Below are 71254 nucleotides of genomic sequence, written 5' to 3'. Positions count from 1 at the left end.
TGCAAAAGCTGCTTCATTAGGTCAGATTAAACTTCAATACATGTTTGGTTGTATATTATTGAAAATGCTTTTATTGAATTTTTTTTTTTTTAAATACACACAAACGTGAAAAATGTTGTTTTAGATGCGGGTTCGAACGTGTGCCACAAGAGAATTTTGTCTGAATGTCTTTGAATAAAGTAGTGTTCTATTGTTTCTATCAATTTTCATACGTACTTCGCGTTCCTCCTCCTCGGTGACGGATCCAAAAAATTTTGGTAGTGGGGACAAAATATATAAATAAAATAATTTTTATAATAAAAATATTATGTATATATAAAAATCAGTTATCAAATTATTTATTAATCGTTATGTATTTATATATAAATATATGTATTATTTAATTTATTTTTAATATATATTTTTTATTTTAATATATATATACAAGTGGTTATTTTCTATATACATATAATATGGTTAATTTTTAAAATATCTAATTTACAAATTAAAACACTAAAATAATAATTTAAATAATAACATATAATTTAGAATTTTATTATTTAGGTTTCGTATTATAAAAAAATTAAGTAATCTTTTTCTTAACACTACAATCGAAATATCTATCTTTTTATATAAGATAATGCTACATATTTATGTTCTTTTGTTAACCAAGTCCACCCAAGTTAGTCTAAGATAACAAAAATCAGTTATCACTAACATTATTTCAAGTATTGTTGTTTAACTTGGTTAGACTTAGTTCATAAAAAGATTTGGATGTGTAGTATTATTCTTACATATATATAAGTAAATACTTATTTAAAAATTTACTTCTCATACAATTAGAAGCCAATATTTATTGAGATTCATAGTTGAGAAAGTTCTTTCAATTAATGCAATTGTTATGAAAAAAAATTAAAACTAATATAAAAAAAGATAAAAAATAATCTTTCGAGTCGATTTCTAAAAAAAAACACAAATTTCATTTAAATTGAGAATTGATCATTCCAATGACATCTAATATAAAATTTTTAAATTGACTATGAAGTACCAAAAATTGAATAAAAAATTATTGTGGGGTCAAATTCAATAATTTAGTGGGGCAAATAAATATTATTATCATATACTACTCAAAAAAATTTCAAATTGTAGTGGGGGCGGTTGCCCCCACAATTATATATGTACGTCCGTCCCTGCTCCGCCTCCTCTTCCTTCTTCTTCTCTTTTTCTGTGCGTTTCTTCTCTTTTTTTTCTTCGCGTGTTTTATCTTCATCGTTTTTTTATTACTGTTGTTGTTGCTATATTTTTTTTTTCTTTTTCTTTCTATTGATTTTGCAACATTATATATTTTTTTCTTCTTTGTTTGATTTTTTCTCCCAAGAAGAATTATAAGAAAACGAAATAAGAACACGGGAAGAAGAATCAGTAGAAGATGAGGAGGAGGAAGAGGAAGAATTTTGAATTATGCGTAACTTATCAAAATAAAAATACACCCAAAATTCTAAAAAATATACTCAAATATCTTCGTGTTACATCCAAATGTTTTCGTGTTACACCCAAATTTGCTGAGTATAGAAAAATGTTTCCTCTAATGCTGCATTTTTTCTTTTTTTTTTTCCTTATTTCTTTCTTTCTTTTAGTTAAATGAATATAAATTCATCATCTTCCAAGTAATTTTACAGCATTATGTGTTTTTTCTTTTTCTTTGTTTGATTTTTTTGTTTTTATTCTTGTTAATAGAGTAAAAGAAGAAACTTGAGAAGGTAAAATAAAAAGAAAAAGATGAATAAACAAAAAAGAAGAATAAGATAGTGATGATGATGAAAAAAAAAAAAGAAGTGGTAGAAGATGAGGAAAAGAAATAATTTTGAATTAACCAAAACTTATTAGAATAAAATACACCCAAAGTTTCTTAAAATACACACAAATATCTTTATATTACACCTAAATTGTCACCAAAAAAATATTACACCTAAATTTATTGCAAATACAAAGAAATATTTTTTTCAATGCTAAAATTTTACATTATATTCAATTCAAATCATCAACGATAAAATATTATTCACCTACAGAATCATAAACTACTAACGAAAAAATTAACTAGAAGAAATTTCAATGAAAAAAGACGGAGAAGTGGTAGTGTTGGTAACGACGATAATAAAAGAGAAGAAGAAAAAGAAGAAGAGGAAGAGGAGGAAGAGGAGAAGAGGAAGAAGAACGTGCAGCAAGAAGAACGTGAAGAACGGCTTGAAAAAAACGCTTGTATGTGGAGAATTATTCTTCCTATCTATCTTTTGTTGTGAAACTTTTTTTTCCCCCAAAAAAGTTTTTGTGGATATTATTTAGAAAGAAGAGGAAGAGGAGGAGGAGGAAGAGAGGAAGAAGAACATGAAGAACGGCTTGAAAAAAATGCTTTTATGTAGAGAATTATTCTTTCTTATCTACCTTTTGTTGTGAAACTTTTTTTTTTCCCAAAAACTCTTTTGTGGATGTTATTTCTTATGCTATAAAAATATCAATGTTAATTATAATTCATTCATTTAAATAATAATATCATTTTATAATTTTAACATTATTATTATTATTATTATTATTATTATTATTATTATTATCTTTTTTATTTCAATTTTAATGAATTTATCTAAATAAAAATATTATCGTATATAAATATCAAAGTTTATTCGAGCAACAAAATTTATCTTTTAAAACTTAATCGAGTTTCTTTGTTTAAACTATGCTGCAATCTACCTAGTTTATAAAATTATTTTTAGTTGATTAAATAACTTGTGAATTAAATATATTTATAATTTAATTATCAAATAATAAATATATTTTTTTATTGTGATGACAAAAACACAATTTCAAAATAGATTAATCAAACATATCTTCAATGTTTCTTCTGTTTGAAAATACAATTCATTTTAACAAAGCAATCACATTTTCTACAACATGAAAATCAGAAAATGGAAATAATTTTCAGAAGTTAAAAATAAAAAATATTTTCTAAAACAATTAATTCTAAAATAACCCTAAACAAAAATGAAAAGCCAGCCAGACTTATTTATTTTCACCAATTGTTTCCTCTTAGGCTCTTATCAATCAATCTGTGTGGTTTTTTTATCAGCTCCGAATGTCGAAGAATAGCATAAAACAAACATTCTATTGTCAAGCTATGCTTAACACGTAAACAGTTGAAGTTATAGTAATACTCAGATTTCCAAGATAGGTGGAACTCTTTAATTCCACCAGCACAAGTTGATTCAATTGAATGAAAACACTTAACTCTTCCAGAGGAAGAGCATTGCTATTATCAAAATTTTGTTCAAAAACCTGCCAAGAATTGGACATTTTAACGCAATGAAGATCATGCTGACGACAAATTATATAGTTATATCTGAGTATATGACCAGTGGAAATAAAGATAAGAGGCAAAATAAAAATAATAAAAGATAGATCTATAAACGAAAAAAGAAAGTTTAACCAGAAAACCAAATCATCGAAGTTTAAAACTGAACACGACCGAGAAATCAAATACTAGCATCGCCACCGTCTATCAAGCACCCAATTCTGAGACTGAGTACTGTACAGAGGTAGCAACAACCTACGACACCAAACACTAAACAAGATACTTAAGGTAGTTCCGCCAGAGACATAGCTGACGAAACATTTATTCATTATCATAGATGTAAAAGCATGCTGAACCCGCACGGTTCATTTGCCAGCTTTCTTCGCAGCAGATTTAGTGATCTTAGCTGAAGCATCCTTCTTCTCAACGCTCTTGATCACACCAACAGCAACAGTTTGACGCATGTCCCTCACAGCAAACCTTCCAAGTGGAGGGTACTCAGCAAAAGTCTCAACAACCATTGGCTTTGTGGGAATCATCTTCACCATACCAGCATCACCATTCTTAAGAAACTTGGGCTCCTTCTCGAGCTCTTTGCCAGAACGCCTATCAATCTTGGTCTGGAGCTCAGCAAACTTGACAGCAATGTGTGAGGTGTGGCAGTCAAGGACTGGAGCATAACCTTGGCCAATCTGGCCAGGATGGTTCATGATGATAACTTGAGAGGTGAAGCTTCCAGCCTCCTTAGCAGGATCATCCTTTGAGTTAGAAGCAACAAAGCCACGCTTCAACTCCTTCACAGAAACATTCTTAACATTGAAACCAACATTGTCACCAGGGAGAGCCTCAGGGAGAGACTCATGGTGCATCTCCACAGACTTAACCTCAGTCTGGAGTCCAGTGGGGGCAAAGGTCACGACCATACCAGGCTTGAGGATACCAGTCTCTACACGACCAACTGGAACAGTTCCAATACCGCCAATCTTGTAGACATCCTGAAGGGGCAGCCTGAGAGGCTTGTCAGAAGGTCTCTTTGGCTCATTGATCTGGTCCAGAGCCTCAAGCAGGGTGGGTCCCTTATACCAATCAAGGTTGGTGGACCTCTCAATCATGTTGTCTCCCTCAAAACCAGATATTGGTACAAATGCGATCTTGTCAGGGTTGTAACCAACCTTCTTCAAATAGGATGAAACCTCCTTCACAATTTCATCATACCTAGCCTTGGAGTATTTTGGGGTCGTTGCATCCATCTGTAAAACACATCCACAAATAAATTAGAACGACAAGAACATCATCAAAATCAAAAGATGGCTGAAAATATTTAGCAAAAGTGGATTATACCTTGTTGCAACAGCAGATCATCTGCCTAACACCAAGGGTGAAAGCAAGAAGAGCATGCTCACGGGTCTGGCCATCCTTGGAGATACCAGCCTCAAAACCACCAGTGGTGGAATCGATGATCAGAACAGCACAGTCAGCCTGGCTGGTACCAGTGATCATGTTCTTGATGAAATCACGATGACCAGGTGCATCGATCACAGTGCAGTAGTACTTAGTGGTCTCAAACTTCCACAGGGCGATGTCAATGGTAATACCACGCTCACGCTCTGCCTTGAGCTTGTCGAGAACCCAGGCGTACTTGAATGAACGCTTGTTCATCTCAGCAGCCTCCTTCTCGAACCTCTCAATCACACGCTTGTCGATCCCTCCAAGCTTGTAGATGAGGTGGCCGGTGGTGGTCGACTTGCCGGAGTCGACATGGCCGATAACGACGATGTTGATGTGACTCTTCTCTTTTCCCATTCTCTACAGAAAAAACTCAACAAAACACTGCACAACACCCGCAAACACGAAAAACAGAAAGAGTCAACTCCAGAGACATACAACAAACCACACATCAATGATCAAACAAGGCATATCAATAAATTAACCATCCACACCAGAACAAGACATAAACCACAAGAAAACTAGAGATATATAGTAATAATTCTCATAATTGTGACGATTCTAGGTAGATAAAAGAGATCAAAACGTATCTGCAGCTAAAACATTCAAAAACAGAAGAAAAAGGTAAATAGATACAGTGATTAAAAGATCTAACACAATTTTAAGGAATGAAAGATCATTATGCGAAATTCAGAGACAACGGTATTGATGATGAAGAACATATCAATAATCAAACGAAAAGAATTGAGAGACAATCCATGAAAGCGTAACATACAAGACCCTGCTTTCCAGAATAGAAAGCTGAATCGGATCAATAAACAAGAAATAACGAAGAGAAACAGAGATCGGAAGAAGAACCCTAACCAGTGAAAGAAGAGGATTGGAGGATGAGAATCAGAGAATGGGTGTGATCGCGAATGTGTGAAAACGAGGAATTAGGGTAGGAGTGATACTTATAGTATGAGAGACAGTGTAGGGTTTGTTTTAAAAAATTTGATGGACCATAATACCCTCGTTAACTCCCCTGTGTTGCTTTTTGCTAATTTTTCGGAGTGGCGGCGCTAGGTTTGCGTGGGCACCACGTTTAAATTTGTGGGTCCTTTTGGGACACTGGCGGCGCTAACGCTGGAACAATCGGAATTTAGCTCACCGCCCTTAGTTAATTTTTTATTGTAAAATTATTTTTTAATGTTATCTTTTAGAAGATATAGGCTATGGATTCCTTACTCCCACTTTTATGTGGGAGTATCATTAGCCAACACTAAAATAATTACAAAAAGAACCCCATTTTTTTGTTTTTAAAAAAATCAGTAATTAGATATTGACCCTCTAATTACTCTTTTTTACACATTGTTCTTTTTTCTTTAATTTCATATTCAAAGTAATGGTGAGAGTGAGACATTTGGTCTGCTAGGGTTTTGTTTTCCTCCTTCAATCATCGTAGCGGTGTAGCCATTCTCTCTTCCTCTCCCTCCGCAGTCTCTCTCGTTCGCTGCCGCCGCTTCGCAAGACGCCGCCGCCACACTTGGAGGTTAGTTAATCATTATTTTTTTTTCAATAGTCAAGAAATTTAATTATGCTTGCAATGAAAACTTAGAAATCTATTCAGTATTTTCACTGAAAATAATTTTATTTGTATATGTATCTGGTCACTACCTCTATGGTAAATACTAAATAGAGCAGCACTATCTAATCTAGTGTAGTAGATGTAGATCAACTCAAACTTTTATGAACAGAAAAGAAAAGAAAGTTGTGGAGGCACGTGAAGTGCCATCAACTTCTGTGTATGTGTTGTGGCCAATGGCAGTGAAGGGTGTCTTTTGGATGCTTGCTTTTCTAGCTGCATAAACGGGTAATTATTGGAGAAAGAGAACCGTTATGCGTGACAATGTAAAATTGACCTCACCATTATTTTATATTATTCATTTAACGTTTTATTATAATGCTGTTGAATGGTCCTTGTTGCTAAAACATTATTATACTTTACTGCTATTACTGCTGTAACCTGTAAGTGATTAATCTTTGTTGAATGAGACTTGATTAGTAAGCTGAGTTAATTGGAATTTCTAAGGGGGGACAAAATCTAAGATAGCAGTAGCTTAGGCATGGTGGATGAACTCAATAAACTATTTATACTCAAATTGGTTTGGAATTTTGGTTTGGTTTGAGAAATCAATTCATTTTAAAATGTAATCAAACTAAACCCTTCTGGATCCTTCCAAGTTTCAGGGTCTCTATGGATGGCAAACACATTTACGTATACTATCGTCTTGGCTTCAATTTCATACCCTGCTATTCTGCTATTTTTGTTGAATTCTCTTGGTACCAATGGTGCAGGTGCATAATATCTTAATGTTTCTTTGATCACTGCTTTCAGATAAACAAGCTTTTCAATATCTTCATCTTCTATGAATGGTTTCTTGCCATATAAACTTCATATCTTCTTCCGAACGCAATCCTGCACACTATAGAACTCGACACGGACATCAATATCTCACTCAGATCCGTGGTTTTCGAAGAACTCACGTGCTCTGATATCTTGCCTAACATTCTTTCCACTTCAGATTTTCTGATGTGGTAGAATCCAGAGATTCGCTTGGAGCTGAAGAAATGAACGACGCAGATCTTCCTGATTTCTCTCCAGTACTCGCTGCATGGAGAGAAAATCAAATCGAAACCGTTGTAAGAGAGTCTAGTGGTTCCGAGCGACGGAGGTCTGCTTGAAACGTCAAGATCATGGTCTTTGAGAACCTCCTTTGCGAGTTTCGGTGAGGAGATAACTATGGCTGGTTTGAACCCTATTTGAAGGGAGAATATGGAGCCGTAGATCTTTGAGAGGTTCCATAGTTGGAGATTGAGGTTGGAGCTGTCGAGTTGGTGGAGGTTTCCGATTATGGGAAGTGGTTTAGGACCTGGTGGTAGTGGTTCTTTTGTGTTGTTGTTTCTTTAAGTGATGAAATATCACTACTGCCATTAGAGGAATTGCAAGAAGAAGCAGATAATACAGAAATGAAAACATTGAGTGGAAGAAATTGAAGAAGCCAATGCAAGCTAAGGGTGACTAATTAGTTATAGAGAACGATCAGATACACTTTGCTGCTAAGAAAATTAAATTTCTTACTATATATATAGAGTTAAACCTTGTAAAATTAATAGTTGAGAGTCGTTATTTTTTTTCTTTTTTGTAGTTATGATATTTGATATGATATGAAGCAGCCGAAGAAAATTCATAGTCCAAACGGAAGTGCAGTATATATTTTTTATGTTGTATATTCTGGTAAATCAGCAGAGAATTAAAACTTTATATTAAATTAATGTACTAGCAAGAGATGATATAAGACCAAATGCTCTGAATAAGAAGACAATTCCAAGTCGAAAGAGTTGTTACAATTTATATATGAAGGCTGGTGTATGTGTAGCAATTGAAGAGTATGCAACTTTTGTGTGACTCTACTCTTACATTCGACAAGTGGATTCATACTCATTTTGACAAGTTACGTTTTGTTGAATCTGTACTAGATCCACAACAATACATATATGTTGGAATTCATTATTAATCTATTATCTCAGCTTATACAATGTACCAAAAAATACGCACGCTTTCTTGTCTCCTCAGATCAGAGGTGCCGCTTCATGAATTTTTTTTATGAAAAAAGTATAAATAGACAATGAGAATACTAAACAATGTGAATAATGAATATATTATATATTTAATTTAATAGATATGCAGATAATTATGTTTGTTATTTTTAATTGGATGGTTATTTCTTTTGATATGCATATGCCCTTCGATGACACTAAATTCAATTAAACCAAAGAAGTAATAATATATCTCTTAAGAAGAATCGAGGGATAAATAGGGATAAATACATTACTGACAAATCTTGGAGATTAAGCTTCATAAACCTAACTACTAACTGTTATATCAGATTCATCCATGAAAGTATTGGATTTTCAATGTGTCATGAACATTAAATCTGTTTGCATTCTCACTGGTGGCTGAATCATGAATTCTCAGCCTATCAAATTTGGTACATCAATTCTGATCCAATTTCTATAGCAGCAATATAAGAACAGAAGATAACAAAACAAAAGGCTAAAACAGAAGTATCTTATTACAGATTTTAACTAAATACATTTCAATAGGAGGGTTATTTTGTTATTGTCATGTTTTAAGAAGGATGGACCTTGCCAGAAGAGATTCCCTTCCAAGCAGATTTCATGGAAGCAGTGGATGAATTGAGTGCAGCCTCAATATACTTCTTGGAAGCAATGGAGGCAGCTTTCTCCATCAAATTTCCCATCTTTCTTGCACCCTCAGCAGTGTTAACTAGGCTCTCCATTTCAGCCTTTGACATGCTCTCAAGCTCCTCTTCGAAGCGCCGGAACTCGTCCATGGCACTTTCCGTGATAGAATCAAGGTAGTCCTGAGCTTCCTGCATGGAAACCTCAGCCTCTTCAACCTCTTTCTGTTGCTCAAGTTCTGCAGCTGCCCATGCCTTGTATGACTCAATCTCAAACAGCTTCATGAGGACGATTTTTATGGTCTGGGAAACTGTTCACTTTCTCTTATCTCTCCGAAAATTGAATCCCTTGAGGTACAAGGCTGTAGTTGGATCAGGGTCCCTGAAACCGGGCATTTGAAGAAGCTTTCAATTTCCAACAGTTCGGGTAATTTTCCATATTAAGTGATTCTTGTACATATAGTTTTTTCTTACTGGCTGTGTTTTCTTGTTCTTATATTTCTTTCATCTCATGTTAATTGTTTCCAGGGAGGGTATACATGATAGATTTCGGAAACCTCAATGTTCTGGAGTTCCTGTCGATGCGAGGAGTCCAGTGGTGCTGGGATGCAATATGTAAAATGCTGAAATTGGCAAGTGAGGTGAAGCATCTTTTTATGAAGGTTGAATTCACAGGGGACTTTGAGGCTCTGCAACCCTTTCCAGAGATTGATTTTGTCGAATTTTTCAATAGCCATCCAAAGCTGCGCAAGATATAGTTTTTGAACGAAATATGAAAACATACCTAATATACAACACATTTAAGATTCGGAATATGAAATCAAGATGTATACCTGATGAACCAGATGAGCGATTTAGGGCCGCAGAAACCTCTTGTCTTATTGAGCGTGGGAGGCGTGGCGCGGCGGCGGAAGCAGGGCGAGGCGGAGGCAGGGTGCGGCGGCAGCGGAGGCGTGGCGCGTCGGCGGAAGTAGGTGGCGGAAATTTGCAGCAGAGGAAGGGTATGAGAATGGCAGGGATTGCAGTTGTCTGAAAACCCTAACTGCTTCTCTTCTCTGAAATGCCCCTGAATCTGAAATAAGAAAAAGAACGGGGATGGCAAAATTAGGGTTTTTTAAGAACTCTAAGGAGAGTGGAGAGTGAGGGCAGAGTTAGGGAAGGAAAGAAAGGCTTCAACCTGGTTGATGCTCTCCAAAAATCAGTAATCTCTCAGTTTCTCGTACCAAAGAAGGGAAATGGGTCAAAATTAAAAACCAATAATTTAAGAGGTCAAAATTTAGTTAGTAAATTTTTCAAAAAAAAAAAAACGGGGTACAATTTGTAATTATTTTACTGTAGGTTAATTATACTCCCACATAAAAGTGGGAGTAAGGAATCTATGGCCTAAAATTTATGATTTAAAATTTTAAAAAATTAATTAATATTAATTGTAAAAAATTTACTCGTTAATTGAATTGATAAACAAGATAACTGATTTTTATCCTTAAAATTTTTAAAAATTAGTGATTCAAATATAACTGTTTAATAAGTTAAACTGATATCTACATCAGTTTTAATTTTTTATCTTATCCTATCTTATTCTTTCATAATAATAACAATAATAATAATAATTTGAGTGCAACAATCCTCTAAACCCTGTGTACTCTTTGCTGCCCTTTAGATTAGATTATAGATTATGACCCAATTTTTTCAGTATCCCAATTAAAACACACACAAAAAAATAATAAAAACAAAAACCACAATGTGCATTGTGTATGTATATAGCCGAAATGCATCTATAATAGTGGGCTTTTAGTCGGTTGCAAATTCCTATTCCCAATCCTCGAGAGCTCAGCCTCCTATTTTTCACAATTGCCTAATGCCTACTCACTCAAAACTTTGATTGTCGCTCTCCTCCTCATATACTTGGCTACCATATTTTAAACAACTTCGATTAAGTTGAATTATATCGAAACACCTTTAAACACGGATCCTCCCATCCTCGCAATCCAGAAGCGCGTGCAGAAGAGTAGCCATAGGAGGGTGGGTAACGCGATTATGCTCTCTAACGCTTTGTTTGGTAGTGAAAAGAAATAAGGAGAGAAATTGAGTGAAAAGAAATAGAAAAAAAATAAATAGAAATGAAATTTAATTTTTATTGGTGTGTTTGGATAGAAGAAAAATAGGATAAAAAAATATTGAAAGATAAATAATTTATGTTGTTTATTTAAAAAAATGAAAATAAATAAATAAATTAAATTATATAATGATAATATTACTCTTTATATTATATAATAATGTTATTATGTATATAATTATTATGTAAATATTTATAAATGTCGTTAAATAATAACAACAAAATTAAATTATATTTATAATATAACAAGTTAGGAATAATAATAATAATAATAATAATAATAATAATAATAATAATAATAATAATAAAATTAGGTTGAAGAAGAGTCTTTTATAAAAAGAGAATGGTAGGGTTTGAAATGATGGAATGGAATGAGTTTTTTTTTTTGTTCTTTTTTTGCCTTAGTTGGGGAAAAAAGTTTTTGGTGAGTTCCTTTCACTTTTTAATATGGTTGTACTTTTTCTTTTACATTTTCTTTCAAAATCAAACAAGTAAAAGTATACATTTCCCTTCTATTTCTTTTCGTTTATATTATATTCCCCATATTTTCCATCTAAACAAACATATCGTAAATAGGAGGAATTAATTCGGGTTTATTGTTTATGTTCTTTTTCAGATCCCCATTAAGAAATGCATTCTTCACATCCATCTGACTGAGAGACCATTTTTTAACCGCGGCAATGGCAAGAAGAGCTCGAACAGACGTAAGGCGAGCGACAGGGGCAAAAGTCTCTTCATAATCAATACCATACTCTTGCGTACAACCTTGAGCAACCAAGCGGGCCTTATAACGGTCAATAGAGCCATCAGAGCGAGTCTTGATCTTGTATACCCATCTACTGCCCACAACTTCCTGATCAGAAGGAGGATCAACCAGATCCCAAGTGTGTGCTTTTTCAAGTGCCTGTAATTCTTCTTGCATTGCTTGTTGCCAATTTGGGTTTGAGGAGGCTTCTCTGAATGTCTTAGGTTCATGTTGATGAAGAATAGTAGAAAAGCAATGGTAATCAAGAAGATGAGGAGGTGGATTTCTTACCCTAGAAGAACGAGCGGGAGGAGGAGGCATGACGGTAGGATCAGGATCATCGTCCGGTCTGGAATCATCGGGAGATGGAGAAGGCGGAGGAACAGGATGCTGTGGAGGGTCACTCGAGGTAGAACCCGTAGAATCATCACTAGGAAAAAGATCAACATTGGGGTTAGTAAACAAAGGTGACTGAGTAGTGGGAATCGACTCAAAGGATGAGAACCGAGAAAACATGTGGTGCTCCCAAAAGACAACATGACGAGATATACGAATACGTTTAGAAAGAGGATCCCAACAACGATAACCCTTGTGTTCAGTACCATAACCAAGAAAACAACATATACGAGCCCGAGGTTCAAGTTTACTATGTTCATGAGGCTGAAGAAGAACAAAACATACACAACCGAAAACTCGAAAAGAACTGTAATCTGGGGGGGTATGATAAAGACGCTCAAAGGGAGTAACATTACCAAGAACAGAAGAAGGGAGTCTATTGATAACATGAACAGCAGTAAGAACAGCTTCACCCCAAGTACGCTCAGGACACGAAGAGGAAAGGAGCATTGCACGGACGGAGTCAAGAATGTGACGGTGTTTGCGTTCAGCTCTACCATTTTGTTGAGACGTACCAGGACAAGAAAACTCAGACAGAGTACCCTGTTCTGCAAGAAAGGCTAAGAGTTTGGAATCACGGTATTCCATAGCATTATCACGTCGGAAAACCTTAATGGCCTTGGAAAACTGAGTTTTAATCATAGTAGCAAAGTTGATATAGATCTGAGGTAACTCATGGCGATTAGTCATCAAATAAACCCAAGTAAAACGGGAATAATCATCAATGAAAACGACAAAGTATCGAGCTCCGCCCATAGAGGCAGTGGGAGCGGGGCCCCAAACATCAGAGTGAATGAGATCAAAAGGAGAGCAAGCAAGAGATGAATTATTGTGAAAAGATAAAGCAGGTTGTTTGGCAGTTTGGCAAGAAATGCAGTCAAAAGATTCATTCGGAACCTGACCTAAAACACCCTGAGATACAAGAGGACGCAGTTTTCCTAAGGAGGTGTGGGCAAGACGTTGATGCCATAAGTGAAGGGTAGAGGGAGAAGAAGCAGCACAGAGATTTGGTACAGGAGGAATATGAAGACTTTCGAGTTCAAACAACCTTCCGACCTTACGTCCAGTCCCGATGATCTGTCCCGTCCGAGGATCCTGTACACGACAACCAGAAACAGAAAAGGTGACGTCAAAACCCAGATCAACAAGTTGACCAACAGAAATAAGATTGAAGTTTAATTTGGGAATGTAGTAAGTATCAGGAAGATTAAGAGATGACTGAGAGATAGAACCCTTGTGTGTTGCATGCAAGAGGGAGCCATTTGCAGTATTGACAGAAGGTCCATTTGTAGTTGCAGACATGGACGAGAAAATATTACGCAACGGAGACATGTGGTTAAAGCAACCCGAGTCAAAGTACCATTTAGAAGTACCTGGAGGGCTCGATAAAGCAGCAGGGGTATTACCAGAAACAGATAGAAGACGCTGTAGAAGAGATGCAATATCAGATAGAGAGACAGTGGTAGGTTCAGTAGTAGCAGCAACAGCAGAAGCAGGCGCAGAACGTGGTGGACGAGTAGGACAGGTAGTAAGCAAATGTCCCGAGAGCTTGCAATAACGGCAGAACAACTGTGAACAATGGTAGCTAATATGCCCTTTCTGGTGGCATGTGCGACATTCAACAGAGGGACAGCTGGAGAACGGGTGCCCGAAACGGTTACAGTTGCGACAGAATGCCCCCTTTCTGTCTGTGGCAGCAAAAACATCTGACTTTGCCATAAAAGTAGTCATAGAGAACAAGGATAGGAGAGAAAAACTGCAATTTCGGAGCAGAAAATGAGGAAACGGATGGCAAAATCGGAAAGAGCTCACCAAAAAACCTTAGGGAGGGTCCCACTTGTCTGCCACGTCAGCGCCACGTCAGATTCCACGTCAGCAGCCACATCATCAAGCAATGACACGTGGCACACGGGGATTGGAGACGCAAGACACGTCAGCAGCTGACAGGGCGCGAGGTGGCGCGCAGGTTGGATGGCCGGGTCGGGTCGGTATCGCGGGTCGGACGCGGGCCGTCTCGCGTCTGGTTGCCACGTGGGGCTTGGATGAGCCGTTGATCTGGAGCGCTGATCCAACGGCGACGGATGCTTCTGGAAGAGAACGCCTGCAACCGGACAGCCAACTTCAGGTGGCGCGTGGCGGCGCGTCCGGCGGAGTCTGGAGGTGATTCCGGTGGCGTTGAAAACGTTGCAACGAGTTGAAGGCGGCGGTAGTGGCGGTGACGAACCGAAACGGCAGGAAGGGGTTGAAAACGGAGCACAAAGTACTGCTCGGAGACAATCGGACGGCGAACTTCAGACGGAGCGTGGCGGCGCGTGCGGTGGTTTCCGGTGACGAGGCTGGACTCGTTGAACTCGCAACGACGAGACGAAGGCGGTGGTAAGGGCGGTGACGAACCAAAGCGTCTGAAAAGGGAGCAAAAGAGAGACCAAAGAACACTGACGGAAGAGGAAAAACAAAGGACTATAAACTAATATTCATGGAAAAAAAAAATGACCTAAGCTCTGGATACCATGTTAGAAACAAGAGACTGAGAGAGTAATCTGAAAGGTGTCTTATTGAGTTGTCAAAAGTACAATATACAAGAGGTATTTATAGGTGCTAAATGAATCAGAGTAATAAAGGCATAGAATCCTATAATTAATATACAGATATACTACATAAATGTAGTCGATACTAATTGATCCTAATTAATGCTAATGATTCTCTAACAGTTTAAAAATGACCTGATTGAATCGAGTCTCTAGGTCTACCCATGAGAAAAAGAAAAAACATGGAGTTAGGTATAGCGTACAACTCCGCCCATATACTAATAATGCAATCCAAGCTCACTAAAAATAGTAAATTCTGATTAAAAAACATAATGATATTGTCTTTTCTTCCTAAGCGGGTTTATCAGTGCTTAGATACTAAGGTAGTGTTTATTTTGAGGTATTGGAATAAAAATTGAGAGATTAAAATTTAATATTATGTTTTTTATCCAAAAATTGATACTAAAATTTCAGTGTCTATTTTTTTTATTTTTAATTAATTCTAATTATTTTTTATGCAAATCAAATGTGGGCTTCATTTTTATTTTAATCTCCGTTTTCTATTTTATACCAAATATAATATTGAGACTTATTTCGGTCTTTATTTCCTAATTTCTATCTTTCAGTCTTAGGATCAGTTTGGCTAAACTTCTTAAATAAGTTTTTTTGAAAAATAAGCTTAAAATATAAGGACTTTTATTAATAACAACTTCTAAATAAGTTATTTTGTGTTTGAAAAATTATTATAGGAGTCCTTGTTTTAAAGTTGTGCATTAAATAAGAATTATAAAATAGCTTTTGAAAATAGGAGAAGTCACATTTTTTAACTTCTTCAAAAACTCTTAAATAACTTTTTGAAAAATTAAAAATTTACCTAAAAAATTATACCAAATACTATTAATATAATTTTTTATAAGTTAAAAGCTAAAAAAAATAACTTTTGAAATTTTCCAATCGAACCCTTAATTTATAAACTTCTATCTCTCTTTCAAATGCTATCTAAACGATGTAATATATTACTTGAATAAGCATAAATGAGTAAAATGTCAAAGTGATACATAACAGTACCATATCAAATTATCAACTAACAGGAGACAGTACACTACTATTTGTTGTTTTGTGTTAAAATAATCATTTAGAGAAGTTTGTGACTAAAATTTGTCGATTTTTTTCTACTTTCTGATGATAATTTTAGTAGATACCAGAGTATTACTCTTAGCAATAGAAATTAATATTTGTTGCGGGAATTCTATAATAATAGATATAAAATATCTTTTTTTTTTTCAAGAGAGCTTTTGTTACACTTTTATCTAACCAAGAGTAGGAAAAAGAAAAAGCTGCTATAATAATAGTAATATACATAATATTATAATAATAAATTTGTATTTTTTAAATTTTAAATTTTATTTTAAAAAATAAAGTATAATTTTTTATTATTTATTTTATAAGTAGGATTAAGAGAAATTATTTAAAAATAAAAGATCATACTTTATTTTTTAAAATAAAAATTTAAAATTTAAAAATCTAAATTTTATAATAATATATGTACTAGATCAAAATTTAAGACATACATTATTATAAAGGGGAGACTCACGTCAAGATGCCCAAAACAATTTTTTTTACAGTTGCTGAGGTGTCACTTTGTGATTGGTCAATTATAAAATCGGTTAATAAAATTTATTTTTAAACCAAATGCTTTAAATCCAGTTTGACTCAGCTGGTTTAAATAAACCGGTTTAGTTTTTTTCTTTTTTTGTCCTTTTCTTCCATCCATCAAACTACGTCGTTTCACAATCCCTTCTCCTCCCTCAACCTCATACTTTCACAGAAGCTCTCTCATCTCTCATATCTCATTGACGCGAGCCCAGATTTCTCTTTCTATCAGCATCATCCGAGAAGCTCGTCGTCAGTCTCCTCCGATCTCGCGTGCCTTCCTTGCCGTCGTCATCACTGGCGGCAGTAGCCGGAACTTCCCGACCTGGACGTCGTCGCCGCTCCATGTCTTGTCACTGCCTCGCAGTCAGTCTCGCGCGCCGTCATTGTGCCCGTCGACGCCGACACAGAAGCAGCAGGTCCCCGACTTCCTCCTCGCCTTCAGCTAACTCCTCGGCTTCCTTCGCACAACCTGGTCCTAATTTGGTGAGTTTTCAAAAAAAATTTCTGTTCGTCTTTTTTGTGTTTGGTTGCTGTGTTTGATTTTTTTGTCAAAAATAATCACATTGAGTGAAGATCACCAATATGGGCACATGGGTATTCATAAAAAGATGAATTGTATGAATGATTGAAGCCAAAATTGGAATTTTTTACTATTTTATTAATAATTGTATAATTGGGATCAAACAAAATTAAATGGGTTATGCAAAAAACTGGTAACTAAAATTGAAATTGATTTTGAAATAAGTAGTGATGAAAGGGAAACAGTAATATAAAAAAATATAATTACAGAAGTAAAATTGGAACGGAAAAGGAAATGAAATAAAATTCAATTGAGAAAAGTAGCACTTATCCAGAAAATTGCATGTGAGGTTTATTTTTCTTTTATTTTTCCTTTCTTCTCTTCATACTAAAATTTCTTTTATAAAAAAGGAAAATATATCCAGGTATTAAAATGATTTATAAAACAACTAAGTTTCACTAAACTTCCAATATTGTATGCCTAAGGTAAAGAACATACCTTGGTTACTCGTACATTCTCAGGTAGCTTCAAGGATCTACAGAAATAAATAAATAAATTTCAAAAGACGAACTGCAAGAAAAATGGTGTAGTCCATCCATAACTACCACAGATGGGGCCCTTTCTAAAAGTGCAGCACTGCTGGTAGCAGCTGGGGAAATTGGATTTATTGTAGGCTGCCACAGCCACAAAATTCTGTTTCAGTTTGCACTCAAAAGATTTCTCACAAACACAAAGGATAAGTGGATTTTTTATTTCATTATTGATGGAGAGAGTGAGATTTACAAGAATATTAGAGAAAATGGTGTTTAACAAGGGTCTGGGGGCGCGTTCTTTGGGAAGCACAATACGCAAAGTGCGTATTCCCCTACAATACGCAAAACCCGTATTGCGTGCATGGTCGACACGCGTCAAAGAACTGCAAGCCCGTGAATAAGGTGATGTTTGACTGTCTCTCTCTCGTCAATGTACACAAGCTTCCCCAATTCGCAAACATTTTAAGAGACAACCACAGTTTCAAACGTTCCTTTCCTTCTACTCTTTAATACTTCTTCAGTTCTATCCGTCCATGCTTCCTCCTGCAGAGACTTGGTCTTCATTTGCCAAATTTGTTGTTTCTTCAAGTTTTAACAAGTAAGTTATTTAAATATTATTAATATAATTAGTAGATTAACTGTGTGTTTTTTTTATTTGAAATAGAGATAATGTGATAATAATATATATAGTTATTATTTAAATTAAATAGTATTTATTTATCAGTAGTTAAAAAAATATATAAATAGAAATTATACTTTTATTATATATTTAGATGAATGATGATGATGTTAATTAGTAATTAATATTAATTAAATATATTTTAAATTTAAATATAATATTTTAGTTAGTCTATTTAAATCAGAAAATAAAATATAATTGTGAATTTAATTTATATGTTAGAAAGTTTAAATTTAAATAAATATTTAAATATGTTTCAGTTTTAATTTTATATTAATATTTGAATTTAAATATATTTTGAATTTATGTATATAAGTAAATTTGACGTTACTATATTTTAGCTTTGTTTATAAAATTAAATTTAAATTTGACTTTAAGTTTACGTTGGTTTTGATTATAAATTTAAATTTGAATTTGAATATATTTGAAATTTAAATCTATATTTAAATCTACCTTAAAATCTGACTTTAAATATATTTTGGTTTTAATTAAATATTTAAATTTAAATTTGAATAAAATTTAAAAGTATGAAAATACATATTTATAATTTAAAATTATATATTTTTTGAAATAAAATACAGTCCAAAAAATGTCGTTAATTACATTTTGGTTGGTTTTCGGTATTTATTTAAAATTGAGTAAATATATATTAATAATTTAAATTTAGATATAAATTAAACATGTTTCGAATTTAACTATATATCTAACTTTGAATTTGAATATATTTATAGTCATAATATATATTTAAAATTGAAAATATTTTTAATTGTTAATTTAATATGTATTTAAATATATATTTAAGTTTGATTTAAAATATTTTTTAATTTAAATATATTTTAAATATGTTACAGATATTTGATATTTTTTTCCTCAGGTGCAGGCACCCATGGCTGAGGATGATAATGTTGGCGAGGATGATAGTGATAGTGACAGCGATGGTGATGACGATGCAGGTAATAATATACTATTGTATTCATTACTATGGTATATTAGTGTATGATTGTGATATATTTTTGTATTCGTTATTGGGATATATTAGTGTTTTCTTGTGATATATTTATTATTGTGATATATTTATTATTGTGATTTTTTATGTCATATAGGTGGTGCGGTAGGTGCGGATATGGCGGATACTTCAGATATTCATGGTAAAGGGTATAATCTGAGGATTGAGCCAACACGTAGAAGTGCAAGTAGATATACCCCTTCCACAATCAAGAAGGCGGTTAAGAAATGTACTAAATTTGTGAAAAAGACATTTAGCAAATAATTGTTATTTATCTTTTAATTTAAGACCGCAATTGTAATTGTTATGAATTTTATAAATTCACATCAAATTCGAACACACAGGAATTTCATAAAGTAGTATTTAATACAATTGATGTAGTATTTAAATCCAATTCCTAATGAAGGAAAAACCAAATGCACTAAGACATAGGTGCAGATCCACCAGCACTAGGCCCTGCACGATGGGGGCATCTACTTCGATTGTGGCCTTCGCCTCCACAAAGCCTGCAACGCCTAGGACCACGCATATCACGCATATCCATTTCATTCAATAAGCGGGTTATTTTGGGACGCCCTTTGGAAACCGCTTTAAGTGCGGATTAGGTATGTGTCTTGGTCCTTGATACACCGGCCATGTTGCTGGATTTCCTAATGGCTTAAACCGTGCTCTATACACCTTTCTTATCTCATCCATCCTATAGACCTCATGAACGTATTGTTGTCAATCAAGTCGTTGGTTCGCACAACACGCAAAGACATGGCGACATGGGATTCAATCTGTCTGAAACTCACCACAATCACAATATCGTTGACGGAGATTCACCGCATACTCGATACCAATGGGCATCTCACGTACCTCAAAGATCTCATTTTGCCTGTCAAATAGGTTAACCTGGATGTTTCCTGCTGCTTGCTGATTTGATTGCAGTTTGTTGCTAGCATATTCAGAAAATACATGTCCTGCATTCCTTCGAACCTCAGCCTCAACCCTCTTCCTAGTGAACAACTCATTTAGCCTATAAAAAGTTCCCTTCACAAGTGACGTGATAGGAAGATTTCGAGCTCCCTTTAGTACTCCGTTGATGCACTCCACTAGGTTTGTGGTCATATGACCCCAACGGTATCCATTATCAAATGCCAAAGCAAATTGCTGTCGTGGGATTCGATCAAGCCATCGCGTGTAAGCCTCACCACGTTCACGCAATCTTGCATACTACACATTAAATTCATGCACAGTCCTACAATAGCCTGTAAATAACCAACAAAACAAAATCAATAAAATGGATGCTATATGCCTTGTAAAAACAAATACGCCTTAGTTTCACAATAATCTACGTACCCATATTGACTATCAGCTTCTGTAAATACGGTGCCTTGAAATTCCTCAAAAAGTTGGATGCTATGTGCCTAACACAAAACATTCGGATAGCTCTTGGAGGTTCCCATGATCCATTACTACGAGCTATTGCTGAGGTAATAGAGTTGTGACGATCAGAGATAAGCCCAACACCATCTCGAGTCACCACATGTGTGCGTAAATGAGTAAGAAAGAAGTGCCATGCATCAGAAGTCTCACCCTCAACAACGGCAAATGCAAGAGGCACAATATTGCCATTGCCATCCTGAGAAACTGCAACTAATAGAGCTCCTTTATATTTCCCGTACAGATGTGTCCCATCCACCTGTACGATTGGCTTGCAGCTCCTAAATGCTCTGATGCAAGGATAAAAGCTCCAAAATACCCGCGTCAGTATCCTTACATCATGGACTACCTCATCCCCTTGGTATGCTGGTGCAGTTTCAATCTCGACTGCTGCTGATGGATCTTTTTGTACCATTGCTTCAAACCACGACGGCAAAGCTTCATAAGAAGCTTCCCAACCACCAAAAAGGTTTGAAATTGCCTTTTGCTTCGCGAGCCATGCTTTGCGGTAACTCGTCGTATAATTGAATTTTGACTGCACTTCAGCAATTATTGATTTCACTTTCAAAGATGGATCAGCTTCAACCAATGGCTTTATCACCTCTGCAATCATGTCTGAATTTAGCTTGGCATGATCTTGAGAAATTCTAGTTCTAGTGCATGTGTGACTACCATTGTATCGCCTTACAACCCAACAAAACTTTCTCTTAATAAGACTAGCTCTAATAAGCCAATCGCAACTTGTTCCGTATTGTACACACTTAGCATAAAAAGTCGTTGGCTCAGATTCACACACCCGGTAATCCACTCCCCTGCGAATGGTATAATCTTTAATTGCTGCAATAACAGTCTCTCTAGAACTGAATTCCATGCCAACAACAAATTCACCGTCCGAAACAACAACAAGATCTACAGCAATAACAACAACAAATAATTCTAACTATTGCTTTACAATTCAATAATAATAATAATAATAACAATAATAATAATAATAATAATAATAATAATAATAATAATAATAATAATAATAATAATAATAATAATAATAATAATAATAACTGCTTACTTGAATTGATATATTCAGGAAATTCTGGTGCATTCATAGCGTCTACATCCAAGGCATGCATGAAAGAAGGCTCTCTAGATGGATATTGGCTCGCCAGTGCATTTGCCACATCTGCTACGTTAGACTCAACTATTATATCATCTTCACCCACTTCTTCAGTTGGACCAACAATTTGGTAGGTGCCCTCAAATTCCTCTTTGCTTTCACTGTTATAAACAGTCCAGTCGATGTTAGCCTCCGGTAAATCAACCTCAACTAATTCTTCAAACTCAACATACAATTCGAGAATAGACACTTGTGCCCGTGTTTGTTGGTAGATCGAAAACATTCCTTGCATACTTCCTTCGTCAACCACATTCATCATTTGAAACTGAACGAAACCACCGAACACTAAAACAGGCTGTCTATAAAAAATATTAACGACTCTCTTTAATACTTGATTATCACCACATTGACAAAGTATACTCTTAAATTCCTCGTATGTTATTGCAAAAGGAATAACAATATCACGTGGATTCTCACAAACAAAACTCACACCCTCAGATGTTTGGGGAAAGATTTGACTATTATAATACATTTTCAAACTAATACCTCTCTCCATTTTTATACTCTTACATTCTCAAAAAAATAAAACACTCTCACACTCAATCAACCTAACACCGTTCCTCCTTTTATAGTACTTCAATTATAATTTTTTATTTACGAAAATACAATACGCAATTTGTGGATTAACAATACGCAATTTGTGTTTTTGCAATTCGCAGTCTGTGTATTGTCCCTTTAATATTAAAAAACACAATATGCAGACTGTGTATTGTCCCTTAAATATTATAAAATTACAATCCGCTCTTTGCGTATTGTCCTCATGGCTGTGGCAGGCAGATTCTGCTCCTGACAATTCGCAGAGTGCGAATTGTCCCGCCGCCAATAATTTTGCAAAACACCCTCACTTCCAATATTGAGGCATTACACCAGGTTTTTTACAATAACTAAAAAAATGAGCCAGGATAAGTATATAGTACTATGCTGTAACACAGAAAATTGAATAGGAACACTATAATGCAAATAATCTATAATGGCCATAACAGAATTACCTAACTCACCCTAACCATTCCTTATTACTAAAATGCAAAAGTACCTGGCACCACAATATTTACCATATGCACTTCAGATTTTTAACATAGTAATTGTTGTTACCATAACCACTGCGACTGCATCATGGAAGGTTAAAGGAATTCTCATCCATTCAATAATATATATCTAAATTATAGAGTATACTACCGAACTTAAAATTTAGGTTAGGTTCAATAATAATGAAACCATTGCTAGAAAAATTATGTATAAATTATTATAAATAAAAAAGAACAATATATATCTAAATAGTCCAAAAACAGTAATATATAAATCATTATAGACTTAAATATAAAGATAAAGTGTACTTCAAACAAATTTAAAATGGCCTAATCAATCCATAACTTAACTAAATAAATGTGTTCTTAAAATACACGATTACGATTAATAAATTTTTAACTAGAAGCGTCTTAAAATTCTAAGTTTGAAGGACAGACTGCTGCATCTTTTTATTCCAGTCAGCAACAGCAAGCTCTTTTATCATATTTCGTTTCGGATTGTGCCATTTGTACACCAAATCTACAGCCAATCGCATCCTTGAGTAATCATTGACAACCTAACAGACAGTTACAATGATATTATTTAATTAAATAAACCCAACAAACTAAACATTATAAAATTCATAGACGATTTTCCTATCCATGGCTTATTGACGCCCCAATAGTGGTTGAGGATCATCCATTCAGCGACCCAAATACCACAATCATTCCTTCACCACAATTCAAGGCACACATTAACAAAGCAATAATATAAAAGAACGGCCAGAAAAATTAACTTGTACTCTAAAAATTCATATTTTTAAACTTACGAATTGGCCTTTTGTTGCTCAGAGAATTTATATTTAGAAAATTGAAGGTTTTTAGGTGAAGGTGTTTCTTGGAAGTTTTTGTCAGATATATAATAAAATTGAAACATAGTTATACAATATTTTGGACAATATATAATAAATAATAAATGTATATATTTGAATTATCTTAAAGGGTAAGTAAGAAATATACTGAAGCTGTGTATGGCCATTTCATTCATCGTGATGAAACGTTATAGTCATGCCATAAAAAATTCGGGGCCACTTAAAGTGGTTTTCATTCTAGCAGGAATAGAAGACAATTGTGATATAGTTGTACCGATATTTTGTTTCCTAATGTGTTAGATATGATATGATTTTATTTTTAATTCTTTATTATTGCATTAATCAATAATTTTTTTTAATCTTAAAAAACTTTATACTTACATTAAAATAAAAATTTCCCTGTGTAGTTGGTAATTGTATCAATAAATTTCCTTTAAAAATAAATGACTACTAGAATATTTAAAACTGATGCGATCGCTCTGTAATTTTCAGTTATTATGAGAACTAGTTGTATTTTAATCTTGAGTTTTATACTTTTACTTTCGTGTAAAATAAAACAGTCTCTAATTTTGTAAGCGCTCCTTTTTTTTTCTAAACGCGATTCTTGAGGAAACGTCAATACACCGTACACCTTTTTGTTTAATCACACTTGAAATCTTATAACTGACTGAATTGAATTCCCTTTACATGATTTAACAAATTAAAAGATTCAAAGCTTTACACTAGAGCTTTAGACAAGAGGCTAACAACATTAACCACGAGATGTAACCAAATAACTATACTCGGATTGAATGGAGGCACTTTCGCCATATTTCGTTAAATCCCCATATTTCGTTAATTGAGGTCAGTAAAATTCTTTATTATAGATAATTTTATACTCCATAAATACAACATATCATCAGCTGCGACCGAGTTGTATCTCAGAAAAATGAGAATATACATTTTTGGGGAGGAAAAATAGAACAAATTTACACCGATAATTCCTCCATATATGTTATGACAGTCAAGTCAGCAGATGTAGACTGTTTCCTTGGATAGAAAAAGGGCGGCAAGGGTAGTTCAAGTTTTTCTAACTATATCATGCTAACATGCATCCACTATTTGCCACTCATGAAATGACAGCCTTGTCCAGAGTCACTGTCAAAAGATTGAATTCACGTCCCAGAGACCAAGTTAGATCATTGTGGGCATCAATGCTTAAGTTGTATTCCTTGAACTGGCCGTTGTAAGTTATTACAGACATAATGGCCCTGGAAAATTGGAGATGTCGATAGTTCAACAAGCATATAGGTACCATAAATTAATTCAAACTTGGTAAAGGCAGAAATTGTTAACAATTGGATTCTACATTCAGATCAATGAACAATTAGTTTGAAGTGACTATACTATATAGCTACTTAAATAGTTCTAAGTCTTGATTTTCATCTAACTGACCATAGTTTACGTTATTATATATAAGGAATTTGATAAGAACTACCTACAGATCCTTAGACCATTATAGTATTAGTCCTACATGACCAAGAAAAGACTATTAAGTCCTACGAAAAGTTGTACAAAAAGAACTACAACAAACCTTGTGCAACAGAACAGCAGCTTATAGATTTGAGAGGTATATCATGCTAAAAATTATAAGCAACCAAGTTAAAAACTAATAGACATTTGCAGGATCTCTGTTTAAGATGAAGGTCAAAACTCAGTCTTAGAACACATGTCAAAAGCAAACAACAAACACCAGGGGAGACGAGCATCAATGGGATAAAATATAGACTAAAAAAGTGTAAACAATCGCCTTAAAGACTAGAGGAAGCTTAGAAAAAATAAGAAAATGTTTTAACCAATGAATCATATGTATTTAGCTCATGTTTGTAGCAACCAAAGACATGTAACAAATAGCAAATCATCGAAAAAAATGAATAACCATACAGATCTGTCCTGCTCTAAGCATAACTAAGCATGATATTACATAGTAAATCATCGAAAAAAGGAGAAATATTAATTTCTGGCAACGATCTCCCTTTAACATTCATTTTCATGCACTAAGTGATTATTTAGCAAGACAACAACAAATTCAAGGTGCAATCACTAATATATTCAACTCACATTTCCAACAACAAAAATATTTAGCTAAGTAATTATTTGAGCATGACAGTAACAAATTCAAGCTTCATTGATGATAATCAGTACAAAATTCATCTTAGTGATGATTTTAAGCAACAAAGAAACTAGCTCAACAAATTATTCAAGGTTCGGTGGTAATAAATACTAATAAATTCACGACAATGATGATTTTCAGCAAAAATAAAAACTAGTTCAGTTATATATTCAGCAACAAATTCAAATACAGTGATGAATTAGGGCAACAAAACTGAAAAAAAGGACCAGAGGAATTTATTGGAAATCACCAAATCGGGGACCAGCTTCTGGTTGGGCGAAGGAATCTGAGGGCGGGGAGGAAGCTGACGGCGAGATTCAAAGTACGAAGACGACAATGATGACCAACCTCGGGACCGGCTACTTCTGCCGCCGGAAACGACAAGCGCGAGAAGGCGCATGACTAAGTGCGAGACGGTGAGGAGCCATGGAGCGACGACGACGGCGACCAGTCCCGGGTCTGGGTGCTTCTGCCGCCGGAGACGACGAGCTCAGGGAAGGCGTGCGAATGCAACTGAGTGCGAGATGGTGACGACTGGCGACACGGAGAGCGACGGAAACCTTGAGTGCGAGACCCGAGACGAGAGAGGGAGAAAGCTTGAGATCGTGATAATGAGCAGAGAGATGAGACGAAGGAGACGAAGGAGATGCTGATTGCTGGGGCTAGGGCTTTTTTGGGGTTAGATTGAGAAATTGGTGAGCCATTGAGATTAGGTTTGCCTTGGCTTGGGCTTGGACTTGGGCTACCAAGGGTTTAGAGTTTTTTTTTAAGGACTTAATTGTATTACCCAAAAAAAAGGACTTAATTGTAATTTTATATTTTTATATATTTAAATGTCTGCGAAATAAAAGTTAAGGATATATTTGTCATTTTGATAAAAAATTTAAATATGATTTGGTTCAGATTATGTAAACCAATCGGATCAAATCGGATCTGATAATTATAATCAACCGATTTTATTTTGGTTTATTTAAAATATTTTATTAACCGATTTAATATTTCGTCTAATAACAATGTGCCACATGTAACGTCTTTAAAAAAAGACATTTTGAATAACTTTATCAGAGTGACCACCTTATTATAATGTTATACAATTTGATGAGAAAGTTGGCTGGTTCTAAAATTCGAATTTATCCAAATTTTATTTCATAAAAGATAGATATAGTTGGTTAGCAAGAAAAAAAAAATTATGGTTGGACAGTTTTAAATAATTGACTTTGAATTTGGTTATGACGATTGAATATTTTTGAAAAGATTATGATTTTGTTTGGTAAAATTTTTTAGAGATATTTTTTATTTTATATTTGATAAATCAAAAAGACTATTTATTTATGTTTATACTATTAAAGGATAGAAATATTTTTTAAAACACCTAAGTGAAAGTTTGAGAAGTGTTACATTTTGTTATCTGATTTTATTAAATAGAATATTCTTTTTTATATACCAGATTGCCTTATGGGTGAAGGAATTAGTTGGAAGTGGCCAACAACTTTTTTTAATATTTATTCTTCTATAAATGGTTATTTGTGGCTTTGTAAATGTATTTTCGGTTGGAGGAGTAGACTAATTGGTTTTGGTTATGGCGGACCTAAGTTCTTGAAAAGTATAAAATTCTCACTTGGCTATGTATTCATGATGCAATTCTTACAGCTGTTTTTCGTTTTCATAGAAGTTTGAGAAGCTCCGATTTGTACTCTTGGTGTAATACTGAACCTGAAACGATTTTTCATTGTCTTCGTAAGTGTCCCAAGGCCAAAGAAATCTGGCATAGTTTGAATTTGGCATTTAACAGTCAGATTGCTGGTTGTACAAGGACATGATTTCTAATGACTCCCTCTTTTGGCGACTATTTGGTAAATTTGGAGGGATTGTAACAATGATGTTTTTAATCCAGCTAATTCATAGAGAATGGGTAAGGTTATAGCTCTTATACATGTTTTTCAAATTGAACTTCATAAATTTTTATCTATGCATTATGTGTTTACTCTTTATTTGTTGTTTTTTTGTCTCCACCTACTCAATTTTCGGTTAAAATAAACTATGATGTTAGTAAATTTGGTGAATCTGCTGGTTTTGGATGTGTGTTACGTGACTAATGGCTCTTGATTGCATGGTTGTGCTGGTTCTTTATCACTTTCTACTATTCTTCGAAGCGAACTTTTTGCAATCTAAAGAGGGCTAATTCTAGCATAGAAAGTTGGGTTCAGAGAGGTCACTTGCGATACAGATTATTTGGATATTTTTATCATTGTTAATTGTTAGAAACAAGAGACTAACTGGAGAAGGAATTTGTGTATTATTGAGTGTGATTAAAAGTACAATGTACAAATGGTATATATAGATGCTAGAAGAATCAAAGTAATAAAAGTATAGAATCCTACAATTAATATACAGATATGCTATATAAATATAAATGATACTAACTGATCTAAATTGACTCTAATAATTCTCTAATGATTATCTAACATTAATGATAGGAACAACCATATGTAAAATTCTGACAATGATTTAGTGACTAAAATAAAAAAAATTTTAAGCCAGAATTAGAGAGCAGAGGTGAATCTAATTTAAAAAGATGCCAACCAAATTGTTGATGCCTTGATTAAATATGCAACATCCAATTGGATACAATAACTAAAATGGAATGAGCCTTGAAAAATATTAATAGTGTTGTTACAACTGAACTACATTCCTAATATTTAGTGTGTTTTTTTTTTCTTATTCTTTGACATCAAAAAACAAAAAAGATGAATTTTTTAAAGGTAGTTTACATTTATCAAATTAAAAAGTCTAATATATAATATTTTATATATTAGTTAATATCTAAACTTAATTTTTATATTAATATTTATTATATTATTTTTTAATTTTAAAAAGTTATTTTATCAAATATATTTATTATTGCTTATTTAAAATATTTTTAATTTAATTTATTAAATATATATATTATAATTTTTAAATAGTTATATTTTAAAAGTTAACTTTTATAAGTAAAAATTTTATTAAAAAAAGTCTAAATATATGTTGTGGCTTTATTTTTATGATGGAATACTTACTTATGTCATCTGTTTTAGAAAAATTAGTATATATACCTATGTTTTGTACAGTATAATATTTTTATGATGGAATACTTACTTATGTCATCTGTTTTAGAAGAATTAGTATATATACCTGTGTTTTGCACAGTATAATATATAAAATGTTTAATTATTTTGTTTGTTTTTATAATTTTGCACGATTTTTAATTAGGTTTTTATATCTTTTTTTAATTGAGTTCTTGCATTAATTTTTTTTAATTGAGTATCTAGATTTTTTTTATTTGAGTCCCTACACCAATTTTTTTAGTTGAGTTCCTATAAAATTAATTTCAAGAGGGATCTAATTGAAAAAAAATAGTGTAGAGACCCAATTAAAAGAAAAAAAAGTATAGATACCTAATTGAAGATTTTGCGAAACTATAGGGACCAATAGAATAATTAAACCTAAAAAAATATGTAAAGTATTTTTTTTAATAAAAATATATATAATAATTTTTGTTACACAAATTTTATAAAAATTAAATTTAAAGTTTAACTATCTTCAATATTAAAATAATAAAATCAATTAGTACTAATTTTATTTAATGTCAAAGTATAACAATTATTTATTATTAGTAATATATAATATATAATTAAATTAAAATATTTACATTAGAATCTTATCTTTTTAAAATATTTTCTTTAAATAACATTATTGATTAAATTTGTAAATATTTTTTCATGATCTATGAGTAAAACTTTTAAATTTTTTTATTTTTATATCAAAATCGGTTTGAATAAGTACAATCTAATATAAGATAAATTTATCCTTAAATCGTCTTTATTATCATAGCAAAAAAATTACTATAGAGAATAATTTTTGTTAAAATTTAGGGTTAAGTACTTTTTTCATCTCTAAAGTTTGAGGTGAAAATTAAAATCGTCCTCGACCTTTTTTTCTTATTAAAATCATCCCCAACATTACAAAACGTTATAAAATCGTTCTTTTCTACTTTAATTATATTTTTTGACCAAATTATCCTTAACTATTAATAAAAATAGTATTAAAAAATAACCCCACTTCCCAGCATCTCTTTGTCTCTTTCCCTCCTCAAATCTCACCCCACCATCATCATCAGTTCCCAGAAAAAAAAAAAGTAAACCCCATCACACCATCATTATCGATTCTCAATAACCCTCCCTCATTAACATCATCTCATCTCTCTCACCCATGTAGCTGCGTCGTCGCCTCCCAACTGGTGTCGAAGAGCTTCCATTTGCAGCAAGTCGCCGCTTATCAACTTGCCGGCAACAACGACCACATCCACCACGAATGGAGATGAAATGGAGGTGAAGGACAATGATAGTGGGAATAGGAAACTGATGATGGTGGTGGAGATGGGGTTTAGGTGGGGGTGGGGGAGTTCGAAGAGACCCAGAGAGTAGGAGGAAGGACATTGGGTGAGGGGTGGGGGGAGAGATGCTGGGGAGTGGGTGGGGTAGGGTTTTTCTTTTTTTTTTTTTATATTATTTTTATTAATAGTTAAGGGTAATATGTTCAAAAAATATAATTGAAGTAGAAAATGACGATTTATAATGTTTTGTAATGTTGGGAATGACTTTTATAAGAAAAAAAGGTCGGAAACGATTTTGATTTTCACCTCAAACTTTAGGAACGAAAAAAGTATTTAACCCTAAAATTTATCTATAACTGTTTTATAGTTTAGTATCATATTCATTCTTTAAAAAAATAATATGATCAACGTTATTATTTGTTGAAACTTACCAACATATTCTATCTATTTTTCAGTTAAAGTAGTTGTATTTATTCCTAAAAACGATTTCATATTTTTTTTTTTTGTTTACACACCTATTAGAACTATTAAAAATAAAATAAATACATAATATCTTGTTACAACGATGATAGATTTATTGACCTTAAGTAATTTATGTTATTTTTTATTATTTCAAAATAGATAATAAAAAATTACTAAGAAGATATATGATAAAATTTATACTCACTTTTTATGCATAAATACCATCGTATACTCATGATCTTTACAAAAAGGGAGGTAAACCAGAAGAAGATACATAACAATCTTCATCATTGTTTTTTCATCACTCAATCTCCAAATTGGAAATGAGATTAAACACCTAAGGAATATATTTAAATATTGAGAATAGTCAAAACATGAAGAGTTATGATAGATTAATTTGTATAGGATAAAAATAATAAAATTTATAATAAAAATATAAAAATTTGAATAAATAAGAACAACATAAAATAAATAAAAGAACAATTAATAAAAAAATTGAATTTTCTTTTAGCTGATTTTTTATAATAAATAAATTATGAAATATTAGAAATAAGTAAAATAAAAAATGAATGAATGAAAATGTGTTTTTTTAATAAATGAAGAAATATTCATGATTATATAATTGATAGTGAAGATATAACTATTAGATAATAAATTGTAAAAAAATATTAATAAAAATATTAGATTTGATATTAAAATAAAAAAGAAATATAAACAATGAATAAAAATTTAAAATTTAAAATAAAAATATTTAAGATAAAAAAATAAATAAAGAAAAATTTCTGATAAACAATGACTTAAACATTAATGTAACAATAAATTAAATTTAATAATATATATTTAAATTAATTAAATTAAATAATTAATATAATAAATTAATTATAATTATTTGTTTCAACAAAGTAACTTAAATAAATAAAACATATCTTATAAATATATGATGTAAAAATTGTAATACTATAGAAGTAGTAAGCTATTAGGTGGTTAGATTTTGATCAGTTGAAGTAGTACCTAAGAAGGTTGTTTTAGAATGTAAGATATGTTAGACTTTTGAAGTTCTTAGTCTTATGTGCAACGAGACTTTAATGAGTAGTGATGGGTATAAATTTCTTGAGTTATTTGAAAAAAGTATTATAAATATTTGTTGTAATTGTGCTTTTTTTGAGTTAGATAGTTATGATTAGAGATGTTAGGATATGTTAGATTTTTTCAGTATTTTAATCATTTTTTGTATTTTCTCTGTAAACGTGTGGGACTAAATGCTTTCTGTTTTTGGTTTTATTTTAATGGAATTTGTTCATGAGTTATTTAGGATTTTGTGTTTGGTTCGATTACTAAAATTTGGGCGATATTATAAACAAGTTTTTGAAGTTAGAGCATACCATGTTTATCATTTTCATGTTTTTCATGCATTGAAAATTGTATTGTGATGGTTGTGATAAGATTTTTTCTATCTTTGTGCAGCTCCATCGCTGCATCAGCAGCATGAGACAGCAACACGGTGTGCCGTTAGATGATAGGATCGTTTCCTACTTGCAGATGGCAGGTTTATACTATCTTGCGAGAGTGAACGAGACATGCTTTCGACTGGACGAGCCATTAGTTAGCGCATTAGTGGAGAGATGGCATCCTAAGACGCACACTTTTTCACATGTCATTTAGGGAGTGCACGATCACGCTCCAGGGTGTGGTATACCAGTTAGGGCTCCCGATCGACGGTCAGTATGTCAGTGGATGCCTTACGGACTTTACGCAACATATTTAGGGGGCGGCCAATGTGGGTATGGTTTGAGGAACTGTTGGGTGTTTTGCCTCCTACAAACTGTATCGACAAGCTCACGGTGAAGTGTACATAGTGGTAACGGCGATGACGGAGGCAGCGATGATAGTCATAGAGGTGGAGGAGGTGGTGCCGGTGGTGGAGGGTACAATGATAGGAGCGGAGGTGGTGGTGGTTTAGGGGGTTTAGGGGGACACCATGGTGGAGGTGGTGGTTTTGGCGATGGTGGGTTTAGGGGAGATATCGGTCATGGTCAGCCTGGGAGATAGGAGGGGAGCCATGTAGGAGGTGGAGTGCGTGGGGGACATGACACAGGCGGCAATGTCTGTGGTCGCAAATTTAGAGACTACTTCGTCAGGGTTCATACGTGTGACGACAGTCTGGCACTCTGGCTGAGCATCAGACGTACATTAGCCCAGGTCAGATGCTGTCTGAGCTTATGGGCAATGAGGGCCTTGATGCGGAGTTTGGTGGGTCACATTTCTTTGATGAGATCAGCATGATCATGCAAGAGGATGAGTTGGCCAGACGCAGGTCTCCGATAGTTGGATCCTAGGCTCGGGTTGATGTGGACCTGAATGAGTCTTCTTCCAGATCTGTGGACGACACATTTGCATTGGGCGGGATACCCCCTCTGCGTTCCCAGCACCTAGTACATCACATCCTAGTCCATCCATAGCACAGGCTGGCACACCGGAGTTTGCCCCCAGGAGGGAGACAGCGACGACGGTGGCGACGGTGGCGACGGTGAGGAGGACGAGGTCCCTCTGGCGCAGAGAGTTCGGCAGGTCAGGTGTCCTCGACGGTGCTTCACCGGATCGCATCTGCTCTGAGGATTAATATGTGACTATTTAGTATCATGTTTTATGTATTTCATGTCTTTCCAATTCTATGTTGTGTATTCAGTTTTAGTTATGTATGCTGGCTAGTTATGTATTTCGGTTTGTAGTTATGTTATGTCGTGAAGAATTACTAACAGGACTTTAGTAGAACATGTAATCCATATTTTGTTATGTTATGTGATGTCATGAAAAATTACTTTAGTAAAACATGTAATACATGTTATGTTATGTATTTAGTTTTAGATGAGTTCGTTAGTCAACATTATACAATGTATCTTTAGTAAAATACGAGTCCACATGCAGTGAAACAAATTGTTCAAACAAACCAACTTTAACATAAAGTATCCCTGGTAAAATAACATTAAACATCGTTAAAACACAAGAAGTGATAGTTTTTAAATTAAACACTAAACACACTACAGTAACGTTAAAGTGAAACCATATAGCGGTGAATAAATACCAGGTAAAAGATAATATGATACAATAAATGAAGTGAACCCTACACATTATTGGCAGATGCAGAACCGAGTGTCACTCCTCCATGGGGACACATCCTACGTGTATAGTCAGGCTGTCTGCAAAGCCCACATCTCTTGAGCTTGTTCGGGTCAGCTTCGTCCATGGTAGTCCGGATCCTGGTGGTCCTGGGGCGCCCCTCAGATGCACGTCTTTTGGCCGGGTCAGGTATGACGGTTGGATCATCATACGACGGCCAAAACCCCTCCGGAATTAGAAGTGTGAACCCCAGGTGATAAACATCAAACATGGAGTTAAGGTGATACACCTCGTGTATGTAGGTGGACCAGGTCAGGCGTGCATATGCACAGCAAGCCAAGGCATGATGACATGGATAGTAAAGTACCTGAAAATAGCCGCAATCACATGTTTGGTCAGTGAGGAATACTCTGTATGTGCCCAGTGAAAAACTCTCTGTCGGAGTGGTCTCTATCACAGTAAACTCTAAGTTGTTTCTGTCATACAAAGTCACGTGAAACACCTTGAGGTCTTCAGATTTGCCTCGATTGCCTTAATCAGATGCTGACAAAACTGTTGCCCGATTCTTAACTATGCCTCGGCCTCTCTGCCTTTCTAGATGAATAGCTCGGCCAATCTCTCGTAAGTGGCCTTCACCAACGCACGGACTGGAAGGTTCCTCACACCCTTTAGTATCGAGTTCACACACTCAGATATATTCGTAGTCATGTGCCCAAATCTCCGACCTTTGTCTCGATGCTGAGTCCAATATGCATAGTCAATCCGATTAGCCCAGTCGCACAAAGCAAGATCTTCGGCACGAAGAATGTCAAACCAGTAGTGAAACTCGACCTTGGTCTTGGCATAAGCAGCATTCACTAACCACATCCGTGCATCCTTTCCCTTGAAACTCAGTGCGAAATTTGCAGCCACGTGTCAGATGCAAAAAGCCCTATATGCAATAGGCAGAAGCCAGCCACCGTAAGAAGCTTCCAATGCAGGATTTATCACATTGTACCTATCTGATATGACAAGTATTTGCGGTTGAGGGGTCACATGCTGTCATAGGTGAGATAGAAAGAATGAGCACGACTTTGCATTCTCCCCCTCCACAAGTGTAAATGCAATAGGAATAATGTTCGAGTTGCCGTCCTGTGCAATTGCAACCAATAGTGTACTGCCGTATTTCCCATATAGGTGGGTACCGTCCACACTGACCAATGGCTTGCAATGTCGAAATGCCTCAATACACGGTAAAAATGTCCAGAAAAGCCGATAGAAATAAGCTGCAGAGTCATCTACCTGCCCACCAACCCACACAGGACTCGTCTTTAACACCACAACACTACCTGGCATCGTGATTTGAATACCCAATACCCATCGTGGCAAGTCATTGTATGACTCCTCCCAATCTCCGTAAATCTGGGCCACAACTTTCTGTTTAGCCATCCAAACCCTCTTGAAAGTCGGTTTGAACCCGAAGTGTGCCTCTGTGCCATTATGCAGTACCTTGATCGAGACGACAACATCAGCTCTAATCATGGACAATATGGAGACCGATATGACATGATAATCAAGCTTCATGTGATAACTAGATATAAATGTGTCTAGACAAATATGAGGACCATTGTATTGTTTTACCTCCCAAATACCACTGCGCTGGCGGAGGCTAACCCAAATGAGCATGCGCACCCGCTGCCAAACTCCTTGCACTTGCCATAGTACTTGCGATTATCAGATTCCAATACCTTGTACTCAACCCCACGACGAATGCTATAAGTCTTCACGCTTAACACGACTTATTCTTTATCTTGAAACTGCTGACCAACTTGAAATTCATATATAACTCATGTATTTTGTGTCTCTCTAGCACCGAACCCAACAGGTACTCCCGGATTCCGTTGAGGTGCCATGGCATTCAAGTCCAAAGCTGAGAATTATGGGGGAACTGATTAGTACCTGAACTAGATGCTCCCCTACCCACAGCTGGAGTCGACCGTGGTGTGTCATCGTCACTATCATCCGCTATTGTGGCGGGATCCACATCATCATCATCATGCAGTGCATCCTCAACCCTCCATCGGGTACTGCAACCTCTCCAAAGACCGGGACCGTTGTAGGAGAACCGGGTGTTGCAAATGCTACCTCCCCCAACTATCCAGTCTCACCAACTCCGGCATCACCACTGCAGTTTAGATTGAATGCAAAGGAAGGAGAAGCTACCAAACCTTCCTCAAGTGCAATGACCAGTGCAACCGACGAGGCACCAACAAGCATGACACTAGAGCAGGCTGGATGTCCTGAGGATTGAGGATTTTGATTCGAACCTCCAGAACTAGATACCACATCTACAAGCTTAGCCAACAGTTTCGGAGTCCTCACCTCGAAAAACTGACGGCGACAATGGTGCAGAACTTGCAAGTCTTCCTCACTGCCAATAACAAATGAATTATACTTCACATCATCACGTAACATGGATATGGGGATTCTATAGAACGACTTCTCCACTCGTTTGACGCCAAGCATACCTAATTTTCGGAGTATAGTATCCTTAAACTCAGCAAAACTCGTCGAAGGTTTGAGAAAAAACACTCAACGGTTCCTTATTAGTAAACTTAATACCTGGTCGTGTTTGTTCTTAATGAACCCTCTATAGTGCACAAGAGTTACAAAACTCTCATCACTAACCATTGTGAATCTCACTATGGTGAAAATTTCACGATGAGCTCGTATTTATAAACGTCAATATTGTATAAATCGAATTAAGTGCATTCGATTTACTCCCCTTAGTGTAATAAATACTAAAATTGGCCAAGTTTCATTATAAATCGAACTCAATTGGTTTGATTTACATGCATATACAAATCAAATCTCATTATTTCGATTTAGTGTGTATTTAATTCGAAGCTATTAGATTCGATTTATAGCCGATGTCCATTTGCATGCAATTTGAATCTAATGGATTCGATTTAGTACCAGTTTGCATAAATCGAATTTAATAGATTAAATTTATATAAAAATGTAACTTGGGACATTCAGGTAGCCTTTTTCGTTTTGGAGGATCTGAGTAATTTTCGAATAGACTTAGTTTATTAAAGTAATTTATCCTAAAATTTAGTTATTATTGAATCGATCCTAAATTTTCTAGAAAGTAAGGTAAAAAATATATTTGATTCAAATAAAAAACTTTAGAAAATATAATTAAAATTAAATAAAATTTATGAACATTTTTAAAATTTTGACAAATTTTAGGAAAAAAATATTCTAAATGAAGATTAGGTCCGCATGGTAGACGCGAGCGTATTGAAACATAACCCGGACATGTTCTCGTAAAATAAAGTGGATTGGATGATGTGCCATTAGGTCCACATTTTGCGAGTATAGTAAAGAGACTAAGACTGAGCTGTGGGTCAAAAAACGATACCAACCAAAACACAAAAAACGATAGCAGCACAGACACGGACACAGTACCGCCACTACACAGAGACGTGCACTCAGTCTTCGTGAGCTCTCAAAACCCTAACCGTCATTCCGTTCTCCCCTTTCTCTCTATTTCGCGATCACTTCTCTCTGCTTCCATTCCCTCGTTTCAGCTCAATTTCACCTGATTTTCACCTGCAATTCAACGTTGACATGCTTAATTGAACTCCTTTCATCTTTGTTTTTGCTTCGTTTATTTGATTTTGTGTAGGATCGGTTGCTGCTGCTGCCAGTATGGCCTAACTTACGTGGCTTTTGCTTGCCGACTGTTGCTGAAGATTCCGTGAACAAATGGACTTGGTATCTAGTTGTAAGGTATATTAGGATAACGATTTTACGTGTTCATTGTTGTTTTTCGACGATACTTCTTGTTGAAGTCTCTTTCAGTGTAGCATTGTACTGTGGTAGTTTGCTTTTGCGTAGTGTTATTGTGGAATTGAAATTTGTAGTGGTAAAAAATGTTTTTAATGCAGATGGAGCAAACTTCGTTTTATTAAAGAACTGATTTGCATGGATGGTGAATTTGTTTTATTTGGCCCCTCTGCCAAGTTTAGTGTGTGGCTTGTTTTCATTGATTGGATTTTTTTGGTCTTTTGGTTACTTGGCTTACTTCTGACGAAAGAAAAGGGATGTCTGGTATAGGTTATAATTATTCTTCATTGCAATTGTTGTGAACCTGCACACTATAAATTGAAATGCTGTTCTACTTTTATGATTGAGTGACATCTCTTGTAGGAAAAATTGAATTCTTTTCGCATAAAAGAGCTCAAAGATGTGCTCACTCAATTGGGACTTTCAAAGCAGGGAAAGAAGCAGGTCAGATAAGAAAAAATATTACTGATTCTGGCATTGGCAATTATAAAAAATATAATTATTTCGATGTTTTATTTTCTGCAGGATCTCATTGATAGGATATTGTCTATTCTCTCAGATGAACAGGGTAAGACCCTACTCTATCTTTATGATGCACACTGGCACACACGACCACATGTCTCAACCTTTGTTTCTAATTCTACCTTGAAGTCTTTAATTTTTAAATTTTCATAATGTCCCTGTTTGGCCGGTGAGAAGCTTATATGCTGGAAGTTTTAGACTATATCTGCATAATATAGTTATTAGCTAAATTCTCGAGTGTAGATGTGTTGCGGAGGTTTCGTGTTTTATTTGTCTGATGATACCTTCTTTCTGATGGTCAGTTGTAGCTTCTTCTTTGTCCTCTTCTTTTTCCCTTTTTTTCTTCGGTTAAAGTTACAGGGTATCCTGTTAAACCGCAGTGAATTTTCTCTTTTGCTAAAAAAATATTCCTTCTTACTTTTATGAAATTGAGCTTTTTCTTAATTTCTTGTCACCCAGCCTTGTTCTAACGATACTTCTCTCTGTCGTAATGATATTCTCTTTTTTTTTTTATAAAAATAATCATTCATTTTCCTGTTAACTGAGATACTTGTTCCCTTCCAGCTTCCAAAATCTGGGCTAAGAAGAATGCTATTGGGAAAGAACAGGTGGCAAAATTAGTGGATGATACCTTTAGGTAAGTGTTCATATATATGCCTTTTCATATGCTTCAGATAAACTTAGTGTAGCAAAAGTTGTAGATCACAGTTCTGACATGATTTGGTGATTTGATTTTTAGGTCTGATTTTGGATAAGTCTACTGCCGTTCATGTTCCCAGCTTTATTATTTTTCTTTCTTGATGTTTTGTATTTCCTTTTTGAACAGAAAATTGCAGGTATCTGGGGCCATTGATTTAGCATCAAAGGGACAGGGTTCCTCCCCAGATGTCAGTAATGTTAAAATTAAAGGTGAAGTTGATGAGATCTTTCAGGAAGAAACAAAGATTCGGTGTCTTTGTGGTAGTTCGTTGGAAACTGATCCACTGATAAAGGTGTAATGTAATGTTCAAGATGTTTCTTTGTTCCTCCTAATGTGTAAAACTTTATCCACTTTCTTGCAATGGCATACAATTTCATTGACGCTCAGCCACATTATTTCGTCAATAGAATGTACTTTTCACAACTCTGCAATTACAACTTAGATATTTATATTCTTTACTCTTATTTTATTGCAGTGTGAGGATACAAGATGCCATGTGTGGCAGCACATTAACTGTGTTATTATTCCAGAGAAACCTATGGAACCAATTCCACCCCTTCCTCAAAAATTTTACTGTGAACTCTGTCGACTCACTCGTGCAGATCCGTAAGATTTGTTTCCTTGATATTTTAGCTTATTTGGGATCGGAATTTGTTGTTTGAAAGTATTTTTCTTCGTAATTTAGTTCCGCGTATACATTTTTACTTTAAGAGCAATTGTGTGTTAGTATTTTCTAGTGCATGTGTTGGTTTACAATAGGAATCAATTTAACTGATAATAACAATGGAGATTACCCCCTCACTAGAATAGAAAAATGTAGAAAATAAATGATAAACTCCATTTCTCCAAATGCACTGAGCCACTCAAATATCTGTTTTCTGCTCTTTTTTTTCCCCATTACAGGTTTTGGGTTTCAGTGGCCACCCCTATGTTTCCTGTGAAGTTGACTACAACCCATATTCCAACTGATGGGTGAGTGCCTTGTGTGGATGTGCTGAAGATAGACATAATTTGTCTGATTGTTCAAGTTTCTATTGAACAGAAATAAATTTCTTATTGCTTTATGCCGCCTAGAGATTGGGAAATATTATCTGTTTCGATCTTGAACACAAGTTCATGCATATATTTTTTCTTTCCAGTTTTAGTTGCTTTCTATTGATATTTTATATTTAAGACATTGTTCTGTTTGAAGGGATTGTAACAACTAACATTTATCTTTTGTGCTATTATCATTGTTGTCAAACTCTCGAGTTAACTCAGTTTAGATATGGAATCGAGTTGACTCGAGCATAGACTCTATCATGAGTAAACTCGGCTAGACTCGGTCAAACTCGAACAAACTCGTGAGTCTAGGACCGAGTTAGCGAGTTTGTGTCTTTCTTCATTTTGGCTAAAAAAAGCGTCATTTTGAAACCAAAGAAACACTTTTTTTTTTATTAGGGTTACGATAACACTCCCAAAGAATGAAAGAAAACTCACTCACAACTCACTCATCTGCGTCGTTTCTCTCAAGTCTCACTTTCTCCATGTTCTGCCGTAGTTGCCATTCCTCGTCGAGCTGCCGTTGTTCGACTGCATCTACTACCTCTGCTCTGATTTGCGCCATTGTCTTTGTGAATTTTACCTATGTTGCCCTCTGCTTTGTATTTCTTCACATCTCCACTATCCGCAACTCCATCGTGCTATCACCGTTCACTGCAGTCCTATCTCTGCTCTGGTTTGCACCGTCTTGAAATCCATGACTATTTGTCGCCGTTGTTTCGTGCTGCTGCTGCACCCTTGTCTTCGATCTGCTGTTGTTGTTGGGACTTTGCCCCTTCTTTTCTTCTGTATCCTCCATTTTTTTGTATGCCTTTTGCCCTTTCTTTGAGCTTTTGCTTCTTGATTTAGTTTTTCTTTTCGCTTTTTAAATTTTATTGCTTCTAATTTTAGCCTATTGCTTATCGTTTATGTTAGATGGCCAGATGGTTCATCCATTCATGGCTGATTGGTAATTAATTATTTTGATTAGAGTTAATTTGATTATTTGATATTGTTCAATGTTCAACTAAAGATTTAGTATTACAGATTTAGAATTTTTAATTTCGTGTGTTCTATGTTGTATTTGTATAAGAATAATTATAGAGGATTTGAATGTGTATTTTAAAGTATTTGTTATAATGTATGCTATTATTTTAATTTATTATGTGCTTTTAAGATTGATATTATTAATTTTGAAGGGTTAGAATTGAGTATGTATATATATATATTTCATAATAGGTGAACTCGTATGAGTCTACGAGTTAACTCGCGAGTCGAGTCTAGGTCAACTCCACGAGTTTACTTAGACTCGCGAGTTTGACAACCTTGGCTATTAGAAATGATCATAATATTAGTGCTATTTCCTTTTTATGTTGTGTGCAATAGATAAGGCTGTTTGAGCATTGTATTTGTTTGTCTGAGATGAAAATATACCCTTTGAAAAATTTCTGCTTGAAGGGCTTGACCCCACTTCGTGGGACAAAACTCGGTTATTGTTGGTGTTGCTTGAATGATTTGACCATATTTCTCTTTGAATTATTCAGAGCCAACCCAGTGCAGAGTGTGGATAGAACATTTCAACTTACAAGGGCAGACAAAGACTTGGTATCAAGACCAGAATTTGATGTTCAGGTTGGTTATTTTTTAGTTATAGTAAGTTAATGGGCAACCTTTTACCTAAGTTAGTTTGTTGATATAAGCCAAGTGTCGTTTGTAGGCCTGGTGCATGCTGCTGAACGACAAAGTTTCATATAGGATGCAATGGCCACAATATACAGACCTGCAGGTCAATGGTATGATTTCTAGTCACAATCTTCTCTCTGTTGTCTGTTTTTTTGAATTGGTTCAGAAAGTTGATATTGTTTTAGCTTTCATGCTACTCGTGTGATCAGAGGTACATAATTACTTAGTGCAACAGAAACATTGTTTGAAGAATTGGTGAATTTGATTGCATCTGCATTTTGTTTTTATTGATTTGAGTATGGTACATGTAGGTGTTCCTGTTCGTGTGATTAACCGACCTGGTTCACAACTGCTCGGGGCTAACGGCCGTGATGATGGCCCAATTGTAAGTTTATTTTCAGTATGGTTGTAACTTCTCAGAATTTCCTGCAGTCATTTAATCTCTGTCTTGTATTTTACATGGAGATATTTTCCTCCTGGGTGCTAGGTTTAGTCCAAGGTTTTCTGAAGTGTTAATTTTACAAGTTTCATTGAATTTCCTTATTTCTTCCTTGTCAGATCACGCCATATACAAAAGACGGAATTAATAAGATTTCCTTAACAGGCTGTGATGCTCGCATTTTCTGTTTAGGGGTCCGTATTGTTAAAAGGCGTAGCTTGCAACAGGTAGATTGCATTATATGGTTGCTTATTTTCCTATTTCCTATTATCATATAATGGTATGATTCCTTACTGGAATTGAGATAGACTGATAGTTGATAGAACATTTCTTACGTAGTCTTAGCTTTCTGATCAATTATATCCTTTCTCCAAATGTTATCTGTATGTGCCTTTATATTAAAGGATTTGAGTCTCCGTATGGTTGCTTATTTTCCTATTTCCTATTACCATATAATGGTATGATTCCTTACTGGAATTGAGATAGACTGATAGTTGATAGAACATTTCTTACGTAGTCTTAACTTTCTGATCAATTATATCCTTTCTCCAAATGTTATCTGTATGTGCCTTTATATTAAAGGATTTGAGTCTCCGTTTTCTAGATCCTAAACACAATTCCCAAGGAGTCTGATGGGGAGCGTTTTGAAGATGCTCTTGCACGTGTATGTTCTCGTGTTGGGGGTGGAAATGCAGATGATAATGCTGACAGTGACAGTGATTTGGAAGTGGTCTCAGATACTTTTACCATCAACCTTCGTTGTCCAGTAAGGCTTTCAAGTATTGGACAGTTTTTTATTAATCCTTGAAGTTTTGCTGGTCATTTTCACAAATCTTGACATTTTTTTTATGCATGTGAACTTTATAGATGAGTGGTTCAAGAATGAGGGTTGCAGGAAGATTCAAACCTTGTGCTCACATGGGTTGCTTTGATCTTGAAATTTTTGTGGAAATGAATCAACGCTCAAGGAAGGTAAGATCCTCAAATTGGCCCATGATTTGTATGACATCCTCCACATAGAAGTATATTTTTTATAGTATGTATGATGAAGCATTAATTGTTTCTGCAGTGGCAATGTCCCATATGTCTTAAAAACTATGCATTGGAGGATATCATTATTGACCCTTATTTTAATCGGATAACTTCTATGGTAGGTCTTTTACCCCCCTTAATCTTTATTTCTCTCTTCCTAAAGTTTATATGAGATGAACTTATAATTATTTACATTGATTTGCTGGTACAGATGAGAAATTGTGGGGAAGATGTTACTGAAATTGAGGTGAAGCCTGATGGTTATTGGCGTGCCAAGGCTAAGAGTGAAAGTGAACACCGGGAGTTAGGGAATCTTGTTCAATGGCACTGTCCTGATGGATCCCTGGCTCTTTCTACCAGTGGAGAAGTCAATGGAATGGAGGCTTTAAAGCTCAAACAGGAAGATGTTTCAGACACTCCAACTGGTCTAAGAATTGGCATGAAGAAGAATCATGATGGAGTTTGGGTATTCAGCAAACCTGAGGACACAAATACCTCATCTGGCAATGGATTGAACAAAGATTTTGGAAATCATGATCATGTGGTTATACCAATGAGCAGCAGTGACACTGTAAGTGGTCGGGAAGGTGATGATCCTAGTGTAAATCAGGGTGTCGGTGGGCATATTGATTATTCTCCTACCAATGGGATTGAGATGGATTCAGTGCCTCACAATAATGTTGATTCAGCTTATGGATATACTGTACCTAACCCTTCTGCTCTGGCAGCTGATGCAGAAGTTATTGTTCTCTCTGATTCAGAAGATGACAATGATATATTGGTATCTTCTACAATTGAGTATAAAAATAACGACACTGGTGCCGCTGATACTGATATTTACTCAATGCCACAGCCTGGAATTATTGATTCATATACAGATCACAATCTTGGTGGAAATCCATGCTTAGGGCTCTTCAGTAACCCCAATGAAGATGATTTTGGGATGCCTTCTTCCATCTGGTCATTGCCTTCAGGAACTCAGGCTGGCTCAGGATTCCAGTTATTTAGTTCAGATGCAGATGTCTCGGATGCATTGGTCCACTTGCAGAATGGTGATTTAAATGGTTATACGTTAGCTTCAGATACTTCTGCTTTGGAATCCAATTCTTTGATACAGGATTCCTCTGCAGGTCGATCTGATGCTGATTTAAATGGTGGTTTGGTTGGTGGTTTGGTAGACAATCCTCTGGCATTTGCTGGAGAAGATCCCTCACTTAAGATTTTTCTTCCAACAACACCACTGGAATCATCTGTGCAGCATGAATCAAGAGAACAGGCAGATGTGTCAAATGGTGTGTGCACTGATGATTGGATCTCTCTTAGGCTTGGAGGTGGTGCTGGTGGAAGTAATGGTAATGGTTCTGTCCCCAGTGGGTTGAATTCCAGATCGCAGGCTACATCCAGAGGAGGTGCAACAGACACATTGACAGATACTGGTTTGTTACTTTTGTTAAATCTTGTATATATTTTTTTGTCACGGTTTCTCTTGCAAACTCTTTCATTATATAGCACTATGTCATTAGCTGAGGAAGGCATTTTGTTCAACTTGCCCTCTGGATCAGGAAGTATAGATACACACACCCTGTGGTGGTTAGTATCCTGCCCATTTTCAAGTTATGCAGTGTAAAAATATATATTATTAGTAAAAAGAGAAATTCCTAGGAATTCTCTTCCATAAGACGGTTCTTTTGCCTCGTCACTTTGTTCCTCTGCTTTTTACATAGATGTAACTGTGTCCTGCCCTAGTTCCTGTCTCCTGCTATGCTCCCTTATTTTGCTCCAAATCAATGAAAAATTACATGCACAATTGTATTTCAACACTACATTATCGGGGTTGTGTGCCTGTTCTAAGTTGGTCATTTTGAATGCAGTATAGATTTATGTTTTGGCCCGTTCTCCTCAACTCATTGTTCCTTCTCATGCCAGGTTCTTTGCTTCTTGGTATGAATGATGCTAGATCTGACAAAGCAAGTAGGCCAAGATCTGACAGCCCATTCTCGTTTCCCCGCCAAAAACGTTCAGTAAGGCCCCACTTGTATCTTTCTATTGATTCAGATTCTGAGTAGAGGCATTAGACATTGTGTATATAATAATAAATTAAGATGAGGCCCTTCTAAACACCATATTTTGCATTTAGAAACTGAAGAAAGCTGAGCAGCGATATTGGTGCTCAGGAAATGGAAGTTGATGAGGGAATGTGAAGGAATCTACTTACTAGCTACAAATTTGCCCATCCAATGTTTTGCCTTCCGGGTGTATTTTTGGTAAAGATGTTGCTATAAAGATTCTCAATTCTTGACATTTGATATTCAAATTGTCCTTACAACACATGATGACAGGTCCGTCGCAGGCTATATAATTCGTGTTGTCAACTAGGCATGCTACATTGTCTGGATGGACGCAGTTCATTTTGATATGGTGGGGAGTTCTGCATTGAGAATATTTTATCTTCAATTTTGGCTCTGCTGAGAGCAAATTACCTGTAAATGTATAGCCATCGGATTCTCTAGTAAAATATCAGAATTCAGAAGTAGGTTTATCTCAATCACCCCCAGCTATATGCCCAATTTTGTAATATATGATTTACCCGTTTGTAAAGGAAACTGGTAGATAAGTGATTAAGTGGTACTCTCTCCTTGAAATTGATGGTCTCTGTTTGAAGAACATATTTCTTGAGTTTCTTCCGACTTGAATTGTTTGGCCATCGAACAGTGTGCAAGTTAAAGTGGCATGGAACCAGAGCAGGGGAGGCAAGCATTGAAGTCCAAAAGTTCACTCACCAATCTGGCTTGCTAGTTACTGCTATTCTGTTGCCTCCTCTCCGAAGAAAATGAACGAAGCAATGCCTCCACCTTGATTCTTGGGCCTAACTAAAAAAAGGTTCTTTCGTACTCATTGGATGGCTTTGAGCCTGAAGGCCAGAAATAAGAAACGAAACCAGGAAAAATAAAATAGTTTTGTGAAAAATGAATATATCCTAAATCACCGGGATCACGGACAGTGGTTAATGGTACTAGGTTCGCACTTGGTCAGGTCCTAGATTGTTCTCCATATTGCGTTGTTATATTGGACCCGGAGCCTAAGATTATTATTTCAGAGTATGTCAACCTTAGTTAACGCTTCAGCGGTAAATAACGGCCTTATTACATAATTCAGTTCTCTAACGCATCTTGTAGTAATCAATCTTTGCATCAACAGATGAAAATTGCATTCAATTATATTGCAAATAAAGGAAAAGAAGAGGGCAAACACAAAAAGGCAACCCCGAACACGGACACTAGACTCTAACTACTGTTGGGGAAGAATCTGGTTGACCCACCGAGGAAGACTTAGAAGCCTCCATATTGACTGGTGCCTGTTCCAAACAGCTCTGTGTATCATCACTGATAATCCCAATTGTCATCTTCTCCACTTCCTCTTGTGTATATATATGAATCTTTGATACCACATTGCAGAACTCACTGCACACGAATGTTGTAAATGGAACACACGTTAAGTTGAGTAAGGTGGCATAAACAGCATTTTCCTTTATATACAGATGTTTAGTTAAGGAAGGGGAGTACTTACTGCCATGGGTCATCCCCGACAACCATGATGTCATTTTCGCTGTCGGTGTACAGGATCCTCCATCCCTTATCAGGATCTCTTAGTAGGCCTTCCATGCCAAAGAGTCTCTCAAGTTCAGTGAAGAGATCAGTGTAGCTGCTCAATCTTGAGAGATCGATAGCTCTTCCAACTAAGCTGCCTTGCTTGTGAACCTTCATTCAGTGTATGTTATATTGGTTGGCCAAATTTGTCAAAGTAAGAGAAAAAGTTGGCATATCATAATATAACTCTGTTGCTACCTATCATCGCTCACCTTTGTGCAGCTCCTTTTAGCGTTTTGGGTGGTAGTTTCTCCAGACAAGGCAACTCCAAATAGTTTACATCCATTTATCTTCCCCTTGAGATTCTCTTCATCCGGAACTGGCATCCTCATGCTGTTTCCCCCTAAAGAAGAAACCACGGAAACATTCTCCGGCAGCTTCTGCTCATGCATGATTGAAGGGCCAGACCTTCCAATTTCATTTCTAATTATCCCTGCCTGAGTCAGAGGAGTGTTAAATGGCGCAATATCTCTTTGGAAACTCGACGGTTTAGAGCACAACATGCTGCTACCATGACCAGCTTTGTGAATATCACCATAAGGAAAATATGCAGTTTGAAGGACTTCTGATCCTAAAGAATCAAATTTTGGTCTGGTAGCTTGATGCAGGTTGAAAGTTGTGCAACTTGCACTACTTGGTTTATTACCCCAAGCACCGAGGTTTATATCAACCTTCCCTGTCAGGGACCTTAGTGGACATATTTCTTGACCTTGCAAGACCCTCGGAAACCTATTATTAGGTTCCACGAAGCCTGCATATGTAGGAGGGTGAACCCTCATAAGCTCAGCAGCAGTCATCTTTCTTGCTCCGGCCGATGCAAGATTCGGATGATTGGGAGAACTGATCTCAAAACCTGGCTGCTTAGTTACTGTGTCACGTCCAAAATATAGGGACATAAAACCTGTATTTTCTTGACCTTGCAAGACCTTGGGCGATCTTACAGACTCCTCCAAGTCCATAAACCCAGTGCCTCCTGCCGCCATCATGAAAATTAGGGGGGTGATTACTACTTGGCCATATATATAATATCATCATTTGTTTGATTAACAGTCATACCAGTGATGAGGTGACTGGATGATGCAGCCTGCAGACCTGTCCGCAGTTTCTTCAGCCTTGGGGAACACTGCATACTCAATGGAGGGAGAGAAGCCGAAGGATCGATCTCCCATGGAGATACTCGATCCTGATGATTAGTCTCCATATCCTCATCCCATCTGACCTGTTGGATATCAAAGCAGTAAACTTAGAGAAAATGTTTGGGGGGAAAACATGGTGCATAGTTCAAGCAAAACTGAAAATGTACCATTAAGCACCTCCATTTTGATTTAGGCCATCTGTATGGATCCAAATCACTCATTCCAGTCACTATACCACTAGTACACCTGCAAGGTAAGAAGATTGATTCATGTTCCTCACAGGATACAAATTTTCATGAGAGATATGCAGCTAAAATATTCATAGCTATTGCCACTGTTGACCTTCTTTCAGGTGATTCATCCATTTCAAATTTCATTTTGAATCTTGTGCCAATGGTCACCGGATTCTTGATGCTTTTGGCATACTTTTGATAGGATACAACAAAATCTGCATGACTTGCCCTGCAATATAGCAAGTTAAATGGCTGAACATTTAATCCCTAGACCGGATTTGCATATTGATAAGAACTAAGAACAGAAGAAAACATCTTTCTGATCTATTACCTTGGACTGTAGAAAACATGAAACATGCTTTTTGCTGATATAGCATTAGCCACAGAAGAAAGGAAATTGGGATAACAACTCTGGTTACCAACAATAGACTCAGGAAGACCATTTCTTGGTCGAACAGCTCTTCTGATTCCCAATCTCAATTCTCCATTTTCACCCCTACAAAATATATATAATCAACAGGCATTTGTACATTATTATCCTTCATTTTTCATGCTTTTAAAGTTTACCGACTCATAATAACTTCAAGATTCTACTGCACATGAAGTATGTTCTACATAGTAGATTTTGATTTCATTTTGCTAGTTTGGTACTTTAGAGCCACTATGACAAGAACATATTTTGACCAATCCAATAAATAGGACAATACTAACTACATCCAAATATTTTTAGTTTGGCAGTTGATAATTACTTTCTGCTAAATATGGCAACAAACATGACATTAAGAATTTCAAGAACATTTGCTGTGTTTCCAATGCAGATTTGTGCCAATTAAGAAGTCCAAGATCAACATATACATACCTTAGGAAAAGCACAGCATCACCGGACACAAGATTCTTTTGGCTAACGAAAATACTCCATCCGGTAGTGAGTAGATGCCGCCTCGGCTGACCTGACAAAAACCACCACATCCACTTTCTGTATAATTTATCCCCAACATATGAAGCCAGCCACACACACTTCTTTATTTCTTTCTATTTTTTGAGAATACCTCTGTAAATATGGCGAAATTTCCACTCCACACCATGCAGGTCTTTTGCAATAAGCTCTTGAGAGGGTCTCTGCTGCTTATAATCCTGTAATCAAAAGAAAACACCATAAATTTAAAACTTAATACTAATTTAGTTAGCTTATCGAACGAGTTCATATACCGATACCAATTTTTTTCGGACTGAAATCTAGAAAGATGAGTGCATATTTAAGAAGAGCATGATATTACACACCAAAGGAGGAAAACAATCTTCAGCAGCTCTACGAGGAACAGAGAAACCACCATGAGTGCTTGTATCAGAGGCTGTGAGTGTCTTGCAGAACATGTGAGGTGTTGTTTTTGTAGGTGTTCTTCCATTTCCTTCTTCATCAGCTCCCAATTCCTCAAGAAGCTCTTTCCCCATCCCTGCCAACTGAATTCACATACCAAATTGCAGCCTCATACAAAAAATCTGAATGAAGCTTAAAAATTCAAAAACAACATTTCAAAAAGCAAACCAACCTCAGCTTGGGGAAGCAAAGTGACCTGTGTGTAAACCTCATCATTCTCCTTATTGGCCTGTTGATAAAGAAATACACAGGAAAAAAAAATGAAAATTTAGTCCAAAACCAAATGAACAGAAAAGAGGGTATGCAGTTTTCACTGAATTGGGCACTCACAAGTAGTTGGACATTGACAACTCTACAGAAGATCTGTGGTTGAAGATCATGTGTTGGAATCTCCAATGGTGTGAAGGGAGAGAAAGATGCAGCTTGCTCTAAGTGCCCTTGTGGGAAGTAGACAACCACATTCCCCTTCTTTGGGAGAGAAGTAAGAGGGCCAGCACAAGCATGCCATAGCTCCAGATACGAAGAAGAAGACACAGCAGAGGATGAGGATGATGATGATGATGATGATGGCACACAGCACACACAAGAAGCAGTTGCTTGTTCTTTGTGACAGCCACCATTGCAAGTTGCATTCTTTTCAACCTCAGTCACTGCATGGTTCAGATCAATTTCCATGAACACAAAAAAGTTTTTTTTTTTTTGGGTGGTTTTCTCTGTGAGGTTTCAAAGTGAAAGTAAGTAAGTAACTAAAGCAAGAAGAATATAAAAAGGAAAAAAAGAAGATAAAGAAGGGAAGTAATCAAGTGGATTTTAAAAAGGGGAAACCCAGAAAGAGGGAAGTGTAGTGAAAATGGGAATGGGAAATGAGGTCAAATCATGAAAAAAGAAAAGGGGGAATTCATGTTTTTGGAGGGGCACCACAAAACAGGGGAGGAGCAGAGGAATGGGACTGTAAACAGAACACAACACAACAGAACAGAAACAGAGTGATAGAGAAAAAAGAAGAAGAGGATCAAATGATAACAAGGGATTCAAAGTATGATTGTCTAACCCCTCCTCCCCTCATCTGCAGGTAGTGAGAAGAGGGAGCAGCAGACATGGACAAATGCATAGGAAGCTCACAAACAACAAAAGCCAATGTGTGATGGATAGATAGTAATAGTATTAGTGCCTTTTGGACTTTGGAGAGAGAAACAAACACTGTGTGTTGGGTGGGGGGGACAGCCCTAGACAGTACAGAACCCACCCCCACTTTTTCCTTTTCTTTCTTATTCATATTCATTCATTATTTCTCCTTCACTTATTATTATTGTTTCATATTTCATTTCACACAACCAAATCTAGCATTTCTTCAAACTTGCCTCATGAATCACAAAAGAGAAAAAAAATGCAATCTGACAACTCAACTCACAACACAATTTATTAGGTATTGTACGTGGATATTAAGGTAATGAGTGACTTGTGACTTCTGATAACTAATTATCCAACCATATCCATGAAAGAAAAAAAGTCCTCCTTTTTTCCTTTTTTTTTTTGCAAGTTACAGCCTACAAGGTACAAACCTTTCATTTAATAATAATAATGAATATTGAATGAAATTGAAATTGAGAAGTGTACGTCTATATACTATATAGTCATGTAAGCTAAACAAATTTATTAGATAATTAATAGCATTACTATAAAAGTATGAGAGTAATTTAGAAGAAGGAAAAATGAAAGTGTTTTACATTATTACTATTACGTACTTTGATACTGGACATATACGTACATGTACGTGTACTGTAACGTCAAATGTGGGTGTTGTTTGGCAGCAACAATGGTGGGCGTCTTGTTTTAGTAGTTAGGATTCTTCATCTCAATCAGTTTGCTCAGACTTCAAAGTTCAAACACACACTTTCTCTCTCTTCTTTTACATATCTCACGTCTCATCAAACTTCAACTTTTCTTTTAATTTTTTCAAATTTTCATACTCATCATGTCTCCCACCGTGTACTTCACGCGCCTCCAACTTTCTTTTTCTTGTAGGTGCCTTTTTTCTTTTCCCTCTTTGCCAAAAATATACCCTTCATCCTCATTTTGTGGAGCATATACCTAACTTGCTGGGTTAAACTTTTGCTTCAAATTATAATGACTTTGTGCCATAGTAGTGAACTAACATATATATCAAAACTATATACAGAGGCTTCGAATCCCACTTTGTGCATGCAGCGATCTATTGGCCAGCGACAAATCTTTAAATAGAGCACCAATGCGCGACGCCAAAAATGCCTCTGAATTAAAGAATAATAATATCTCATTTTTTAAATTATGCTTATAAAAAATCATATCAAAATTCAATCTCTAAGATATTTTTTAAAAATATATACTTACTGTTTTTTGTTGATAGTAAAATTCGAATGCATTTTTGTCGGCGTTTGAATAATTTTGAGACATTTTTGGTAGTTAACCTTTTTTCATATTTCATAAATATGTCAATCCAACTATCTTTAACAAAGTTAAACACCTACACAATTGCATTTTTTAAAATTAATACAAAAATGGTATTAAGTATATGTTAAATAGGTCTTTAAAAATTTCTTGTATAGGATGTTTTCATCTTCAAAAATTATTTAGTACATTGAGGCCATTAAAATTTATAAAATTAAAATATATAGGTCATTTCGTCACACTTTTAATGATTTGTTTATTCAAGTAAAAATAATGAATCTGACTAATGTAGGAATTTATATGTCTTATTCTTATAAAGTTCAGTAACCTCAATGTAATAAATTTTTTTAAGAATCTATTTGTACATACTCAATACTATTTTACAAAAGGTGAATCACAATGTGTAATACGTAAATATGAATGATGACAATTATTTATTAGGGGGTGAAAAGTAATTTTGTCGTTAATTATTTTTCGTAGGAGGCAAAAATGATAACTTTTTATTAGGGTGAAAAATTTCACGCAACACAATTTTAATAAATAATTCTTACAGAAATATGTTAAAATCTTTAAATTCATTTAAAATATTTCTACAATTGGCACCTATTAAAATATGTTTGGTATTCTGGCCCAGCCCATCGAAAGTTTTGGGTCTAGTTACGGTCCACCGATCCAGTCAGGTCACTCAACCCAAATTTAGAGGTGACCCGCACCGCCGCACGCCACTTCACGCCTTGCTGAGAAGTCCTAGACAGCTAGCAAAAGCTTTCAGGTAGATGGGCCTAAATAAGGGAGTTCACCCGAGTTTAGAGTATAAAAGGAGAGGGACTTACCCCTCTCCAGAGGTACGTCACCTTTTATATCCTAATTGACCGTCTCTTCATATGGATACTGACTTTAGCATTAGATTGTCCTTACAGGTAACCCCATCCACTAACACACCGATGACTCGGACGATCATCTCATCTTGAGCTTGCACTCAGGTCCACATCCTACTTCACCCGGTTGCACTTACCTCTACCTCACCCGATCCGCCATTCTTCCGAGTTCCGAGCAACCGAACAGTTGGGAAAAAATAATGGCCAAAAGTGGCATTACACTATATTTATACGACAGGATCTTTAAATGCTGCAACTTCCATATTTTGCCCCACATAAAGTAAGACAAGTAACTTAACTACTGCAAGTTTACTCTTTAGTAAAGGGAATATCAAAACAAAACCAATTAAAACAAAAATAGCCAATTTGTTTGACTACAAGGTTGCTTCACAAGTGTTAAATAATTATGAAAAGTTTTGAGTAATTTGAAGGTTTTGATCTTCGAGTTACTAAGTTTAATTAATTCAACAGTTTGGTTAAACGTCAAAATATATCTATATGGAGTTGTAAAATTCAAGGGTAGTAATAATTATTATCAAAAGTTCATGCATGAGCATGGAAAATTTTGGCCAATGAATAAGGCAAGTGGCTATCATTTTTTCTTTTAATTTATCCTTATCCAACACTCCCTACACAACTTCAACTCTTTCCCGGCAAAGAGATAAGAACTCTTATGCATAAAACATGAATTAATAGAACACTTTTGAAGTGCTTATTTTTGGAGAAACTATTATTATTATTATTATTATTATTATTATTATTATTATTATTATTATTATTCCATCTTTCGTTCATCAATTATATTATTATTGTATGACTTGTCTGTGTCCTTGGTAGCTTGACTCTTGAGATGCACGTTGGGCCTCTTCTCTTCTTGAGAGAGGTCTCATTCATTTCCGTAATACATAATCAAAGCACTATTTATTATGACCTAAATAATCCTTTAATGTCTTTTTATAAAGTAATACTATTTTTGGCATGCACGAGCCATTTTGCCTTTTTGGTTTTTTTATTTTTCAGAAACATTCATTTATAAAAAGGTGTTGAGGCAATCAATCATAAGTCGTAATCAGTCTTCTCTTTTTTTTTTTTTCAAATACCAATTCATGAAGGGAAAATCGCTTGTAAAACTAGATCATCATATTCATATGTATATTTTCCATAACTATATATAATAGATTAAATCATGATCATGGTTATTCATTCCTAGATCACAATGATATAATTAATTTGCTTATTTCAATCTTAATTCTATCATCCCAATTTGCAAGTAAAAAGATTAAATGTTTATAGTGAATAATTAAGTTGGTTAGGAAAGATGCCTATTAGAGAATATGATATAGATATAGATACATATTCCACATGGCTACAAATAGATAGTAGACACTTAGAAATAGACATGACTTAAAGATTTGTCTGTCCTCGTGCAAAAGTCATGCAAATTTCATAAAAGTTGGATTAGTCCACATCAAAAGTGGGGTTAAATTGACTCTAAATTGGAGTTGGATTCATTTCTTTAATTTCTTTCTTCTTCTACTTTTCTCTTTTGCTTTGCCAATATTAAATGCAAAGAGAAAACAAAAAGATTAATTCTGTTTTGCTCTACTATATGTGTCACCGACAACATTATGTATTTTTATACCTCCTCTTATGTTAAACCAAATTTCACATTTTTTGTTTAACAGATTCTTCCCTACACAATTTAAGGATAATACTCAAACGGTCTCTAAAAAATTTTATATCAAATATGTTAATCTTCAATAAAATTTTATTATCTAAAAATCTTATAAAATTATTTTTGCTAGACAAATTAATCTTTTTGTCACTTTTAATATAGATATTAAATAAATCAGTCTTTAACAAATTTTATTATAAGATAATTTATGTCTTGAAAGTATTATATAAGACAAATAAATAACTCTTCTTTTAAAACGATAGAATTAATTTTTGAGTATTTTTACATAATAAAAATTTGTTACGGACTAAAATATTGGATATGAATTTTTTTTTAAAACCAATAATTTTTACGATAAATTAAATACTATTTCTTTAAAAAAAATTATGAAACTACCGATAATTACAAATATAATTACGAGTCACCCCAATTAACTATCATTGGTGCATGTTCACATTGTTCACCAATATTGTTAGTTATCTATATTTTTTCAAAAATAAAATAAAGCATTTTGGGTTCCCCCATATTGTTAAGAAATAAATGATTTGAGGGTGTATAAAAATCCAAAAGGAATTTAAAGCAGTAGCACGAGATGGTATATAAAAGGACTCTAATTAGTTATGATACATGTCCTTGGTATCAAAAGCTTAATAACTATTTAACACTGAACACACTGTGATATTACTGTTTTTTGTTTTTATTTTCCCTGTTTCCTGAATCAATATGCTGACAATAACAGTCTTCTTCAATAGATTCCAACCTTTTTAACCGCATGCGCCATTTCAATTATTTTTCAATTCCAACTTGAAACCATTTTTGATTACCGCATGATCGTAACTTAAAGTATTATTTAACTTTTCTCCAAAATAATAATAAAACAAAAACTAAGACTCTCTCGTGATTATTTATTTTTAGTTAATGCGCATTTCTACATTAAATCTGTTATTGCGATACAATTGATTATTCTGAAAATACCTGTCCATCCATGCAATTTTTCATGCTTTGATAATTTATTTATTTTTTTAATTTAATTTTGATACACAGTGAATATAAATTAAAGTAGTTTTAACTTTTAGGAACCACTTAGATAAAGGGATCAAAAACGCTTTTTTTTAAGATGTTTTTTAAAAATTAAAATTTAATATATATAATCAATTAAATTGTATTATTTTTATTAAAATTAGACTGGACAAATCAGTTTAGCAAAAAAAATTAATAGATTAAATTTTGAACCGATATAAATTAATATTTTTTATAAAAAATTATTATAATACCCCTATTATAAAACACAACTAAAATATATATATATATATATATATATATATATATATATTGAAAACTTTAAATTCTAACCCTATAACTACATAGAAGAAAAGGATTAGAATTTAAGATTTTTAAAATTAATATATATAATAAGAGTATTTTAGTCATTTTATATAATAAGAATATTGTAGTTATTTTTTATAAAAAATAATATTAATTTAGACCGATTCAAAATTTGATTCATTATTTTTTGGTCAAATTAATTTGTCTGACCTATTTTTGACAAAAATAACACAATTTAAGTAAATTATATGTATTAAATTTTAATTATTAAAAAATATCTTTAAAAAAATACGTTTTATGAGTCTTTATGGAAGCATCCCCTTAACTTTTATACGTGTTTCTAATTATGTAACATTACATCAATAAAAATAATGATTTTTTACATTAATTATGTGTGAATAGTTATCTAAAAGAACGATTATGACAATATAGAATGCTTTATGATAATAACAAAGATTAAACTCTTAATAATAAGCATGAACAATATTTACTATGGTGAATAAATTTTTTTTTTTAAATTTTGTTTTTCACGAAAATTAAGGATGTTTGTTTGTTTTGATTCCATAGGTGTTGTTGGTAACGCACGTGGGTGGTAGGCAGTAAAATTCCCTAACCCTATCCATAGTAGTGTTGTGTGTTCCCCCGTGGTTTTCTCTCGAAACTCTTTGTATTATTGAAAGCTACTACTACAGTCTACATGTAACGTTGTGGCACAGAGACACAGACATAATAGTACACATTGACATGCATTTCCATTATCACTTTATTAAAGCTCTCTATCTCACACCCATGCTTGTCTCTCAATTAACATCAAATAAATTCATTTTTTCCTTCTTTTGTCAAGACTAGAATTACACAAACAATAAAAATTGCAATTAGTGTTTTCTTTTATTATTAGGGAGAGAGAAGATAATATAACTAGTAATTAGTAGTGAGCACCCACACATGCTGCTGGCTCCAATATTTGTGCGACACACACAAAATCATCATCCTTACTTTTCTCTATTTAATGTTGTTTTTTTTTTCTTTGCTTTAATCAATGTGTCTTTGTCCGGTGGATTGATTTTTGTCTTTGCTTCGCAATAAACACCTTCCCACTGTTCCCTTCTTAGTCTTATTAATCGCCCGCATTCATCGTACCCTCCATCATATGTCCATGTCACGTTCTTGCCATTGGTCCCTCTTTTTTCTTCTATCTAATTTAATTTTTGTTTATTATTATAATTATTGTTCATCAATTTTCGTATATTCACGACGACTATCTCTATATATGTGATTGAAACTTAAAGAGAATGAATAGTTTTTTATATATAAATAATGTAAAGTTTGTTTAGAATAATTATAGAGGAGAATAGCTTAGACGAGCCGCACTAATGGTTGGTTGAGGGCATAGTAGAATATTAATTAGGATCTCGTTAGGGAGACAATGGACTATTTGTACAATGTGTACAATGGGTTACAAAATGAACATCTCCCATACTATCTAGAATAACCATCCGAGTACTAGCGATAATAAACATCTTCCCAAAAACTTAAACTAATTTTGGGGTTCACCAAGAATCGAACTCTTGACCTTTCGGATTTAGCACTCTAATACTATGTCATGATACCACTCATCCCAAAAGTTTCAGCTGATAAAAAAAGGTAACACTAATAATTATATCTCTAATACTTTCTAAACCTCCATTGTACACATTGTATAAAATTCGATTGGCTCCTCATACTTTTCCTATTAATTAACATGAATTCTCGTCTGTATATATATAAAACTCATAATTAAGTGTGTACAACTTTAAGTAACATAATTGGGTGGCTAATAATATAATTGTATAATTAGATAGATAAAAGTACGAACTTTAATTTGCATAGGCAAAGAGTGGTGGATGGGTGTTTAGTGTGCCTTGTAAAGGTGTTTCATGCTTTTGCTTAGTTCCAAAAAACAAATAGGTATGGTGGTGGGTCCAACATAGGAGACAAAGGGTATCCCCATCATTACACACATACAAATTAAATTGGGGTATCACAACCATAAACGGGTATGCTTTCTTTCTTTCTTTCTTTCTTTCTTTCTTTCTTTCTCTCTTATTTATTTATTTTTTTTTAAATTTTATCAAAGGTGAGTAGTGAGCATGGACGAAACATCAAGAAAGAAATTAAAAGAGGTGGTGCCTATACGGGTCATTATCTATCTTTTGGATATTATACTAATTAATTTCAGCAAGCATAATTATTTAACCCCATTAGAGTTTAGATATGCTTTCATTGCCACTCAAATCGTGATAAGGTTATCCTAATCATTAATAATGAAAAATAAAGTTTATCTTCCTAATCGAAATTCAAATTGGACCTACTATATATAATTTCGTTCTGCTTTTCGCCTTGAGGTGTTAGAAAAGATCCATAAAGTAATCCTTAATTACATATTAGGGTTGATTGCGTTGCTAACTAATAAAACCCAAGACCCGTAACTATAAATGCCATTCATAAAATTATAATTATTTTCATGTGTTATACACTAATGTTACTTGAATTCCATTTTCGGTTTATTTGAATTGTTCTTGAAAACTTGGGTGTTAAGAAATTAAACACAAGTACTCACATTGTAAATTTATAAATAAAAGTTTAATTTTGATATACAGATAATATTAAATATTTTATATAGTCATTTGATGAGTTTAGAAAATTCCAAATTAAATTAGTGATGATCAAATATTATTAATATAATTAATTACAAAATTATTAATTTGATTTTTGATCATATGTATTAACTAAATAATTTTGCTGTGCAGATTTTGATTGGGCCGAAAAGAAAAGAAAAATTGTTGCAAGCCCAAATATGAATTTTACTTTCAGCTTTGATTAAATTGTTTGGCTGAATCAATATTTTGTTAATGGGTCAGATTCTATTTACATTATTATTAGCCCAACTCAAATTTTAATTGGAAACCCAAGACTTGGTCCGAAACCAATTTTGAGAGAAAGCAAAGGTTTTGCTTCATGCTTTCAACGGATTTCATTTCCATCATGTGGTGGATTTCAAATTAAATTAACTTGAATTAACTAGCATTAGAAACATGAGAGAGAATATGCAATTGATTTGATGGCCTCATTAATGTTACACGCCACTAAGAAAGAAAGGGGAGTAGGAATTAATTCAGTTTGATTTAATTTGTTCAAATCCATTACATGCCTTTCTTTCTAATCTCTCTTCTTCATTCGGTCACTTCACAGAGAAAGCATGGAAGCTATGGCAAGCTACCGAAGAGAAGAAGAAGCAAGCAACAAGACCATTGTAATGATGACAAGAAAAAGAAAATAAAAAGTATGTTGTGGCTGAGATATTCACCATAGAAGGTAAGATTTGGTGAAGTAAGCTCAACCTCTCCATACCAAAAATGGATGAAGAAGATTTCGGTCAGAGGAAGAAGATCTCAGAGGGATGGCTCGTCTCTGCTTTTGTGTTCACTCATCACAGAAGGTAGCTAGGGTGGCTACGTGAAAGAGGAAGCAAAAGTGGAGCAGGAGGAGTTGTCATGCATCAAGAAGCATCAAGGGTTAGGAATCCTTCTTGGAGTGCAAGTCAAGATGGATGGCTCGGATTGATGAAGCTTGTGTAAAGAGAAGACTCAGAGGCAATTGCATGTTGGTTTTAGCATTCGGTTATCTCTCCTTTCTCTCTGGCCAAACCGATTTTGCATGAAGAAGAAGTTTAGCTTGGTTCATTTGGTTTCAACCGTGGAGGCTTCCCCCTCTATAAATAAGGGTGAACAGTCAGGGCTTGAAGCAAGGAGTGAGAGTGCAAGGCACAGAGTTCTCATAGCTACCTAAGTTAACAGAAGTTCTTTTCCTTCAATGTTTTCTGTTTTGTAATTTTCTGTTTAATTTTGTCTGTCTTGAGTCTCATGGAAAAAGACAAACAGTGAGGTTTGTAAGAAAAAGTCATAGAGCGAAAAAAGGCAGAGAGTGCAAAATTAAAAGAAAAAGCCATAGATGTCCTTTGAGGTCCTTTGTACATCTGTGTTGTGTTTCATGATTCTGTGGGAATCTCCTTACAAGTTGGGTTAGCACTTAGCAGTTGAAAGCTTGGCAATAACCAAGTCAAGTTCAGGATTGGGGTTTAGATTCTAGACTTGTCCCGGATAGGAAGGGTAGTTCCTAGGGAGAATTGGTGTATGTAATCATGAAGATTATAGTAAAATTCCATCATTGTTGTGATGGAGACTGGATGTAAGCTACATTGCACTTGGCAGCTGAACCAGGATATATCGTGGTGTGATTCTCTCTCTTTCTTCTACTCTATTTATGTTTCTACTGCATATGAGACAAAACCGAAAAATATCTCGTGCAGGGTGACGAGATAAAAAGAAAAAAATCTCGTGGCTGGGTACGAGACAAAAATAAAAAAGTCTCCAGAAGTTGTTTCAAAGACCAGCAAGTTTTAATAAACAAAAAAGGGGCTAAGATTCAACCCCCCATTCTCTTATCCACTGAAAATCATCAATTGGTATCAGAGCTTGGTCTCAAAGAGATAAAACTTTGCAGCTTGGAGAAAAGATTCAGATGGCAGAGAACAGTGGCTCAACCCTAGTGTCCTACAATCTGACAGAAGGACAGTCAAGCAATAGATATCCTCTTTTCAATGGGAAAAACTATACCTATTGGAAGGAGAGAATGAAGATTTTTGTGCAAGCAGTAGGTTACAGACTATGGAAGATCATCCTGGAGGGTCCTCAATATCCAACCACCACAAGTGCTGTAGGAGTAGTCTCCCTTAAACCAGAAGTCAGTTGGACCAAAGAAGACAGAAAGAAGGTAGAGCTCAATGCCAAGGCTATTAACTTGCTCAACTGTGCAGTCAGTTTCGAGGAGTACCGACGAGTATCATGATGCACAACGGCAAAAGAAATCTAGGACAAACCTCAAGTCACTCATGAAGGAACCACCTTAGTAAAGAAGACCAGGATAGACATGCTGAACAGAGAATATGAAATGTTCTCAATGAAGGAAGGAGAATCCATAGATGAAATATTTGAAAGATTCAACATCATCATTGTTGGCTTGGATGCTATGGGGATTAAGTATCCTGAATCTGTGCTTGTGAAGAGAGTTTTAAGATGTCTTACAAAAGAGTGGGAAGCAAAAGCATTGATAATATCTGAGAGTAGTGGTCTTGATTCTATGACATATGATGACTTAAGAGGAAATTTACTTGCTTTTGAAAACACTTATTTAAAAAAGGATTCAAAAAAGAAAGGAATTGCTTTTACATCTGTTACTAACCCCCCTGGATGATGAATCCAGTGATAACTCATCTGAAAATGAATTTGTGTTATTTTCCAAAAAATTTAGGAAAATGGTGAAGTTCAAGGAGAGAAGCAAGGGAAGCAGCTCTAGGAAACAAAGAAAAGCTCTCAGCAAGGTGATATGTTACAATTACAAAGAAACTGGGCATTTCAAAAGATTGCCCTAAGTTGAAGAAAGAAGAGAAGCCAAAGAAGGGAAAGAAGAAAGGTCTGATGGCCTCTTGGGAGGACTTGGAAAACGATTCAGAAGATGATGAAGAATCTGAAACCAAGTCTCAACCATATTTTATGGCAGACCACGTTGAACAGGTAGTCATTCATAACCCTGACACTGAAGCTCTTCATCTTATGATAGACCACATTTTTGAAAAAATTAGATGCTTCTTGCTTGATAACCAATAACTTGAACAACAAATCACCATTCTTAAAGCAGAAAATAGTTTTCTAAAAGATAAATTAAGGGAGGCTGAAACTGCTGTTAAACTTGTTGAAGAAAATAAGCAGCTGAAAGCCCAACTTAAAAGCTGTGAAAGTGATCATTCTGTTGTTGCATATGTAGACTGTTTTAAAAGAAATGAAGAGTTGCTTAAAGAGGTCAATAAGCTTAAAGAATATTTAGCCAAGTTTACTCAAAGTTCTGAAAATCTAAATCAAATCTTGGCTAGTCAAAAACCTCTTTATGATAAAGCTGGCTTGTGTTTCCTCAAAACTGTTGAGAAACCGTCTTTTGAAAATATTGCTTCATCTTCTAATGATACAAGGTTTCAAAACCCAACAAGCTTTAACAAAATAGCAACTCTAAGATTTTGTAGACTATGTAACCGAAATGGACACTTTCTCATACAATGCTTCTTTGGTGAAAGAATGATTGGTGACAAAATTCACAAAGTTATTTTTGATTATAATGGATTGGGACAAAGGAGATGGTTTAACGTGAAAGGATCCAAGAAGATTTGGATACCTAAGATCACTTGAGCTCATTTTGTAGGTATGCCTAGCATCCAAGCGGAAGAACAATGTGTGGTATATGGATAGTGGATGCTCTAGGCATATCACCGGAAAGACAACCTTCTTCATAAAGCTTGATGAGTATGATGGAGGGTTTGTCACTTTCAGTGATGATGGTAAAGAAAAAATAGTGGCCATTGAAAAAGTTGGTAAAAGTTTCTCATCTTGTATAAATGATGTTCTTCTTGTAAATGGTTTGAAACATAACTTACTTAGTGTAAGCCAATTGTGTGATTTAGGATATGAAGTTATTTTTAGAAAGTATGTATGCTTAGTTATATGTGAAAAATCTGGGGATATTTTGTTTAAGGCTAAAAGATGCAATAATGTGTATGGATTGACTCTTGAAGACTTAAAAGAGCAAAGAGTAACATGTTTTACTTCTCTTGAATTTGAAAAATGGCTATGGCATAGAAAATTGGGTCATGCTAGCATGTACCAAATTTCCAAGCTAGTCAAGAAAAATTTGGTTACAGGAATTCTAAATATCAAATTTGATAAGGATCTTACTTGTGATGCTTGCCAATTAGGCAAACAAGTAAAATCCTCTTTTAAACCAAAAGATGGAATTTCAACCAAAAGGCCATTAGAGATGTTACACATTGATCTTTTTGGTCTAACAAGAACTTAAAGTTTAGGAGATAAACACTATAGTCTAGTGGTGGTGGATGATTACTCTAGATTCGGTTGGGTACTTTTTCTTTCTCATAAAAATGATTCTTTTCATGCTTTCTCAACCCTTTGCAAAAGAATTCAAAATGAAAAAGATTTAAAAGTTGCCTATTTGAGAAGTGATCACGGAAAAGAATTTGAAAACCAAGACTTTGAAAAATTCTGTGATGATTTTAGAATTGCTCATAACTTTTCATGCCCTAGAACCCCCCAACAAAATGGGGTGGTTGAGAGAAGGAATAAAAGCCTTCAAGAAATGACTAGGGTTATGTTATGTGAAAAGGAGATTCCAAAATTTCTATGGGCTGAAGCTGTAAATACAGCTTGTTACATTTTGAATAGGACCATTATTAGGAAAGGGTTAAAGAAAACTCATTATGAGCTATGGAAAGGAACCCCTCCTAATCTTAAGTATTTCCATGTTTTTAGATGCAAATGCTTTGTACTTAACAATAAAGAAAATCTTGGTAAATTTGATCCAAAATCCTATGAGGGGATGTTTGTTGGATACTCCACCACTAGCAAAGCTTATAGAATTTACCTCAAAGAACATAGAACCATAGAGGAATCCATACATGTTTCTTTTTGTGATTCTAATTCAATTCCCAGTGCTGTGATAGAAGATGATACAGATTGTGAAGATGCTGTCAACAAGGAAACCAGTGAAGAAAGTCCTAAGTCTGCTCAAAATGAAGAATCTGTTCGTCCAGTTTTGTCTCGTCAGAATGAAGGAGACATTTTCATTTTGTCTCCTGAGCCAGCAAGAGAATTTGGAACAGAACAACCCACAGAAGCTCTTCAAAGCTCAACACCACTCTGAAAGCCAAGAGAATGGAAGTCCATGAGGGGTTATCCTCATGACTTTATCATTGGTAATTTCTCTCAAGGAGTAACAACAAGATCCTCAACCAAAAGGCAATTCGAACCAAGTAATTTTGCTCTCTTGTCACAAGTGGAGCCCAACAATATAAAGCAAGCTCTTGAAGATCCATCATGGGTCAAAGTCATGCAAAAAAAACTTGCTCAATTTGACAAGAATGAGGTTTGGATACTAGTACCTCATCCAGATGGTAAGAAGGTAACGGGTAATAAGTGGGTTTTCAAAAATAAATTAGGTGAAGATGGGAAAGTTGTTTGTAACAAGGCTAGATTAGTGGCCCAAGGTTACGATCAAGAAGAGGGTATAGATTTTGATGAGTCTTTTGCTCCGGTAGCTAGAATGGAAGCCATTAGGTTGCTTCTTGCCTATGCTGCCCATAAGGGTTTTAAAATGTTTCAAATGGATGTCAAATGTGCTTTTCTTAATGGCTTTATTGATAGAGAAGTGTTTGTGGCACAACTCCCCAGTTTTGAAGATAAAGAATTTTCAAACCATATTTACAAACTTTCAAAGGCTCTTTATGGCCTTAGACAAGCTCCAAGAGCTTGGTATGAAAGGTTTAGTGCCTTCTTGTTGGAAAATCAATTTCAAAGGGGTACCACCGACACTACTTTATTTATAAAAGCATCTAATGATGACATTCTCCTAGTTCAAGTTTATGTGGATGACCCTGTGTTTGGATCGGCCAATGAGTCCTTGTGTGAAGAGTTTGGAAAACTCATGACTAGTGAGTTTGAAATAAGTTTAATGGGGGAGCTAATATTCTTTCTTGGCCTCCAAATTAAACAAACTCCTAGTGGCACCTTTATTCACCAAGAAAAGTATGCTAAAGAACTTATCAAAAAATTTGGCCTAGAAAGTTCCAAACCAATGGGAACACCAATGCATCCAAACACTAAACTTGAAAAGGATGATGATGGCAAAGATGTGGATGAAACAAGGTATATAGGAATGATAGGTTCACTCATGTATCTTACCTCCTCTAGACCGGATATTGTTCAAAGTGTGGGTGTATGTTCAAGATTTCAATCTCACCCAAAAGAATTCCATCTTTCAGCCGTTAAACGCATCATTAGATACATTAAGGGAACTAGTGATTATGGCTTATGGTATCCAAAATCTGATGATTTTTGTGCAGTAGGGTTTTGTGATGCAGATTATGCGGGAGATAGGGTGGATAGAAGGAGCACATCCGGCATGTGTTGCTTCCTTGGAAACTCACTCAACATGTGGTCAAGCAAAAAACAAGCCACAGTGGCTCTATCCATAACCGAAGCTGAATATATTTCTGCATCTGCATGTTGTTCACAATTAATTTGGTTGAAAACTCAATTGGAAGATTACAAATTAAAAATCAATAGTATACCCTTGTTCTGTGACAATATGAGTGCTATAAACATTTCTAAAAATTATGTTCTGCACTAAAAAACAAACTACATTGAAATTAAATATCATTTTATTAGAGAACATGTGCAAAAGAGAACTATTGATATTCAATTTGTAAAATCTGAAGATCAACTTGCAGATATTTTTACTAAACCCTTGTGTGAAGACAGATTCTGCTCTTTGAGAAAAAGTTTGGGAATGATAGAATTAAGTTCTGCTGATAATTTGTGAAATTTTTTGACACAGTTTGGTTTTGTCTCGTAGGAAGGCAGGAGACATTTTTAGGACGTGAGGAACGGGCCATGATTCAGGGGGAGACTGAACTAATGTTAATTATCTTGGGCCCCCACCAAATCTTTTTGACCTTACTCTGACCTGTTTTAAGTTTCCCTTTGTGTTAATCACATTTTTTTAAGTTGTCATATCAAATCTTGTTGGGAAAGGCTATTGTCAAATCAAATCTTTTATCCTTCCCTCATCCCTTGATTATAGGAGCTAATCCTTCAGTTTTAATTTTAAAAAGAAGCTTCCCTTGGTTAATAACCGCGCCATAATGGGTAATAACTATCACACTTCTCTCTCCAATTAGCATTTAATGCTTCTCTAACCTCTCACATCTCTCCACTCACTTCGGTTCCCCCTTCACCTTCACCTTCCCCTCTCCACTTCTCCATTTTTAATATCATGAAAAAAAATACTCCAAGGAAAAGTGAACAAATTATTCTCTCCAAAAAATCCTCCACCCCTCAAACCCACACTCATATACACATTCATTCTACATCTTCATCATCTCTCTCACCATCATCCAAGCAAACGGACACCATAAAGAGAAAAGTGATAGCAACAAAGACTTCATCAAGAAAAAAGAAGGAACCCTTGGTTGAAGAGGAAGAGGAATCTCACACCTCACCACCTCCCTCACCACCGAAGAAGGCAACCCCTGGATGCAGTTCACAGAAGATCAGACCAAAGGCTTTGTGTTACATGACACAAGGGAACCATCCAATCTGGAATCATTGGAATTCAAAAATAAATTCAACAAACCTCATTCTCACTTTGATCCTGCTAGATTTAATTCGTGTGCCTCCTATGAGTTCCACAAAGAAGTATTGGAGAAACGTCACTTATGTGTCTCACACCTAATGAATCTGGACTCACTGGCAGCCAAAGGAATCAACTTCTCTCCTCTGTTTGAGAATCTGAAATGGATCCCTCTGCTCCATATTCAGAAACCCGTTTACCCAGGATTGGTACGAGAATTTATGCTAATATGAGGCTGATCGATGGTACCATTCATTCCTACGTAAAGCGGGTATATATGATTCTGAACTCGGAGACGATCAGTGCTGCCCTAGGCTACACTGATGAGGGACCAAGAGCGTACATGTCTGAAAAATGAGACTCTCAGGTTGGAGTCACATACAAGGTTGCCCTGCAACAAATCTGTGAGAACTTGTCTGGCTTGGATGGCACCATCCCTACTCACAAGGCCCTCGGTCCCGAAAAATCATTGCTGCACAGAATTATTACTCATATTCTGACTCCACAGAGTGGCTCACATAACAGAGTAACTGTTTCTGACTCTCTTGTACTTTTTGCTATTGTTACTTCCTCTTCTATTTCTTTTGCATACCTTATGATAAGGCATATGTGAAAAGCTGTTAAAAGTACCAAAAAGGCAAATCTACCCTATGGTATGTTTCTCACCAGTATTTTTGAATATTTTAAAGTTGATCTAACAAATGAAGCTGTAGAGAATAAGATCTCAATCATTAAGGAAGGATGAGTTTCAAGTACAATGAAAGGCGCCAAAGGGAAAAAGTCAATGCCCTCTGATAGTGACCTAGAGAGCCGACCGGCTGAACCATCCAAAGTGTCAGAGTCAATAAGAGAAGTACTCACTAAGTTTTTAAATATGTCTAAACTAATGGTGGATTCATACAAGGCTGCACGCAAACAAGCTTTTGAAAATGAAAGGGCGTGGATGAAATGCCAAGAGAGGGTGGGCCTAATGCTACAGAATTTCGAAGAAGAGATAGGGGATGCCAATGATGATGATACAGATGGCACTGAGTACAATTTATCTGATGATTGATCACTATGTTGATTTCTGGCTTTGTTTATTTTGATACTTTGTAGGATGTTATGGATACTTTAGAACTGTGATACTTGGTATTTTGGTACTAGTTATATTTTGGATCTGTTGCATACCATTGTGTTTTCTTGCAGGTGTCCCCTTTGATGACAAAAGGGGGAGGAAAGATGAAAAATTGAAAAAGTTTGCTTGAGAAAAGTGGCTAGAACTAAAAACAGGGGCTGAAATCAAGTTGATTTATGATTATCCCTGTACATGTGTACATGTGTTATTCTGATTGTGTTGCTCTGTTTTATGTTTATTTTTTTGATACTAATTATGCAGGTTTATGGTTATCATGATCTATTTTTGGCTGTGATATGTTTGTTTAAGCTCTGATAATTTTAGTTTAGTAATCTGCAAATCTTTTTCAGTTTGGATGATGACCTGAAACAGTTTCATAGATTGTAAATTATTGTTTGGCAAATCCTTTTGGCAAGAAACTGCTTTTACAAGAATTAGTTTGATCTAAAATATGTTGAGTTTTTAATATATGTTGAAGAGTACTCTGAAGGTACTCAAGCATATTTTACTTTTTGATTGTTTTGATTGAGTAGAAAATTTTTATAATGACAAATTGAGCATTTGTTTATCCTCAACTCTGCTCATAAATCAAGCCATTCAACATTGCAGAATTTTATATGTTGAATAACATAGTAGTCTTAAGCTTGATTTCAAAAGTTACAGGTAAAGCTTCCCTTGGTAAAATAGCATACATTAATGGGGAGCCATGTAACAATTGGAAAGGAAGGAATCCAAGTATTCAAAGAGAGTACTCTAATCCTTGATTTATTTCCATTTCAATTTTTAATAATATTTGTCATCAAGGAGGAGATTGATGAGTTTGAAAAACTCCAAATTAAATTAGTGATGATCAAACATTATTAATATAATTAATTACAAATTATTAATTTGATTTTTGATCATATGTGTTAACTAAATAATTTTGCTGTGCAGGTTTTGATTGGGCCGAAAAGAAAAGAAAAATTGTTGCAAGCCCAAATATAAATTTTACTTTCAGCTTTGGTTAAATTGTTTGGATGAATCAATATTTTGTTAATGGGCCAGATTCTATTTACATTATTATTAGCCCAACTCAAATTTTAGTTGAAAACCCAAGACTTGGTCCAAAACCAATTTTGAGAGAAAATAAATATTTTGCTTCATGCTTTCAACGGATCTCATTTTCATCATGTGGTGGATTTCAAATTAAATTAACTTGAATTAACTAGCATTGAAAACATGAGAGAGAATATGCAATTGATTTGATGGCCTCATTAATGTTACACGCCACTAAGAAAGAAAGGGTAGTAGGAATTAATTCAGCTTGATTCAATTTGTTCAAATCCATTACATGCCTTTCTTTCTAATCTCTCTTCTCTCTCATCTCTCTTCTTTATTCGGTCACTTCACAGAGAAAGCATGGAAGCTATGGCAAGCTACCGAAGAGAAGAAGAAGCAAGCAACAAGATCATTGTAATGATGACAAGAAAAAGAAAATAAAAAGTATGTTGTGGCTAAGATCTTCACCATAGAAGGTAAGATTTGGTGAAGTAAGCTCAACCTCTCCATACCAAAAATGGATGAAGAAGATTTCGGTCAGAGGAAGAAGATCTCAGAGGGATGGCTCGTCTCTACTTTTGTGTTCACTCATCACAAAAGGTAGCTAGGGTGGCTACGTGAAGGAGGATGCAAAAGTGGAGCAGGAGGAGCTGTCATGCATCAAGAAGCATCAAGGGCTAGGAATCCTTCTTGGAGTGCAAGTCAAGATGGATGGCTCTGTTTCGTAGACCTCCATGATATAGCTGTACCACCATATGTGAACAGGTATCCTGTTTGAGATCTCCCTTTATGTGGATCAGACAAGTATCCGGCATCTGCATAGCCAACTAATTGTGACTTGGATCCATAGGGATAAAACAATCCCATATCAACCGTTCCATGAAGATATCGAAAGATTTGTTTGACTTCACTCCAATGTCTTCTGGTTGGAGAGGAACTATACCTTGCTAGTAAATTCACAGCAAATGATATATCAGGTCGTGTATTATTAGCAAGATACATTAGCGCTCCAATGGCACTAAGATATGGTACTTCAGGACTAAGGATATCTTCATTTTCTTCTTTAGGACGGAATTGATCCTTTTTCACATCCAAAGATCTTACGATCATTGGAGTACTTAATGGATGTGACTTATTCATATAAAATCTCTTCAAGATCTTCTATGTATATGTTGCTTGATGAATAAAGATCCCACTTTTTATATGCTCGATCTGCAGGCCGAGACAAAACTTAGTCTTTCCAAGATCTTTCATCTCAAACTCTTCTTTTAGAGTTTTTATAATTGTTGGAATCTCTTCAGGAGTCCCAATGATATTTAAATCATCAACGTACACAGCAATAAAAATGAATCCAGATGCAGTTTTCTTTATGAAAATACAGGGGCAGATATCATCATTCTTGAATTCGTTTTTGGCCAGATACTCAGTAAGACGATTATACCACATTCGTCCAGATTGCTTCAGACCATATAAAGATCTTTGCAATTTGACTGAGTATAACCCTTGCGAATATTCATTGGATGGTTTAGATATCTTTAGTCCTTCAAGGACTTTCATATAGATATCCCGATCTAATGAGCCGTATAAATAGGCTGTTACCACATCCATTAAATGCATATGTAGCTTATGATATGCAGATAAACTGACCAAATAACGCAATGTTATCGCATCCACTACAGGGGAATACGTTTCTTCATAATCTATATCGGGCCTTTGTGAAAAACCTTGTGCCGCAAGTCGGGCTTTATAGTGCACAACTTCATTTTTCTCATTTCGTTTTCTCACAAATACCCACCTATATCCAACAGGTTTTACATCTTCTGGTGTATGGACTACAGGTCCAAAGACTTCACGTTTTGCAAGTGAGTCTAATTCAGCCTTCATGGCTTCTTCCCGTTTTGGCCAATCATTCCTTTGTCGACATTCTTCGACTGATCTTGGCTCAAGATCCTTACTTTCATGCATGATATTTAATGCCACATTATATGCAAATATTTCATTGACAATTGTCTTATTTCGGTCCCATTTCTCTCCTGTAAAGACATAATTTATCGAGATCTCGTCATTTTCACAATTTTCAGGTACCTGAACGTCTTCTGGCGTTATATCAGAATTTTGGACAAATACAGGTGTCTCTACTATGTCTTTTCCAACAGGAATATTATTTACCTCTTTTCTCTTTCGAGGATTTTTGTCTTTGGAATCGACAGGCCTGCCACACTTCTGGCGTGTATTTGCTTTAGTGGCTACCTGTCCTACAGGGACATCAATTCGAATTGGGGCATTTTCTGCCCTGCCACGCTTCTGGCGTGAATTTGTTTCAGTGGCTACTTGTCCTACTGGGACATCAATTTGAATTGGGGCATTTTCCGTTGGTATATAAGATTTGGTTATTCTCTTTGTATCGGAAAATACATCAGGCAATTCATTTGCTATTCTTTGCAAATGTATAATCTTTTGAACTTCTAGTTCACATTGCCTTGATCGAGGATCTAAATGCATCAAGGATGATGCATTCCAATTAAGTTCCTTTTCAGGAAGCTTATTCTCTTCCCCTAATATTGGAAATTTTGATTCATCAAAATGACAATCCGCAAACCGGGCTTTAAATACATCTCCGTTTTGTATCTCAAGATACCTCACTATAGAGGGAGAATCATATCCAACATATATCCCCAATTTTCTTTGGAGTCCCATCTTGGTGCGATTAGGTGGTGCAATTGGAACATATATCGCACACCCAAATATTCTTAAATGGGAGACATTTGGCTGCTGGCCAAAAGCTAATTGCATAGGAGAGAACTGATGGTAACTCGTTGGCCTCAAACGAATAAGTGCTGCGGTATGTAAAATAGCATGCCCCCAAACCGAGGTTGGAAGATTTGTTCTTATAAGCAAGGGTCTAGCAATTAATTGGAGGCGCTTAATAAGTGATTCTGCTAACCCATTTTGTGTGTGAACATAAGCTACTGGATGTTCAACACTTATTCCATTAGCCATACAATAAGCATCAAAAGCTTGGGAAGTAAATTCACCAGCATTATCAAGACGAATTGCTTTGATTGGATTTTCTGGAAATTGTGCTTTTAATCGAATAATTTGAGCCAGTAATCTCG

General features: G+C 35.1%; 6 protein-coding genes and 1 long non-coding RNA gene across 13 annotated transcripts; 2 read left to right on the top strand and 5 right to left on the bottom strand.

Moving 5' to 3' along the window:
• Positions 1 to 3410: 3410 nt before the first annotated feature.
• LOC148553243 (elongation factor 1-alpha-like) lies at positions 3411 to 5785 on the bottom strand. The gene is made up of 3 exons (XM_088495138.1): positions 5633 to 5785; positions 4664 to 5152; positions 3411 to 4572 (listed from the first exon to the last, which is right to left on the bottom strand). Exons 2-3 carry the CDS (start codon positions 5123 to 5125, stop codon positions 3688 to 3690), a joined length of 1347 nt encoding a protein of 448 aa, XP_088351264.1. The 5' UTR covers positions 5126 to 5152; positions 5633 to 5785; the 3' UTR covers positions 3411 to 3687.
• Positions 5786 to 6011: 226 nt separating this feature from the next.
• Positions 6012 to 8007, top strand: LOC148553242 (uncharacterized). Its single transcript, XR_015892443.1, has 2 exons — positions 6012 to 6299; positions 7146 to 8007. It is a non-coding gene; the product is annotated as an uncharacterized LOC148553242 (long non-coding RNA).
• Positions 8008 to 8714: 707 nt separating this feature from the next.
• On the bottom strand, positions 8715 to 10268 carry LOC148553241 (uncharacterized). Its single transcript, XM_088492675.1, has 2 exons — positions 9846 to 10268; positions 8715 to 9755 (listed from the first exon to the last, which is right to left on the bottom strand). The coding sequence occupies exon 2, from the start codon at positions 9295 to 9297 to the stop codon at positions 8941 to 8943; it is 357 nt and encodes a 118-aa protein (XP_088348801.1). The 5' UTR covers positions 9298 to 9755; positions 9846 to 10268; the 3' UTR covers positions 8715 to 8940.
• A 9697-nt stretch (positions 10269 to 19965) lies between these two features.
• On the bottom strand, positions 19966 to 22043 carry LOC148553240 (uncharacterized). The gene is made up of 3 exons (XM_088494798.1): positions 21683 to 22043; positions 20543 to 21525; positions 19966 to 20406 (listed from the first exon to the last, which is right to left on the bottom strand). The coding sequence occupies exons 1-3, from the start codon at positions 22041 to 22043 to the stop codon at positions 19966 to 19968; spliced, it is 1785 nt and encodes a 594-aa protein (XP_088350924.1).
• Positions 22044 to 34807: 12764 nt separating this feature from the next.
• Positions 34808 to 36271, bottom strand: LOC107610329 (uncharacterized). The gene is made up of 3 exons (XM_088494797.1): positions 35974 to 36271; positions 35705 to 35899; positions 34808 to 35352 (listed from the first exon to the last, which is right to left on the bottom strand). Exons 1-3 carry the CDS (start codon positions 36269 to 36271, stop codon positions 34808 to 34810), a joined length of 1038 nt encoding a protein of 345 aa, XP_088350923.1.
• An 835-nt stretch (positions 36272 to 37106) lies between these two features.
• On the top strand, positions 37107 to 45635 carry LOC148553239 (E3 SUMO-protein ligase SIZ1-like). 6 transcript variants are annotated; one of them, XM_088492740.1, is made up of 20 exons: positions 37107 to 37248; positions 37437 to 37540; positions 37961 to 38041; positions 38123 to 38165; positions 38684 to 38756; positions 38946 to 39111; positions 39295 to 39425; positions 39723 to 39791; positions 41384 to 41471; positions 41557 to 41632; positions 41834 to 41907; positions 42081 to 42188; positions 42566 to 42727; positions 42829 to 42933; positions 43031 to 43111; positions 43205 to 44429; positions 44517 to 44583; positions 44920 to 45014; positions 45131 to 45257; positions 45333 to 45635. In XM_088492740.1, the coding sequence occupies exons 2-18, from the start codon at positions 37517 to 37519 to the stop codon at positions 44942 to 44944; spliced, it is 2598 nt and encodes an 865-aa protein (XP_088348866.1). In that variant the 5' UTR covers positions 37107 to 37248; positions 37437 to 37516; the 3' UTR covers positions 44945 to 45014; positions 45131 to 45257; positions 45333 to 45635. The 6 variants fall into 6 exon arrangements, with proteins under 6 accessions (XP_088348866.1, XP_088348869.1, XP_088348868.1 ...); XM_088492743.1 differs by lacking the exon at positions 44517 to 44583 and having other exon boundaries at positions 37124 to 37248; positions 43205 to 44045; positions 44124 to 44429; positions 45344 to 45635; XM_088492742.1 differs by lacking the exon at positions 44517 to 44583 and having other exon boundaries at positions 37124 to 37248; positions 43205 to 44045; positions 44124 to 44429.
• A 455-nt stretch (positions 45636 to 46090) lies between these two features.
• LOC148553238 (auxin response factor 4-like) lies at positions 46091 to 50637 on the bottom strand. Of its 2 annotated transcripts, none has more exons than XM_088492744.1 (12): positions 49718 to 50637; positions 49560 to 49616; positions 49291 to 49470; positions 49059 to 49143; positions 48869 to 48959; positions 48341 to 48505; positions 48119 to 48238; positions 47944 to 48022; positions 47697 to 47859; positions 46853 to 47613; positions 46561 to 46751; positions 46091 to 46454 (listed from the first exon to the last, which is right to left on the bottom strand). In XM_088492744.1, exons 1-12 carry the CDS (start codon positions 50060 to 50062, stop codon positions 46271 to 46273), a joined length of 2421 nt encoding a protein of 806 aa, XP_088348870.1. In that variant the 5' UTR covers positions 50063 to 50637; the 3' UTR covers positions 46091 to 46270. The 2 variants fall into 2 exon arrangements, with proteins under 2 accessions (XP_088348870.1, XP_088348871.1); XM_088492745.1 differs by having other exon boundaries at positions 49291 to 49463; positions 49556 to 49616; positions 49718 to 50516.
• Positions 50638 to 71254: the final 20617 nt, after the last annotated feature.

Source organism: Arachis ipaensis, chromosome B7 (assembly GCF_059453495.1).
Source record: "Arachis ipaensis isolate K30076 ecotype BB chromosome B7, ASM5945349v1, whole genome shotgun sequence".
NCBI classification, from domain to species: domain Eukaryota; kingdom Viridiplantae; phylum Streptophyta; class Magnoliopsida; order Fabales; family Fabaceae; genus Arachis; species Arachis ipaensis.
The sequence above is the reverse complement of the archived record's forward strand: the minus strand, read 5'-3'. Positions and strand labels throughout refer to the sequence as shown.

Bases quoted from the DNA above. Each gene is read 5' to 3' on its own strand.
- LOC148553238 (XM_088492744.1), bottom strand. From the start codon at position 50,062: ATGGAAATTGATCTGAACCATGCAGTGACTGAGGTTGAAAAGAATGCA. The intron at 49,617-49,717 runs GTGAGTGCCCAA...CTTTATCAACAG, and splicing joins TTGTCAATGTCCAACTACTT to GCCAATAAGGAGAATGATGA. The intron at 47,614-47,696 runs GTATGACTGTTA...TGATGGCGGCAG, and splicing joins ATCCAGTCACCTCATCACTG to GAGGCACTGGGTTTATGGAC.
- LOC148553243 (XM_088495138.1), bottom strand. From the start codon at position 5,125: ATGGGAAAAGAGAAGAGTCACATCAACATCGTCGTTATCGGCCATGTC. The intron at 4,573-4,663 runs GTATAATCCACT...TGTGTTTTACAG, and splicing joins TGATCTGCTGTTGCAACAAG to ATGGATGCAACGACCCCAAA.
- LOC107610329 (XM_088494797.1), bottom strand. From the start codon at position 36,271: ATGCTTGGCGTCAAACGAGTGGAGAAGTCGTTCTATAGAATCCCCATA. The intron at 35,900-35,973 runs GTTTGGTAGCTT...GAGACTGGATAG, and splicing joins GGTCATTGCACTTGAGGAAG to TTGGGGGAGGTAGCATTTGC. The intron at 35,353-35,704 runs GTACTAATCAGT...ATATTTGTCTAG, and splicing joins TAGGGGAGCATCTAGTTCAG to ACACATTTATATCTAGTTAT.
- LOC148553240 (XM_088494798.1), bottom strand. From the start codon at position 22,043: ATGAATGTGGTTGACGAAGGAAGTATGCAAGGAATGTTTTCGATCTAC. The intron at 21,526-21,682 runs GTAAGCAGTTAT...TTATTGCTGTAG, and splicing joins TCCTGAATATATCAATTCAA to ATCTTGTTGTTGTTTCGGAC. The intron at 20,407-20,542 runs GTCAATATGGGT...TTTAATGTGTAG, and splicing joins CGTATTTACAGAAGCTGATA to TATGCAAGATTGCGTGAACG.
- LOC148553239 (XM_088492739.1), top strand. From the start codon at position 37,517: ATGGACTTGGTATCTAGTTGTAAG. The intron at 41,472-41,556 runs GTTGGTTATTTT...TGTCGTTTGTAG, and splicing joins GACCAGAATTTGATGTTCAG to GCCTGGTGCATGCTGCTGAA. The intron at 42,934-43,030 runs GTAAGATCCTCA...TTGTTTCTGCAG, and splicing joins TGAATCAACGCTCAAGGAAG to TGGCAATGTCCCATATGTCT.
- LOC148553241 (XM_088492675.1), bottom strand. From the start codon at position 9,297: ATGAAGCTGTTTGAGATTGAGTCATACAAGGCATGGGCAGCTGCAGAA.